We start from the raw sequence: 72089 nt of genomic DNA on the forward strand, positions 1-72089 counted from the left end.
AATGAACCAGGCTGGGTATTAGAAAAATAAGTTACTTTATTACTAGAATAAGTGGCAGCTGAAATGGTCAAATAGTATAATTAAGATGTAAGGCTTATGCAATGAAACAGCTAGGATGCTTAGGAAATGCACAATAAACCTATACTTATTTAAAACATTTATATTCTGCTCTATTAACATTTCTTGTGGATTCCAACAAACATACATCTAATATAATAAAAGCCTAAGCGCGCATGCACACTCCCACCTGCGTGTTCCGTTTTCTGTGCGCTGTAGGGCCCCGCAGGTAGGAGTGCACATGCGTGCTTAGGCGGGGCAGCTCTTGGCGGCTGCAGGCCATGGTGGCTGTCGGCGGCTGCAGGCTGCGGTGGCTGTCGGCGGAGGCCAGGGAGTGCGCATGCGCGCTTAAGTGGAGACTGTTGGCGGAGGCCAGAAGTGAGGTAAGAGGTGCTGCTGGACAGGGGAACAGACAGGGGAGGGGGAGAAAAAGGAAGGGAGGCCTACTGCTGGACAGGGGGATAGGAAAGAGGTGCTGATGGACAGAGGGGAGATAAAAAAAAAAGGAGAGAAGGGCTGCTGCTGGATAAGGGGAGCAGTGAAGGGGTGGTGGTGGACACAGGGAAGGTAAAAGGAAGGGAGAATGGGTAGACAGCCGAGGAAAAATAAAGACAGGAAGAAAGACAGAAATACAGAAAGCGGCTAAGGAGAGAGAGAAAGAAATAAACAGAAACACACACACATATATTCTAGCACCTGTTAATGTAACGGGCTATAAGACTAGTAAATTTATAATAGACAAATGCATTAAAACAGCAATTACTTAATAAACTTCAAAACACTTTACGAAAAAAAGAAAATAAAAAAAATCTAGGAAATCAACACTGATAAACCTCCCTAAACAAAAGAGCATAAGAATTGCCGCTGCTGGTTCAGACCTGTAGTCCATCCTGCCCAGCAGTCTGCTCACACGGCAGCCCTCAGGTCAAAGACCAGTGCTCTAAATGAGTCCAGCTTCACCTGCGTACATCCCAGTTTAGCAGGAACTAGTCCAGCTTAGTCTTGAAATTCTGGAGGGTGTTTTCCCCTACAACAGACTCCGGAAGAGCATTCCAGCTCTCCACCACTCTCTGGGTGAAGAACTTCCTTACGTTTGTAAAGAATCTATCCCCTTTCAACTTTAGTGAGTGCCCTCTCGTTATCCCTACCTTGGAGAGTGTGAACAGTCTGTCTTTATCTACTAAGTCTATTCCCTTCAGTATTTTGAATGTTTCGATCATGTCTCCTCTCAGTCTCCTCTTTTCAAGAGAGAAGAGGCCCAGTTTCTCCAATCTCTCACTCTACGGCAACTCCTCCAGCCCCTTAACCATTTTAGTCGCTCTTCTCTGGAGTCTGGACCCTTTCGAGTAGTACCATGTCCTTCTTCATATACGGCGACCAGTGCTGGATGCAGTACTCCAGGTGAGGGCGCACCATGGCCCGGTATAGCAGCATGATAACATTCTCCGATCTGTTCATGATGCCCTTCTAGCATTCCATGTAGGTTGAAATTATACCTCCAAGCATTTCTCCTTGGTATAACAGAATAGTACAACCTGTCTGTCAAGGAAAGGTGCTCCAGCTGAAAGGAGGCTGGCCAGTAGAGGCTCCAAAATGATGCCCAGCAACAGTAATGAGCTGCCGAGGGCAGACTCGGAACAGGAACTTCGCAGCCTGGGTCAGACTTCTAAAGACAAACAGAGACTGACCTCAATACTCTCTGGAAATGCTGCCTTTATACCCCTAGAGCATTCGGCTTTTCTCTGGAGATAAGATGTGCTCTCCACTAGTTCTGCCTGATTCGCCGATTTGAATCGATTCACTGATTCATGTTGGTGATTTGATTCGTTTTCTTAAACAAAATCAGGCTTTCCAATTCACTGACCAACCCTCCTCCCCACATACCTTCGAGCCTCCTAAAGCAGGAGCAGCAGCGCTCTGGAAGCGAAAAGCCTGTTTTAAGTGCTGCCTCTTGCTGGCTGTCCACTGCTGTTGCGCTCCTGCTTTAGGAGGCCCAATGTCAGAGCTCACGGTATGTGTGTGTTGGGGGAGGGATGTTGGTCAGGAAGTGCTGCATAGGCCTCAACGCTGTGGGTACCCTTGGCTCCATGGCTTTGGGGGGTTCCCCGAAGGCTGGCATGTTTTCTCCTTCTCCCCACCATTGTCTGGCTTCCCCCTGGCCTCCTGGTCTTACTTTCAAAGCAAATAATGGCCTGCAGGGACTTCCCAGTGATGTAGCGATTCTAGCATCTGCTACATGTTCCAGGTTGTCTTCTGTTAACTCGCTTGCCAGAGTTCTGGCAACTCGCAGCAGACCAACATAATATGTTGGTTTAAATAGAATAGAAGAATGGCTGAGTGAACATAAATTGATTTTAATTATGTCTAAGACTAAAGCTTGCTGTATCTCAGGAGATAGACAACACCTCAAATAGATATTTCTTTGAATAATTATGATATAAAGCTAGTAAATAGTTTCAGGTATTTAGAGATTATAATTCATTGTCATTTAACTTTTGAGGAGCAGGTATCATTTGTTGTTGCTAAAGGATTTGGGGCATTAAGACAGTTTAGAGCCATTAGAGATTTTTTAGATGAAAACTCATTGCATACGTTAATTCATGCCTTTGTATTGTCAAAGTTAGATTATGGTAATTTAGTACAAACAGAGCAAAACACTGCGATTAGATTATTAGACTGAGCACATATCCATGATCATGTGACACCTTTGTATTTAAAATTCCATTGGTTACCAATGGAATTTAGGATTAAATTTAAGATCGTGATGTTGGCACATAGAGCATTATTTCAGCGACAGTCTTCATATCTCTCAAACTTGCTGTTATTTTATGCCCCAAGACGTTTATTACGATCTTTGAATGACAACAGGGTAGTTGTTCCTCATATCTCGAAGGCACATCTTGCATCAACTAGAGATTGTGCGTTCTTTTATTTAGTTCCACAGTTATGGAATAATTTGCCCATAGATTTGAGAAAAGAAGAATCATATATAAACTTTAAGACACCTAAAAGCACATTTTTTTTAATTGGCTTTCTCAAATTGAATAATTGAGTTTGGGACTATAATCTGTAATTTGTATTAATAAAATTATTACTTTTTCATATGGAAAAACAAATTTTTTAATTGTATGTATTAACCATGGTTTATTAAGATTGTTATTAGAATTATTATGATGGAGGTGTTGATTGCTTAGCATTTTTAGAAGGAAAAAACCTTTAACTTTTGCTTTTACTCTTTTCTATCCTATTTTTAAATGGAGTTCCTTTTTTGATGAATATAGTGTACACCGCTTGGATCCTTTTTTAGGCTGTTACGCGGTATAGAAAGTTTTTAATAAACATAAACATAATTTGAATAATGACCTGACAACAAAAGGTAGAAAAAATAATTTTATTTTCTGTTTTCTGATTACAATATGTCAGAATGAATTGTGTATCGTGCCAGAGCCGGTGTTAGACAATGAATGCGAACTAGGACCTAACAGAGAGAGGAAAAGTGTTGTTTGTTTATTTTGTTTACATCACAGCGCCCTAAAGGGGGTGGGGAGGCTACAAAATAAACCCTCCAAGACATTTGAAAAAAACCATCCAATTGGGCAGGAAAATTAAATTAAATTGAATCATAAAATCGATTCAATAGGCTGAATCAAATTTTTTCCCCTGAATCAGGCAGTACTACTCTCCATCTCTTGGCCTTGGTTACTCTAAGAATAACCACATTGCATCACTCAAGGTTGCAATTCCAGGAACTCAGCTCCTCCTCCTTCAAAAAATTAGGAAGGCTTTGGCTCCTAAGTGGTTTAGGTCATCTTGAAGGTCATCTTGCTCTTAGTGCAAGTTCTGGGCAAAGAGGTATATGATATAATGCTTGTCCAAAGGTGCATCAGTTGAGTGGCCTTGAGCAGTTCTTGCTAAGGACCAAATGCAGGGCAAAATTCACACTGCTTAAAGCACTGTATCTGAATTCTGCAGGAGACTGTGAAACACTGTATGACAGCTAAATACAAGGGTTTTACCCTTACATAACCCCCTCTATTTTAACATAGCAGCTGAGAAAGATGGTTGACAGCCTGAAATTCTAGCTAAAAATAAGGTTTGTGTGTTTATCTGCGATGCAATAAGTTAGGCAGCCTAGCTATGTGTAAAGAACATCTCATTGATATAACATATGCTAATACTGCAAAAATGTTAAGCAATACCACAATTAACAGCAGTAGGCATGCTTGAAACAAACAGTAAATGAACAAGCATATGATCAAGTAATGTGGTTGGCAAATAGAACATAAGAACATAAGCAATGCCTCTGCTGGGTCAGATCTAAGGTCTATCGTGCCCAGCAGCCCGCTCACGCGGCGGCCCAACAGGTCCATGACCTGCACAGTAATCTTCTGTCTATACCCTTCTATCCCCTTTTCTAGCAGAAAATTTTACAATCCTTTCTTGAACCCCAGTACCGTACTCTGCCCTATTACGTCCTCTGGAAGCGCATTCCAGGTGTCCACCACATGTTGGGTAAAGAAGAACTTCCTAGCATTTGTTTTGAATCTGTCCCCTTTCAGCTTTTCCGAATGCCTTCTTGTTCTTTTATTAGTTGAAAGTTTGAAGAATCTGTCCCTCTCTACTCTCTCTATGCCCTTCATGATCTTGTAAGTCTCTATCATATCCCCTCTAAGTCTCCTCTTCTCCAGGGAAAAGAGACCCAGTTTCTCCAATCTCTCAGCGTATGAAAGGTTTTCCATCCCTTTTATCAGACGTGTCGCTTTCCTCTGAACCCTCTCGAGTAACGCCATGTCTTTCTTAAGGTACGGAGACCAATATTGGATGCAGTACTCCAGATGCGGACGCACCATTGCCCGATACAACGGCAGGATAACTTCTTTCGGGGTCACGTGATGCAGCCTGCATAGCTGGACATGGGGATGGAGAGCTCCCACTCCACTGACCCAAAAACTGCGATTAATCTGCTAATTCCCGCTCCCCTCCGGGTGAACTTCAGCCCGGCCGGTTCGGTAACTCCCTTGCGCAGCGGGGGCACCTTTAGGGGGTGGCTGTCGCATCGGGTATGCCCATTAGAGCGGCCCAAAGTGCCCGGGATAAACCTCTGCCTGCAGTTCCCAAGATGGCGGCAGAGCATGCTGCTTTCACGATCTCGGCCGGGGACTGGATCGTGGACATCACTAGGTCCGTGTCTGCAGCACTGGAGGATCGGCTGAACAAACTCCAGTCGGCTGTGGACGAGGTGAATGAGAAATTTGATTCCCACAGCTGACGTTTGCTGGAGGTGGAACAGCGGGTGTCTGATCAGGAGGACACGTGCACGGGCCTGGCGGCGCAGATGGCGGAACTCCGGAAGACGACACGGGAGCTGGAAGACAAACTGGAGGAGCAGGAGAATCGGAGCCGCCAGAACAACCTGCGGCTCGTTGCCTCCTGGAGACGGTGGGGGACCAGGAATTATACAGCATTTTCTCTACCTGGCTACCAGCTACAATGGGTCTGCCTGCGGACGCGACCCGCTATTGCTGTGAGAGAGCCCACCGCATAGGCGCCAAACCCGCAGATGGGAGGAGAGTGCGCTCGACCATCGCCTGCTATAACAACTGGAGGGAGAAAGAGCTGATCCTCCAGGCCTACCGTAAGAAGGGGGCTATAGAATATGAGGGCTCAAGGGTGTTGGTCTTCAATGACTATTCCGTGCGGGTTGCGGCCCAGCGTAAGCTTATGGCGCCATTCTGCACAGACCTACACAATCGAGGGGTGCAGTTTTCGTCCCGGCCAAGTTGAGAGTCTGGCACGATGGCGCGACCCACACCGTATCTACGGCTGAGGAAGCCAGGGCCCTGCTGGCGAGGCTGCCCGCCTGAGCTGACCGCTGGGGCATCTGATCTCTGCACCTCTTCTCCTGCTTTGGAGGGTTTTTTTGGGATTGCCTGAGTCCTGGGTGCCGTGGTGTGTCTTCTTTGAGTCTTGGTGGCGTGGGCAGCACTTGTCGGGATTGCCATTCTTCTTTGCCAGCAGCTGTTGAGTCCGACTGGTTGCTTCTCCTCGCGTCTGGCACCTGGGGAGGCCGGCTTGGCTTACCGATCCAGTGGGGTCCTCCTGAGTCCTGTGGCCAGCCATCTCTGCTATGGTCCTTGGAACTGACTTTACAACTGCTTGTCCTTGAACTTCTTTACTTCACCTGTTGATCCGCCTGGACTTACTGGACTTGGTGCCTGGGGGGAGAGCGGGAGTGGGGACTTTGGGGGTGGAGGGCGGGGGGTCGCCGAGTAGGCTGGGGGGATCTGTCTTTGGGTTTGTGTGCCACAGAGGTGTGCTTGTTTTGGGGGGTAGGGGAGGAGGGTTGGAGGAAAGGGGGCGAGGGGGATGCGAGTGGGTGTGTGTATGTGTCTGCGGGCTGCTTGGGGAGGTTGCGTGGGGGAGGGGGAGGGCTCCTCGGGAGAGGAGGCTGCAACACTACTTTCTGGGAGCGGCGGAGCTCGGCTGGAAGGCTTGGCTTGCTCCCATATATTCTGATACTGCTGAGATGTCACCTGAGTTGCCTGCTGATCCTGGCTAAGCTATACATCTTGCTGAGGGGGGGATGGGAGGTGGTGTTTCCTTTCTTTCTTTCTTTACTATTTTCTTCTTTTTCTCTTTTCCCAGTGTCTCTTTGCTTCTGTTTCCTTTTGTTTTCTTTTCCTATGGCGGACTTGACAGTGGTCTTGTTTAATGTGGATGGTATCCACTCCCCCATTAAGAGGGCTCATATCCTGACTGGCCTGCGAAAGGCAGGGGCGGACATAGCTTATCTGCAGGAGACTCATCTCACCCAGATTGAACATTCTAAATTGAGGAAGAACTGGGTTGGGGAAGTCTATTCCTCCACGTTTAGTGGGCGGCAGCGTGGGGTGGCGATTCTGTTACACAAACGGCTGCCATTCACGCTGCATAAACAACTTCTTGATCGGGATGGGAGATACATCATAGTTCTGGGGGAGGTCTGGGGCCTGAAAGTACTACTCTGTAACTTATATGCTCCGAATGTTTACTGCCATAAATTTTTTTTCTACAATCTTGTCCTTAGTGTCAGCCTATCCTGAGTACCAAGTGATCCTGGGGGGAGATCTCAATATCACGGCTGCTCCGGGGGTGGACTGCAAACCTCCTAGGGCTAGCCTGAGGGATCATGACAACAAGGGCGTGGGCTTCTTGATGCAAAATTTGGATCTAGTTGATGTGTGGCGAGCCTTACACTTTTATGACTCTGAATTTACCTTTTATGCCAGGTTGGATTACCTCCTCCTCGATAAACGCTTGTTCTCCTGGGTTACTAAATCTGAGATTACTGAGGCTACGATCTCTGATCACGCGATGGTGGGGCTTACCCGGACTCTGTCTAGGGGTTGACCAGCTTCCTTTTGGAAATTGTCCCCGCACTTGTACCATGACCCCGAGTTTCGAACTTTCTTACGGGCGAGATGGGTAGATTACCAGGCTACTAATGCTACTCCGGAGGTGGGTCCGGTGTCCTTTTGGTATGCGTCTAAGGCGGTTATAAGGGGCCACATTATAGCCTACTCGGCTGCTAAGCACAAGGAACGAGAGGGGGAGCTTTTGAATCTTACTCAGCAACTTCATGGGTTCCGTAGGGCGCATATAGCCACCTTATCCGATTCGGACCGTCTGGCATACAAGGGGGTAAGGGAGAAGATAGAGGCCCTGCTCCTTCAACGTGTGGAACAGTCTCTCTTCTACCAACGATATAATCTCTATCGATGGGGAGGCAAGGCGGGGAAACTTCTCGCTAACTTGGTTCGCCCCTACAAAAAATGGCAAATTATCACTGCTATTCGAGATGACCTGGGGACCCGGCATGAGGGGGAGAAGCAGATAGCTGATCAGTTTGTACAGTAATACGCAGCTCTCTACGGGTGAAGGCCGCTGGATAGGGATGCCCTGGATGCTTTCTTTCAGGGCCTTCAGGTTCCCCGGCTGGACGAAGACTAGGCTGCCTCCCTGAGTCAGCCGATCACTATAGAGGAGCTGAGGGCCTCTGTTAAAACTCTCAAATTGACCAAAGCGCCTGGGCCGGACGGGTTGGGGCCGGAATACTATCGGATTCTCCCTGATTTGATTGCGCAGCCCCTGTGTGAGATGTACAATGCAGTAGCGGCGGAGGGGGGAGCATTCCTAGATAATATGGCCCATGTAGTCCTGATCCCCAAGCCCGGCAAGGATCCGAACTTGGTGGGTTCCTTTCGGCCTATCTCCCTCTTGGACCAGGACATCAAACTTTTGGCTATGACACTTGCGAGATGATTGAACTGCTTTCTTCTGACCCTCATTCACACGGACCAAGTTGGCTTTGTGCCAGGACGCTATGCCTCTATAAATTTGATGAAGGTCCTGGGGGTCATCTATGCTCAGTCGGGAAGGGGAAGATTAGAGGCGGTGGTGGGTCTGGACATGCAGAAGGCATTCGACAGTATTTCATGGGAATACCTTTTTGGGGTTCTAGGTTGGGGTGGCTTCCAGGGGTTGTTCTTGGCCTGGGTGTCTGCTTTATACACTAACCCTAGGGCGCGCCTTTTGATTAATGGGGGACTCACCATGGACTTTGGGTTGCAGCGAGGTACCTGACAGGGTTGTCCTCTGTCCCCGCTTCTTTTTCTCCTGGCTTTTGAGCCCCTGGCTGCTAAAATACGGCAGGATGTTGGTATCCAGGGGATTCAGGTCGGTGGTCAGGAGTGTAAAATTAGCCTTTTTGCCAATGACATCCTGCTTTATTTCGATGAGGTCACTCCCCATTTGTCCAGAGTTAAGAACATAAGAAGTTGCCTCCGCTGGGGCAGACCAGAGGTCCATCTCGCCCAGCGGTCTGCTCTCGCGGCGGCCCATCAGGTCCACTGCCTGAACGGTGGTCTCTGACTAATTTTACAAATTACCTCTAATCCTATCCTTATAACCTACCTTTACTCTTATCTGTACCCCTCAATCCCTTTGTCTTCCAGGTACCTGTCCAGACCTTCTTTGAAGCCCTGTAGCGTGCTTCTGCTTATCACATCCTCCGGTAGCGCGTTCCATGTATCCACCACCCTCTGGGTGAAAAAGAATTTCCTGGCGCTTGTTCTAAACCTCTCCCCTTTCAATTTCTCTGAGTGTCCCCTTGTACTTGTGGTACCCCATAGTTTGAAAAATCTGTCCCTGTCCACTTTTTCTATGCCCTTCATGATCTTGAAGGTTTCTATCATGTCTCCTCTAAGTCGTCGCTTTTCCAGCGAGAAAAGCCCCAGCTTTTTCAGTCTGTCAGTATATGAGAGGTCCCCCATACCCTTTATTAGCTTAGTAGCTCTTCTCTGGACTCTCTCAAGTACCGCCATGTCCTTCTTGAGGTACGGCGACCAGTACTGAACACAGTACTCCAGGTGCGGGCGCACCATTGCACGATACAGTGGCAGGATGACTTCCTTCGTCCTGGTCGTGATACCTTTCTTAATGATACCCAACATTTTGTTTGCTTTCCTTGAGGCTGTGGCGCACTGCGCCAACGCCTTCAATGTTGTGTCTACCATCACTCCCAGGTCTCTTTCAAGGGTGCTCACCCATCTTGTATGTGAACATCGGGTTCTTTTTCCCAACATGCATGACCTTGCATTTCCCTATGTTGAAGCTCATTTGCCACTTTTTGGCCCACTCTTCCAGCGTTGTCAGATCTTTTTGGAGGTCTTCGCAGTCCTCCATGGTTTTGACCATGCTGTACAATTTAGTGTCATCCGCAAATTTAATAACCTCACATTTTGTTCCCGCCTCCAGGTCGTTGATAAATATATTGAACAGAAGCGGTCCCAGCACCGACCCCTGCGGAACTCCGCTCGTGACCCATTGCCAGTCTGAGTAATGGCCCTTTACTCCAACCTGGGTGTAGTCCGGGCATTTGGAGCCCTTTCCGGTCTGCAAGTGTAGCAAGTCAGGGCTCTTGTTGTTGGGAGGTGGATCCCCAGCACCGTGGCATGCCTTGCTGCCTATTCCTCCTACAACTAAGCCTATGCGTTATCTGGGCATTTTCCTTAGTACTGACCTAGCTACGCTTTATAACGCCATTGTCAAGCGGCCCCTGGAGGCCATTGGGAAGTTATGTCAGGCTTGGCAAGACTTGCTGCTTGGCATTATGGGGAGGGTGGCTCTGGTTAAGATGGTTATGATCCCAAAAATCTTGTATCCTCTGCAAACTATGCCACTTTGGCTTCATCGCCGGGACGAGTTCTCTTTTAAAGCAGCTATCTCGCACTTTATTTGGAGATCTAAGGCTCCTCGGATTGGGATGCTTAAACTTACCCTGGATAAATGTTTGGGCGGTCTTAACGTTCCAGATCTTCAGATGTATAATGTAGCTGCGCTTTTATGATGGATTTATGAAGGGTATACAGGGCACACTCGATATTCCCCCATGGCGTGGATGGAGGGCTGGTGTTCTCCCTTTCAATTTCTAAATCTCCTTCACTTCCAAACGGACCCGGCGCGGAGGTATCAGACTTGTTTCCGCTTTCTTCGACCGTTCTGGATGGCGTGGCAGTGGTGGCGGCACAGACAGGGTTTGCCTGAGGAGATCTCCCCTTTCATACGATTTGAGGGCAATTCCCAATTTCTGCCAGACTGGGGTCGGACGGTGTTTCGTGACTGGACAGCCCGGGGTTGCGTGACTATGGACCACTTGTTAGAGTTGGGTTCTGAGGGCTTCCCTTCCTTCCAACAGATTAGGGAGTGGTGGGATCTCCTTCCCGACACTTATTCTCCTACTTTCAACTTAGACATTACTGGGATGTTGAACGGAGGGGCCGGGAGGGGGCTTGGGTCAAGGGGTGCCTGGACACCCTTTTTTCTGTGACTCCCGAGTCTGCTAACACTCTGGCTTACTGGTACCATCTGTTGAAATCTTCAATTCCCATGTCTGTGCTTGCCCCATTGCGCTCTCGCTGGGAGCAGGAGCTGGGGCTGAGTCTTCCCGAGCCGCACTTTCTGGCCTGTTTCAAGACCCTTTACACCTACACTAAATCCGCTGACTTCCAGGAGCTTCAGTTTAAGATCCTTCACCGAGCCTACTTTACCAAGCAGCGGGGGGCCCGCTTGGGGCTTTGGGACAGTGCTCTCTGCGTTAAGTGCAAGTGTCAGGCCGGTACTTACCTTCACTCTTTCCTGGAGTGTTCCACACAGCGTATTTGGGGGGACACGCTCCCCCTTCTGGAGCGCATCGTACGCTGCACTGTGGAGTGGAACTATGGGTTACTCCTCCTGGGTTTGCAGACCTCCCTCCAGGATCAGGGGTTCACTGTCCCTCAGTGTCATTTCCTTTATAACGTTACCCTTCTTGTTAAGAAGTTGATCTTGACTTATTGGATGTCGGAGGATTCACCTCCGGCGCCTCAGTGGAGGAGTAGACTTCTGGAGATGGCCCGATTTGAAATTCGGTCTTATGCCAGACCTCTGCACCGGGACACGAGGCAGTATGTTCGCTTGTGGGAGCAACTGCGGGAGTTGGTAGAGGCCTGAGGGGTTGATCAGGAGGGAGGTATACTGCCATATCCACACTCTATGTTCTCTTTCTTTTCTTCTTGTTCTTTCTTTCTCCCTATTTCTCTCTTTTTCTTTTCTCCTCTTTTTCTGTTTTCGTCCCTCCTCTCTCTCTCTCTTCTTCTCCCCTTTGATCAATATTTTGCTGTCTGTCGGATCTCGCTTCTAAGGATGGGTTGGGGGGGGGGTTGCTATGTTTGGGAGTCTGTCTGTTCTGTGATATGGCTTGGTTGTGGGTGTGAGTGTGTGTGTGTGAATGCAGTGGTTGGTCCCATTTGGGGACGTTTACATACAAAATGGTGGAAGGTTGTGACGCTAGATCTTTGCTCTTTAGTACTTTCTTGTTCTGTTGCGCTATCCCTGGGTGTTTTGAGATCTGCCCTGTAGTGCTTTCTCATTCTGCTGTGCTTCTGGGGGGCCCAGCCCGGGGGAGTTGCTGTTCTTCTTGTTCTTGATGCTTCTCTGTGATGTTTGGCTTTGTATTTTGCTTGAGCCTGGTTGTGACCTTTTTCACTTTCAATAAACATATGTTTTTTTTTTAAAAAAGGATAACTTCTTTCGTTCTGGTAATAATACCCTTCTTGATTACACCTAGCATTGTATTCGCTCTCTTAGTGGCCGCTGCGCACTGCGCCGTTAGTTTCATTGTCATGTCCACCATTACCCCCAAGTCCCTTTCTCGGGTATTCTTTTTCAATAAGATCCCTCCCATTCTATAGTTGTACCTCAGGTTTCTGCTTCCCACATGCAATACTTTACATTTGTCAACAATGAACTTCATCTGCCATCTCGTCGCCCATTCTCCTAGTTTGTTCAAGCCCCTTTGCAATTTTTCGCAGTCCTCCTTAGTCCAAGCTCCACTAAATAGTTTGGTGTCGTCCGCAAATTTTATTATCTCACACTTTGTCCGTGTTTCTAGATCATTTATGAATATATTAAATAGCAGCGGCCCGAGCAACGAGCCCTGCGGAACACCACTCGTGACCCTCCTCCAGTCCGAGTAGTAGCCCTTCACCCCTACCCTCTGTTTCCTACCCGCCAACCAGTTTCTGATCCATCTATGTATGTCTCCGTCCACTCCATGATTTTTCAGTTTTCGGAGTAGACGTTCATGAGGCACCTTGTAAAGGCTTTTTGGAAATCTAGGTATATGATGTCTATGGGGTCTCCTCTGTCCGTCCATTTGTTAATTCCTTCGAAGAAGTGTAATAAGTTTGTTAGGCACGATCTCCCCCTGCAGAAACCTTGTTGGCTGGTTATCAGAAGTTCGTTTCTTTCAAAATGTTCATCGATGTTTTCTTTTATCATTGCTTCCGCCATTTTCCCCGGAACCGAGGTCAGACTCACCGGTCTGTAGTTTCCCGGGTCACCTCTTGATCCCTTTTTAAAGATGGACGTAACATTGGCTCTCTTCCAATCCTCCGGGATCACGCCTGTTTTCAGGGATAAGTTGCAGATTTGCTGCAGTAGTTCTGCTATCTCCTCCTTTAATTCCTTCAGAACCCTTGGATGGATTCCGTCTGGACCCGGGGATTTGTCAGTTTTTAGCTTTTCTATCTGCCTGCGTACATCTTTAAGGCTCACTTCAATGGATGTTAATTTTTCTGCTTGATTTCCACAAAAGAATTGCTCAGGTTCCGGTATGTTGGTTGTATCTTTGTTTGTAAATACGGACGAAAAGAACATGTTAAGTCTTTCCGCGACCTCTTTCTCCTCCTTCACCACTCGCTTCCTGACACTGTCAACTAACAGTCCCACATCCTCCCTAGCCGGCTGCTTCCCTTTAACATATCTAAAGAATGGGTTGAAATTTCATGCTTCCCTGGCTAGCCTCTCTCTTCATACTCTCTTTTGGCTTTCCGAACCACACGGTGACATAGTTTTTGATACTTCCTGTGCTCTTTCCAGTTCCCCTCGGTTTTGTCTTTTTTTCCATTTTCTGAATGAAGTTTTCTTATTGCCTATCGCTTCCTTCACTATATTAGTTATCCACGCCTGGACTTCAGTAAGTAATGTTCATTGGTGATGCAGTCAGGTGACAGGTCACATCATGAATGTCCATAAAAGTCAAATGTTCAATGACTTGAAAGTTCATGAAGGCAAAATCATTTTATAGTACAGTCTACATGACCACTTGCAATGAGGAATGTAGCAAAAGAGTGATGAAACAATTTAATATCTATAGCATAATGGCTGTTTATGGTTGTAAGTCTATAGGTAGGCAGCACACAATATAAAGATATGACAGTTATTGAAAAGAATTCACCATGTCAATTTTGCAAACAATGGAACATTGACAATAAATGGAAATTTTAATATCATAAACATACAAAAGGTGTCAATAAATGAAACAGAATACAGATGCTTTGTAACTGTACTGTAATAGCATAATGATGATGGTAGAAAACCCTACTTCTTTATTGACACAAAGATATTGGGCTAGATTGCAATAAGATAGCTGTTATTGTAACAGTAACTTGCTGGTGTAAGTGAAAAACATAAATGGAAACCCTTACAACTTTATTGTTGCTTATTAGTCTGAATAGGTTGTTACCACTTGGTAAATTTTATTCCATATTTTGCATGTGCATACTATCTATGTGTGTAAGAAACATATATGTGACCTAACAAGGTAGAAAAAAAAAATTAAAACATATGTATAAATGGAGTAAACCCTCCATTTGAATCCCTAAACAATAGGTGGGCTAAGCTAAACCTTTAAAAAATTTGCATTTGAATTTGAATCATGAATCTTAGTTTACTAAACCATAAACAGTCAACAGGTTGATCATTTTCACACAGTTAAAATGGAAAAGTAAAAATAATATAGGCTTAGAACAGTAGGATTAAGGGCTCGTTTTACTAAGGTGTGCTAGCGTTTTTAGCGCACGCTAACCCTGCGCTACACTGAAAAATACTAACGCAAGCTCTATGGAGGCGTTAGCATGTAGCACATACGGCAATGTAGCGCATGTTAAAACTGCTAGCGCACCTTAGTAAAAGGAGCCCTAAGTGTGAAGAAGCCTGGACTGTGCATTACATAAAAAGAAAAATTCAAGTTATTAAAAAGCAAAACACGATTTTGTCCAGGTCCTTAGCAAAATTATTACCAACCATATTTAGCCTGAGACTTCAGGCCAGAGGTGAAACCTCAAAAATTGCATTCACAAGGGAGACTGTCAAAACACACATACTATAGATTACAAGTTAGCAGAAAGTCAGTACATCTTCTATTCCTTAGGAAGTTAATAAATTAGTCCCATCACTTCCTCCCCTCCAATCAAGACCTTCAATCCAATAACTCAGGCACTGCTGTCCAGTATAATTAGTTGTAAACAGGAATTCAATTCTCATGAGAACAGCAGAATTGCTGCTGTGGACTTGGAGTGACAAAAGAAAACAGGTTAGAAGTTAATTTTATATAATTAGTAAACAGTTCTTCTAATGAATACAGCAATTGTAGTATGAAATCTTTCTGTTATTTTATCTCCAAGATTGGATAAATTTTTGCAGCTTGTTTTTAATTAGTTAATTAATATATATATATATTGTTTACTTCCTTTTTGAAGGAATTCACTCAAGGCAGTATACAGTAAGAATAAGTCAAACCAGCCTGGCCAGAAGGCTTTTTGGGAGCTTCGGAAGGAGTTAAAACCTTTTGTAAAGACAGTAGCTTTTTCAGAAGCATTGCCTACTTATGGAAAATGATACAAAGATTACAAAATACTGAGAATTTCAATAGGTGGCTCAAAGCCTGATGTCTTCAAGAAGGCTTTAGGTACATAGGAGGATGAAGTAATATGCCTGCCCGCCGACTTTCAGGGCTGGAAACGGCGGTGCGCCATTGGAGAGGCTCAATTTAAAGAAGAAAACAAAGCCCCCGCTGGTTTCGGGGGCGGGACGGGCTGGTCTCGTGCTCCCCGCTGGATCGGGCTTCCCACCTTCCTTCAGTCTGCCTGCCCGCCAACTTTCAGGGCTGGAAACGGCAGTGCGCTGTTGGAGAGGCTCAATTTAAAGAAGAAAACAAAGCCCCGCTGGTTTCGGTGGCAGGGCAGGCTGGTCTCGTGCTCCCCGCTGGATCGGGCTCCCCACCTTCCCTCGGTCTGCCTGCCCGCCGAATTTCAGGGCTGCAAGTCCTGATGTTAGAGGCACATTTAGATATTTTCGCTGTCACAGACACATGGTTTAGTGATTACTATGGATGGAATGCAAACATTCCAGGCTATAATCTTTTTAGGAAGAACAGAGATGGCTGAAAAGACAGAGAAGTAGCTCTCAATGTAAAGAAAAATATCCATGTGATTGAAATCCAGGGGGCTTGGGGAAAGAAAAAGTGATATGGATTGCTTTGAAAAGAGAAGATGGAACTTCTATTCTAAATAGACCTCTGATATAATCAGGACAAGTTGATAAAGATCTGGTTGCAGATATCCAAAAATTGGTTGCTTGGTGGTTTCAACCTTATAACCTAAGTGGTTTACATTCAGGTACTCAAGCATTTTTCCCTTATCTGTCAGGAGGAGGCGAGTTTGTGAGTTCCTGTTTATCTTATTGGGGACTGGGTGGTACTTCCTGTAAATCCTGAAAGAGACTTTTAATTTTGATGGCAAAGTATGCAGCAAAATTATCACAGTTCAGTTTTGACTAGGCCGACTAGACCTGCTGTTGGGGTTGCAGTAGGCTGTTTACTATGCTGAACAGGTGCTTGGTTGAATTGGGAGCCTGTTCAATAAATTGAGAGAAATATTGTTTTTTGGCTGCTGTTAAGGCTTGGTAGTACTTTGTCATATGCCTCCAACACTTTGTTCAAAACAACAAGCTTCTAAAGACTTTCACAGTAAGTGTTGATATTAGAAGAGAGGAAAAAGGATCTCAGAAACCTGCTCAGTTGATATGAATTGAAATAGTCTGAGACTTATCCGTTCCAGATTGCAAACATTGATTCTGAAAAATCCTCACTCTTGTATCATACACACACATAATATTATACATTAAAGTGAAGTGCAAAAATACCACTTAACCTGATACTCTATTATATCATAACATTCAATATAGGTGTAATGCTAATTAACATAACTTTTAATGCTAGATAGTGATAGTTCAATGAGAAACTCAAAACGGTACAACCTACAATTCAAAGACTAAATAGTGATAATAAGTACTGAATTCAATTCTGTGTAGTCATCACTACATATAAGAATGCAACTATGCCAGACAATATGATAATGCTATAATGCTTATTCAGAGTATTAAACCTAATTTGACCAGCACTCTTTTAGGTACTGCACTCAACTTAACCAGCACTTATCTTTGTAAGCAGCTCTGTCTCAACGGGACCCATTTTGCAAATCTAAACGGCTTCTTCTGAGTTAATAATCAAGTAGCTGCTCCATATTCAAGTTTCAAGTTTCAAGTTCAAGTTTCAAGTTTATTCAGATTTGATTAATCGCTTTATCGTAATTCAAAGCGATGTACATAATAAAATTACAATTTAATAAAGTAATACATTAAAGAGTATTGACAAAACTAATGACACATTTAACAATACTGGAAACACTTAGGAAAGAGAGGGGCAAGAAGTTACATTATAATATAAAGATGGGGAAAACATTTAGGGAAAGTACATGAGGCAGGGAAAAGAACAAAGTCTTGGAATTATTTTATAATGAAATTATTGTTGACTTATGAAGGCATCAATGAATAAAAAAGATTTCAGATTACTTTTAAATTTTTCTAAGTTGGTTTCTTGTCTCAAATGGTAGGGTAAGGAATTCCAGGTTTGGGGTGCAGTAACAGAAAAAATGTATTGGCGTCGTGTATTTATGATTTTAAGAGATGGAATTGTTAACAAATGTTGTTCAGTAGATCTTAGTGTTCTATTCGTTGTGTAAGGGATAAGTAATTTATAGATAAAGGCCGGAGTTTTAAAAGAAAGAGATTTGAAAGTAATTCTACAAATGAATCCAGATACAGTTCATCAATACTTTGATCATTGAATCAAGTCATATTTTTAAAATACCTGAACAACTGACCTGCTCTTCCCTCTCTCCTCAATAACAGTCCTCCCGACCTCTTACCCTTTTCCTCTCTCTCCTCTTAAGTCCGCATAGAACTCTTGGTTCTGTGATATATACAAATTGTTATTATTATCATATCGTAATTTTCGCTGTACTTTCAGAATTTCACATAGAACTCTTGGTTCTATGATATATATAAATTGTTATTATCGTAATTTTCACTGTACTTTTTGAATTGCACGGCCTTCTCCTAACAGGCCCACTTGGAAATTTCTTCCAATCTTGCTTATACTCTCGCTCAGCAAATTGTATATCTATAATTTTGCTTCCTAAATGTTTCTGCACTCTGTATTTTCTCTGACTATCTGCACATTGTAACTCACTGAATGTCCAGCTCTCTTGATTGTAAACCGCCTAGAAGTCGCAAGATTGTGGCAGTATAGAAGAGTAAAGTTATTATTATTATTATTATTAAAACAACACTTATTGTTGAATAACTGAGCAAGCTTACAGAGCATTGGCTACTCACTAATGGTGCCAAGATTCAGAAAGACGCCACAAATGCACATTAAATAGTATACTCGCGCACGTTCAAACTTCATTATTAAATATCCTTAACAACATTAAATTACTAAAACTCTGATATTCAGGCTACTATTGTTTAATTGACTATAGATGACTCGAATTACTACTTGAAAATCACAAAAACTAAATTGCAGCTTACAATTTATTCACAAGAATTGAATATGTGTTAGAATCACCAAACAAGTATGTCCATTAAACACCTCCACAACTATTCATTTGTCCAAATGCATTCTTAACTCAGACAAATCGTTAAATCAATTTACCCGACAAGCTTTATATTCCTTATTTACTCATATTAAAGAGACCAATATGCAGTCACTCACAATGCATTCTAAAACTGGAAAAATCAGAACTCAGTCACAACACTCAATTCATCCCAAAAAATACTGAATTCTAGCACACTATTCAATCCTAACGGTTTTACAGATTTTAAATGATGTATTCAACGAGCTTTGCATTGCAAAAGCTTCTTCTTGCTAGTTCCTCCTTTTAAAGGAACAGGCACACAATCGTAAAACATTTCAGAGCATTAAAAGAATGTTGGAACTCAATGCAGTGTTCCACTAAAGGTTCTGTAATCCTGCTTCATTTTATATTAGATTTGTGTTCTAACATCCTCATTCTAAACGATCTAGATCTAAACTAAGCCTTAGGCTTATATACCGCATCTTCTCTTTAACAGTAGAGCTCGGCACAGTTTACAAGAAAATTAGAAAGGAGAACATATACAATATGGATTTGGAATAGTATGGAGAGGAGCAGAATTTACAACTTTGAAAATAGCCAAGTTTTGAGATGTTTTCAAAATGGTTGGAAAGAACCCAGATCGCACAGGGACAGGAAATAATGTACACAATGTAAATGCACCTTCAACTAAAATTATGTCTAATACAATATGTCTTGCCATCAACTGGATTAGTGAATTCCTTAACTTGTGATGCTATAGTGCAAATGCGGCAAGGCAAGATAGACATTTAAAGAAACCATTTCGTGAAGGTGAACAACGTCCTTTATGTTCTACTAATGTCTGTACAGGGCTTAAAATGCCCTTTAAATTCTCCTGAGAAAAAGCTATTCTCAAATCAGTATCATGAAAATTAGGAAGAGATTTTACAATATTCCAATATTTTTTTAATTAATATATTTCTAATCACCCTCATTTCAAATACACCCTCCTACCAATCCTTCAATTAAAACCTATCTCTTTGAGCACAATCTCTCAATGTCTAAGTTTTGCCCATTTATATTTCTACTTAATACTGACTTTCATTATTGTACTACTGAAGTTTTGTATATTTGCAATATGCCTATGTAGATTTTCTTTCTTTATGTTATTTTGTTGCTTTTTTTCTGTTTTGTAAAAAATTTTCAATAAACTTTCATGATAAAAAAAACAACAACATTTCTCTGACTCCTTCCTGCCTTGTTTGTATCTCCGAAATACTTGTTGTATCTCTGATATTCTTCTGGATATACCTAACCTCTCTCGGCTTACTAATGTAATTGAAAATATTTTCTGTAACATCGCTGTCTGTGTACAGTCTCTTCCTCTGTAAACCGCTCTGAGCTGCTTGTGGTATTGCGGTATACAAAAATAAAGTTATTATTATTATTTACCACTTTAGTTCCCTTTGCACAATATTTCAAAACACATGTTGCAATAAATGGTCTCTTACAATTTCAAGCTCTTTTGTAAGCCCGCTTGCCCACTGACTTAGGATACCCTCTTGCCAAGAATTTATCTGGTAAAGTCTTGGTATGACCTTTAAAGTCCCTTAAATTAGTGCAATTGCAATGAATCCTCATAAATTGGGAAAAAGGAAGACTGTCACATAACTTCTTGGGGTGACAACTGCAATAATTCAACAATGCATTCCTATCAGTTTAGTATATCCAAAAAAATAATATGATGACTGGAATAAGATATGGTGAATTTCAGATGCTTATCACAAGTATTGAGCCAAACTGAAAAAGAAATTAATTGAACTAAAGAAACTTGCCATAAAAGAAATACGTCATCAATGTATCTATACCATATATAGATAAATTCTGAAAAAGGAGACATGTAAAGCCATAGGTTCTCAAAATGGATCTTATATAAATTGGACACTGATGGGGCAAAATGGCCCCCATGGCAACTCCAGAAATTTGCTGGTAATATACTCCATCATATAGAAAATAATTCTCTTTCATAGCAAGCCTCTCTAATCCGCTATAATAAAACCCTTGGTGTGAATGCACACTTCAAACTGCGTGCGTCTGTGCTTTGCACCTACATGCCGCCACATGCGCAGAAGAAGGAGGCAGAAGGAGAGTTTGACGGTCCGCATGCACAGGTTTCGAGCGGCACGAGTGTGTGGCAATTTCTTGAGCCTGCGGTGGTTTGAACATTGGCTTCCCTCCATGACACTTCACTTAGAAGGAGCCTGCAACGCTGCAAGCCAAGAACCACTGCAGACCACCACAAAAAACGGGAGACTTCAGATAAGCCAAAACCTGTGTGCTGGGGGGCAGGAAGCGATTTTGGTTTGGTTTGGGGAAAGGGGTGTATGCTGGGGGGGTAGGAAGCAAACTTGCTTTGCTTTGGGGGAGGGGTGTGTTTAGGGAGTGATCTTGGTTTGCTTTGGGGGGAGGGGTGTGCTTGGTTGGGGTCAGGGAGCGATCTTGCTTTGGTTTGGGAAGCACTGAGCAATATTTCATTGGTTTGGGGGAGCGATTTTAGTTTGGTTTGGGGGAAGGGGTGTGCTGGGGGGACCAAGGAGTGAACTTGCTTTGCATTGGGGGAGGGGTGTGCTGGGGGGCAGGGAGAGATCTTGCTTTGCTTTGGGGGAAAGGAGTGTGCTTGGTTGGGTTCAGTAAGCAATTTTTCATTGGTTTGGGGGAAGGGGGTGTGCTGGAGGAGCAGGGAGCGATCTTGCTTTGGTTTGGGAGGAGGGGTGCGCTTCAGTTAACCTTGCTGCTGGGAGAGACCTGTGTCGGAGTTGCCATCTGCTATAATAAAACCCTTAGTAGCGCACGTGCACTACAACTCCGTGCCTTCGCATGTCCAGTACACTGCCGAGCAGGGAAGTGTAGGAGTCTGCTGGAAAAATGGGAAAGCAAACAATTTAATGGGAAAGAAAACTGTTTAAAGCCTGAAAATCAACCGTACAAAGGATATTAAAGCTCACATGGTAAGTTTTCATTTATTTTGTAGGCTGTTAAGTCTGCACATCTACACATCTATTCTAGCACTCGTTAATGTAACGGGCTTAAACACTAGTTCCGTAATAAAATCAGTTGGAATATCATTTGGCCTATCTCTTTCTTCCAAAATGCCTCTTAAAATGTCCAAAGTATCCTTTGTGGAGTTGAAGTATAAAGTGAGGCAACATCAAAGGTCTTGATGAAAGAGAAAATCTTGTTCTGATATGTCTGATAATACCCTAATCAAATGGCCAGAGTCTCATAAAAGGAGACTTAGATACTTTTGGATTTAAGAAGTTATCCATAAAACGTGATAAGGGTTCAAGTAAAGAAGTGAAGATATGATGGGATACCCTGGAGGGTGTACCTTGGGAAGAGTATGTCATACTGGTATAGTCGGATTCAAATTGTTCAAAAATTGATATTCATTAAATGTCAAAAAGCCTGCTTCTAAACCAACTTTTGTAATCGTTAATATTTTACTCTAAACTGTATACTGTACATTTAGTGGGATCTAAACCTAGCTTCAAATATGCACTAGTCACTCAATTGCTGACAGATCTCTTGATGATATTTCAATTTATCAAACACAACTAATGCTCCACCTTTACCCACTTTTTTTATAACTATGGAATCAACATTTTTCAACGTCTGAATTGCTTTACATTGTATAAAAGTTAAATTATGATGAATCCTTCTAAAGGTTGAATCCATGGAGAGGCATAATAAAAAAAAGTCTAAGTCCCCTTTTGGCCTAAGTCACTAGACCAGATATGGGCATCTCTGGTCCTCGAGGGCCGGAATCCAATACGTTTTTCAGGATTTCCCCAATGAATATGCATTGAAAGAAGTGAATGCAAATAGATCTCATGCATATTCATTGGGGAAATTCTGAAAACCCGATTGAATTCGAGTTGCCCATGCCTGCACTAGACGCTGAAGTTGGCAGCAGGGAAATGTCCATTCTAAAAAAAAAACCATTCAAAATGGTTTGTTTTTATTTAGAATGGCCTACCTGTATGTTCAGCAATCTACTCGCCCAGACTGCCACTACATCTATCCCTACACCACATTCCCAACCAAAAAATTGCCCACGGCCCAAACACACAAACCCAGACCTTTTAGGCAAAGGAGGGGCCAGTCCTTCACCTAAAAGCAAGATTCTGTAACTGGTGTCTTTCAAAAAACAATGCCGGTTAAAGAATCCTGTAACTGTGCCCCCCCCCACCCGCAATGATTGCAGCAGGAGAGATGCGTAATCTCTCCTGCCGCGATCTCCTCCCTGAACCCCGAACAGCTGACCAGCAGGAGAGATGCCCAAGCTCTCCTGCTGGCACCCCAACCCTTCCCATGAACTGGCGCAATCACGGCACCCCCTCCCAAACCCTGACCCGGCAGGAGGGATATCAAACCTTCCTGCCGGAAGGTGAACCCCATCCCAGCAGGAGGGATCCTAAGCACCGGACCCACAAGCTTTCACCTCAGACGTCAATTCTGATGTCGGAGAGGAAGTTCTGGGCCAGCCAATAGCTGCCTGGCTAACCTGGAACTTCCTCTCCGACGTCAGAAATGATGTCGAGGAAAGGCTTGTGGGCCAAGCGCTTGTATGCGCCAGGCCTGGCTCAGGGAAATAGGGAGAAATCGGCGTGGTGGCTTGGGGGAGCAAGGGGAGAGAGAAAGACAGAAATAAAGAGGGGGGCAGGGGGAGAGAGAAAGAAAGAGAGACAGAAAGGGGAGGGGCAGAAAGAAAGAAATATTGGGTTGTACAGAAGAAGGAAGTGCAACCAGAGACTCATGAAATCACCAAAAAGAAAGGTAGGAAAAATGATTTTATTTTCAATTTAGTGATCAAAATGTGTCCGTTTTGAGAATTTATATCTGCTGTCTATATTTTGCACTATGGCCCCCTTTTACTAAACCATGATAGTAGTTTTTAGTGCAGGGAGCATATGACCATCGGGAGCTTCGTGGGGCATTCAGCGCAGCTCCTTGCGCTAAAAAACGCTATCGCGGTATATTAAAAGGGGAGGGGGTATATTTGTCTATTTTTGTATAGTTGTTGCTTAGGTGACATTGCATATTTTAAAGTCATCTGCCTTGACCTCTGAATATAAAAACCAAATATAAATGATACTTAACATTTTCTCTGCATACAGTGTACTTTGGGGTTCATAATAAAAAAAACAACCGTCTAAAAAGTGTCCTAAATGGCTACTTGGACATTCAAAAAGCCTGATCATCCAAGTACCCATAACCAAAGCTGGTTTTTAGACGTATCTAAAAACAGCTTAGGCCTTTCCCCTGCCTCTAAACGCACAGAGAGAAAAGAGGTGTGTTTAGAGGAGGGGCAGTGGGCAGGCAGTGGGCGGGAGGTGGACCTACCTACACCTAGGCGTACAACACATATAACCAAAACAGTTGACAGGTTGCCTAGTCGGCACTTAGACCTTTTTGACTTAGACGAAGTCAAACCAGGTCTAAGTGCCGAAAAAGGGGCTGCTGAGCTGATGGCCACTGGTGCGATCAGTTCAGCGGCCCGGCAACCTACCCACCGCAACCATCGCAGTAGGAGAGATGCCCAATCTCTCCTGCCGTGATACATCACCCCCCCTGACAACATCGGGGCAAGAGGGAGCCCAAGCCCTCTTGCCCCGGCGATCATGCCCCCCCCGACTCGATATGGCCACCCCCCTTCTCCATACCTTTAATGTTGGCCAGACGGACGGGTGCCAAGCCCGCCCGTCCGGCAGGCCATCCGGGTCCAGAATGGGGCCAGATTGGCCCAAGTGGCAGAAACCCCGCCCACAGGTGGGGCCAATCAGAATAGGCCCGGGAGCCATAGGCCCCTCCTGTGGGCGGGGCCTTAGGCACATGGGCCCAACCCTGGGCACCCGTCCGTCTGGCCAACATTAAAGGTACGGGGAAGGGGGTGCAGGTGGATGGGTCATGGGGTCGGCCGGGGGGGTCGTGGGTCGACCGGGGGGGCGATCGGGGGTTCTGGGGGGGTGGTCATTGGAGGGAGGGGGGTTGTGTCGAGGGTAGGAGGGCCTGGGATCCCTCCTGCTCGTATTGTAGTGGGGGTGGGGGGTAGGGGGTCGCCGGGGCCAGGAGGGCTTGGGCTCCCTCCTGGTCCATTCGTGTAGGTGGGGGGTTCGCTGGGGCCAGGAGAGGTTGGGCTCTCTCCTGGCCCGTTCGTGTAGGTGGGGGGGGTCGCCGGGGCAAGAGGGCTTGGGCTCACTCTTGCCACGATGTTGTCGGGGATGCCGCGGGTGCCCGGGGAAGGAGGGCTTGGGTTCCCTCCTGCCTGACTGTAATCAGGGGGGTTAGCGATCGCGGGGCAGGAGGGCTTGAGCTCCCTCTTGCCTCGATGTTGTCGGGGGGGGGGGGCGCAGTTTGATGGGGCAAGAGGGCTTGGACTCCCTCTTGCCCCGACATTGTCGGGGGGGGGGGGGGGTCGCGGTTCGACATGGCAGGAGGGCTTGGGCACCCTCCTGCCTGGATCGTTGTGTGTGTGTGTGTGGGGGGGATTCTGTAACTGGTGTTGTTTTTGACAGACACCGGTTACAGAATCCAGCTTTTAGGCGAAGGACTGGCTCCTCCTTCGCCTAAAAGCCCTTCTGTTGGACGTTTGGGGCTTAGGCGTTTTTTTGGTTCATTATGGCCAAAAAGTGTAGACGTCATGGGGGTGTAGTTTTAGATGTAGTGGTGATCTGGGCATTTAGTAGAGGCAGGCCATAATCAAAACAAGGACGTTTGTTTTGGATATGGACACTTTCCCTGCTTCTGCTTTGAACGTTTAAGGACTTAGGCCAAAAGGGGACTTAGACTTTTTTTTGGATTATGCCCCTCTTTGGGTTTAAAAAAAAATTTATTGTTGGTAGATCATTTTGACTTGGTCATCTTAAAAGTAGCTTGCAAGCCAAAAAAGTGTGGCACCTCTGGTGTAGGGAAATGAGGTTGTAAATGAATTCTTTCCTTAGGAGAGCCTCCTGTCCCAGCTCTATGCTGCCAGTCATGTCAAATAACATTTCCACTTAACTTATGGGTGAAAGCTTCATTTCTTTTTTCATAAACATTCCTACATGCTTATGCTTATTTTAGGTAACACTAATGATTACATTCTTACAGGGATGTTATTAAACAAACAGTAGAGAACTATTCAAACTAGTAAGCAAAATAACAGACACCACACAGATACTACAGAACCATCACGATCAAATCCCAGAGGTCTCCACCCTAGCCAACCACTTTAGGAAAAAAATCACCGACCTCAGAGCCTCAATACCCCCTCCTCCACCCAATCTTGAATTCAACCTCAAAACGCAGAGTAGTGAATCCAAAGGCGATATGAGCTGGAACCACTTCGAGCCCCCAGATTGGAATAACTTCCTTGCACTCTTCAACAAATACTCCAAATCAAATTGTCTACTAGATGAATGTCCATCTAAGATCATGCAAGATGCAATACCAGAATTTAAGAAGGACCTATTTAACTGGGCAACTTACTCTCTCAAAAATGGAACCTACCTGGAAAATATGGGACACATCCTAATCACACCCATACCCAAAGACCAGAAGATCTCGCTCACACTGGGGTCCAACTACAGACCCATAGCGAGCACCCCCTTTTTCACCAAAATGCTGGAAGGGCTGGTCAACTTGGAATTAGTAAATCACTTAGATAAGTACTCTCTCCTAAATGACCACCAATCTGGATTCAGAAAAGGATTCAGCACCGAGACAGTCCTAGGCTCTCTCCTTAACCACCTATACGACCTTTTCAATCAAGGTTCCAGTGCCTTGATCCTACAGTTAGACTTCAGCAGTGCCTTCGATCTCATGGACCACGAAACTATGCTTAGGTGCCTCGACGAAATGGGAATATCAGGAAGAGTGTGGACCTGGTTCCAAGGTTTCCTAACCAAACGATCTTATCAAGTGGTCCATGAAGGAAATTACTCTGAACCCTGGAAAAGCCCCTCGGGAGTCCCACAAGGATCCCCCCCCCCCTATCTCCCACCTTGTTCAATATATACATCTCTTCTCTAGGCCACCTTTTACAAAAGCTTAACCTAACTTATTATATATACGCAGACGACATCTCCATATTAATACCAATAACAAATGTGACCTCAACCAACTCAAAACATATCTCCTTCATCATGCTCGAAATAGAAAAATGGACTTTAAACTTCAAACTGAAATTAAACTCAGAAAAGACAAAGATTTTCCTTGCTAGCCCAAACGAGAAAATCTCTGCAACTACAATATATGTAAACGGCCATGATCACCCAATACTAAAAACCATAAAAATACTGGGAGTCACCCTGGATACCCACCTGTCCCTGACCGAGCACATAAACTCGGTAACTAAAAAATGCTTCTTCATCCTATGGAAACTGAAAACCATAAAAAAATACTTCGACCCGCTATCCTTCAGAATATTGGTACAATCACTGATTTTATCCACCCTGGACTACTGTAACATTGTCTACTTGGGAATATCTAAAAAAAAATGTGAGAAAACTGAGAATAGTTCAAAATACGGCCATCCGTCTAATATTCGGACTAAAGAAGAGCGATCATGTTAGTCCATTCTACAAACTCCTTCATTGGTTACCAATTGAAGCACAAATTCTATTCAAATTCTCCTGCCTCTGCTATAAACTAATCTGGGGACTGGCCCCCAGCTACCTACTACCTCACTTCAAATTCCACTCCTCGATTAGGCCTACCAGAAACCGTAACCTCTTTACCTACCCAAATATCATAGGCTGTAGATATCGCACCTTCTTTGATAGAACATTCAAATTCCAAGCAGGTAGACTGCAAACTTGGACAGGCTACTTCACTTATGCCGCCAGAGAATCATATAGTATCTTTAGGAAAGAACTAAAAACCACATTGTTTAAGAAATTTATAACCTAACCAGACTTCTCCCCTAAAATCGGAGCCTCCTCCCATCCCAAGGAGTCCGTCTACCCTCTTCTGCCAAAATTTCTATCTTTAATTGTTACCAGTTTTTCCCACTGGTGCCCGTCCTTCGTTCAAATGTACCAAGTTAACAACTTACTTCTCATCAACATCTTATGTTATCTTTTTCACCTTCGCAGCCTTGCACCTTTGTAACGCAAAGCTCAATCTCCTTTCTCTTCTCCTACTTATGCTCTGAATATTGTCGACTGTATAATGCTACTCATTGTGAAACCATGTAATACACAACCCTGTAACTCTCCTGTTACTATCACTAGATGTTCAATGCTATACTCTGTAATTCGCTGTCTGTAGTTTCTCTTCATTGTAAACCGCCTAGAAGTCGCAAGATTGTTGGCGGTATATAAGAATAAAGTTATTATTATTATTATTATTATTAAATAGGAAATATGGTTTACTCTGTTCTTTTCACTGGTAGGATAAAGAAATGTGTATTTTGCTCCTGACATATACTAGTTAGGATCTTTGGTATATTTGTATGTTATTATTATTATTTATTGATTTGATATATTCATTTATTTAATTTGTTTTCTATCGTTTTCTCCAAAGAGTTCAGAACAGGTTACAGATTAAACATACATAATATACTGATAACAGGTTACGATTTGCACTGGATATATCCTAATTTGACACATATGAAGTATCTAATGCCTATATATATAGAAGGGCATAATTTAAAAAAAAAAAAAAAACCCTCTTGGCCTAGGCCCTAAACGCTGAAAGTAGAAGCAGGGAAAAAGTCCATTCTCAAAAAAAAAAGTCCAAAAGGAGGTTTTTTTAATAATGGCCCGCCTCTGCTTTCAGTTGTTTAAACACCCAGACTACCACTACGTCTACACTAACAACACATAATCAACCCAAAAAATGCCTAAGTCCCATGTTCTTATTGAAGGGTATAGATAGAGGATTACTACATAGGTCCTGTTGGGCCTGATCCTGCGGAGGCATTGCTTATGTTCTTAAATGCCCAACACAAGAGCTTTTAGGCGAAGGATAAACTAACATGTAGATACAAATAAGAACATAAGAATTGCCATACTGGGACAGACCAAAGGTCCATCAAGCCCAGTATCCTGTTTTCAACAGTGGCCAACCCAGATCCCGAGTACCTAGCTGAATCCCAAGTAGTAAAACAGGTCACTTGGTCCTACATTGCCCCAGGTATATTAAATAGAATGTGACCCACCGGGACAGAGAGGGAAAACACTTGAATACCTGAATAAGTTCATTTAACCCATTCAGAGCTCTCCTGGGAGAATGGTATAGAAAATTGAATAAATAAATAAATGTACAGTAAAATCTTAGATTGCAAGTAATTTGGTATGCAAGTGTTTTGCAAGACAAACAAAACATTTTATTAAATTTTAACTCTCTCTCTCGCAATACGAGTACATACAGCCAGCGGAACACCAGAACTTTCTTAAGTTCCTTCAGTACTCTCAGATGTACACCATCCTGCCCCATTGCTTTGTCCATTTGTAGTTTAACTAGCTCCTCATGAACACAATCCTCTGGAAATCGATCAGGGCCTACCACACCTCTATCACTCTTCGCATGTCTTCTGTGATCCTGCTCCCAGTGCTTCAGCTATGAACACAGAACAGAAATATTTGTTAAGAAATTCAGCCTTATCTTTATCAGCTTCTACATATTTGTCCCCTTCACCTTTGAGTCTCACAGTATCATTTTTGCATTTTTGTCCCCCCCATTTTACTGTCAGCTATTTTTTCTTCCATTTGTATCTTTGCTTTCCTGACTATTTGACCAGCTTCTCTTAATTTTTCCAGATATTTTTTGCTTGTTTTCCTCTTTCTGTGATCTTTTGTGGTTTATGGAAGCTAACCTCTTTTTCTTACATTTTCAGCTACTACTTTTGAAAACCAAAGTGGCCTTCTTTTCCTCTTACTTTTACTTACTTGCCTCACAAAAATGTTTGTCGCCCTTACAATAACTCCTTTCAGTTTTGCCTCTGCATTTCTACTCCTTTCAGATGTTCCCATCCAGACAATTCCTTGACGTAATCCCAGATCTGAACAAAGTTAGTTTTTTAAAAAGTCAAGAACAGGGGTGACCAAAAGGTCTGGCCTTAGATTAAGTGGGGATGGGCGGACCCGCTATGCCTAAGGCCTGATTGGTCCAGGCTTCTAGAGCCTGGGCCAATCAGGCCTTAAGCTTCGGCGGGATGGGCCGGGAAGGGGCGAGCCCGCTTCATTTTGACCAGGCGGGCCTACAGGCTGGACGGGCAAGAACCGTCTGGCCTGAAGAACAGGTTAGTTTGGAGGTTTGGGGGTTCTTAGCACCGGGGGGGGGCGTCTTCGGGCAGGAGAGATTGGACACCCTCCTGCCAGCAATCGGTAGTGTCGGGGTGGGAGGGAGATCGGTAATGTCGGGGGGGGGGGGCGGTCGGTAGTGTCGGAGGGGGGGCATCCGATTGGACAGGCCGCGGCCCGCTATACTTATAGCGGCAGAGAGATCCCTTGCCGCGATAAGTGCAGCGGGCCATGTCTAATCTAACCCAATTCTCTAACCAGCGTCTGTAACATGGACGCCGGTTACAGAATCGGGGTTTTTAGTGTAGGCCGATTCTGAATAGGACGCCTCTCCCGAGTGTCCTATACAGAATCAGGGCCTAGGTGTCTTGCGGGCCTCGCCTTCAATATAGGCGGCCTGCCTGGGGAGCATTTTTTTTTTTTAAAACGTGCATCCCGATTGGCTGATTAGACAGCTGTAGGACGCCTACAGCTGCCTAAAATCGGGACGCACTTTTGGAGAATCAGGGCCTAAATGTCTACTACTAAATCTCTGTCCACTTCTTCTCTCTCTGAAGGAGGCCTATATATCACACCAATGTAAATACATTTTACATTCCCTCATTCCAGATTGACCCCTAATGCCTCTTCCTTAACCTGCAAATCCTGCAATTGTGTGGCTCTAATATGATCTTTAACATATAATACCACTACCCTTCCTTTTCTTCCTACCCTGTCTTTCCTGAACAGATTATAGCCCGGTATAACTATATCACAGTCATGGTTCTCTGCGATAGCCACTAAATGCCTCAGTCTCTTTCATCACAGCCTCTAAATCCAGAATCATGTTTCCCATACTTCGAGTACTGGTATATAGAGTTTTCCAGACATTGTCCCCTTTTTCCTTTTGTGTAGAGGTATTTAGTGATTAATTTACCTGAGGGCTTATACTTACCTGGGGGCTTTGATCACCCTGCTACAAAAATTCTAGTTTAAAGTCCTCCTCAGCAGGTTAGCTAGTCTGCTGCTGAAGACCATTTTTCCCTTCTTTGATAGATACACATCATCCCTACTCAGCAGACCTTGGAAAATCATCCCATGGTCCAGGAAGCCAAAATGTTCTTGACACCACCATCTATGCTGCCATGCATTTATCTCCAGGATGTGAGCTTCTCTGTCTTGGCCTTTAACCTCAACAGGGAGGATCGATGAGAATCCCTCCTGCTTACGTGCTTCACCTTCTTTCCCAGAGCCAGTATCATCAGTGCCAACATGGATAAGCAGTTTTGGTTAATAGTTATTAGGCTAGATGAGTCTTGGCAAGCTCTCTAACATCTTAGATTTTGGCACCAGGCAGACCTCTTGGAACATCATGTCTGGTCTGCAGATGGATGCTTCTATACCCCTCAGAAGGGAATCACCAACCCCCACTACTTTATGCCTCCTAGTGGTCTCGGATCCAGCAACTTTAGATGACTTGAAAAGTTTGATTAAAAAAACAAGTTAAATAACATAGTCTCCATCAAGGGCTATACACTTAGGGCCAGATTTTATATAGGACGCCTGGTCTCAGCAGCCACCTAAAAGCGGCTTTTGGGAATCGTACATGGGCATCTTATATAGAATCGCATCTGTCCTAATGGACAGATTCCTAACCACCCCGATTCTCTAACTGTCATTCATGTCACAGGCGATGGTTAGAGAATCACATTGCTACTGAGCTGATCGTGGTAAGGGAATCTCCCTGCCGTGATCAGTTTAGTGGTTGCAGCAGGGAACAGCAAGATCTGGAAACAGCGGAGGGAACCCACAAAAATATGAATGCCACGATGAGAGGAAATGGATAGGAATGAAGGACACGGACCTACGGCTGGAGAGATGGACATACACCAGGGACACGGACTTGCAGCTGGAGAATCAAGAGAAGATAGAGAGGACAGCAAACGTTGTAGGGAACTCTATCATCAGACAAGTTGACAGCCACATAGCGGGAGGAAGACTGGATTGGCTGATGATCTGCCTACTGGGAGCCAAGGTAGAAGACATAGTGAGCCGCATCGACAGGATCATCGACAGTGTGGAAGAAGAAGATACGACGGTGGTAATCCATGTGGGGATGAACAACGTGAGCAACAGGAACTATAACAGGGAAGTACTGAAGGACCATTTCCGGATACTAGGAAGGAAGCTGAAGACCAGAACGCAGAGGATAGCATTCTCGGAGATCCTGCCGGTACCCAGGGCTCATGAGAAGAGGCAGATTGTCGCACACCCGGTATTGGCTAGTCAGAATGGCTACCGGGTGCGGCGCACAAACACAGTTCCTGGACGTGCCTTCGCGAATTGAAAGGCCCTGCTGGTGATAATAATGTCAGGAGACACAAAAATGCTCAGGATATCTGAGTTTTTAAAGATAGCACACTTTATTTAATACAGTCACTGTGCTCATGTCCCAAATCAAAAAAGTAAAAGAAAACCAAAAAGAAAGCTCAGTAGTCCAGCTTATTCCAGAGCTAAACATAAGCAGCCCTTTCCTCAGGGTAAGCCTTTATCAGGTAGTCCTTATTATTGCAACTTAAAGACAGTTTGTTTTAGCAAGCACACTGTGTTAGCCTGAGTATACCACAGGCTTCTCCCCTTTTAAACCAGCCAAGCTGGCGGGGGTGGGGAGTTGCTGAATCCACTTAATTAACTTGCCAGAAAATGGCCCCTCTATCCCAACCTTGGATCTTTGTGGATTCAGACCCCACAACTCCCACTGGAAAACAATCAGTAGCTCCTTATCACAAAAGAAAAAGGAAAAACAAAAACTCAAAACAGAGTTCACAGTCCTTAGAGTTTCTTTAGGGTGAGACTTAATAAAAATGCTCACACACACACAGTCCCAGCTAGCACAAGTCCCAGGTGCCTCAAAACACCAATCAGTTTTGTAAGAGAAGAAAAAACATAGAAAAAAAACAACTTAACTTTCTTCCATGCAGTCTTCTCCAAGCTCACAGGTAATATCCATTGCTTCCTCAGGTAGGCTGGCCAAAGGGAAATTACTCAGGTCCTTCATCTCAATCTCGTTCCCTTGCTGAGCCACGGGAGCAGCACCTGGCCATGAGTCTCCTTCCAAGGTTGGATCCAGACTGAATCTTCCCAGCTTGGACTGCTGGTTATGACCAGACCTGAGAAAGCCACGCCCTATCCTGAAAGGGGAATGGGTTGGCTTTTGCTGAGCCTTCTGGTGTTGCTCAATTAGTCTCAGGAGCTGTGTGCTAGATTGATTAAGAGCCTGCCTACCAGAGTGCTTTTTAGCAGGGACTGTTCTAGGTTCAGGGAAGTTATCAAACTCATCCTGCTTCCCCTCCCCCCAGGGCTCCTGCTCTTGGGCACTCTCATCAGGGCTAGAATCCTGTTCTCCCCTGCTAGCACTTCTGCTACATTGATCAGCCCTTTTAAAGATTAGGGGTTTTTGTATTTTCACCGGCACAAACCTGACCTCAGCATCGGGTTTGTGACAAGATGGAGCTGCAAGCAGTCAATGTGTGGATGCGGTGCTGGTGTGAGGAAGAAGGATTCAAGCACAACTGGACGACATTCTGGGGGAAGAGCAAGCTATTCAGGAAGGATGGACTCCACCTCAGCAGAGATGGGATGAGGCTACTTGCAAGCAACATCAAGAGAGAACTTAAGAAGTTTTTAAACTAGGAAGAAGGGGAAAGCTGACAGTCGACCAAGAGAGAGAGTCGATGTTTCAGGAACTGGCATACCCGGAGGATACCATGCAGGAAGATGGAGGGGAAGACTTACCAGATCGCAGACAAGATAGACCAAAAGGGACACAAGTGGGAAGGACAAGCAAGAAGGGAACAGGTTGCAAACTCAAGTGTATGTATACGAATGCAAGGAGCCTTAGAAATAAGAAGGGTGAATTAGAAGCTGTGGCACTAAAGGATAAAGTTGAAATCATCGGCCTCACAGAAACATGGTGGACTGATGAAAATGTCTGGGCCATGGTGCTACCGGGATACAAACTATACCGCAGAGACAGAGTGACTCAAAAAGGAGGAGACATTGCCATATACGTCAAAGAGGGAATTGAATCTACTGGAGAGAACACACCACAACAGATGGATAAGTTAGAGTCTCTAAGGGTCAAAATTCCAGGAACAAATGGACCGGAAATGAGGATAGGGATCTACTACTGACCCCCAGAGCAGTCCGAAGAAATTGATGGAGAAATGACGGACAATGATGGAAGAGATTAAACGCAACTGCAAGGGAGGCAACACAGTTATCATGTGCGACTTCAACTATCCGGGGATAAAATAGAACCTAGGCACCTCTGGCTGTACTAGAGAGAGCAAGTTCCTGGAAACTGTAGACGATTGCTTCCTGGAACAACTTGTCAAGAAAAATACAACAGGAAACACAATTCTGGACCTAATTCTAAATGTACTGCGAGGACTGGCACAAGATGTAGAAGTAGAAGGGACGCAGGGAAACAGCAATCACAATACGATCCACTTCAGCTAGGAAATAGGAGTCAAACATTGGTCCAGAATGAAAGTCACTGCGCTAAACTTCCAAAAAGGAAATTATGAAGAGATGAGATGCATGGTTGGGAAGAAGAGGATGAACACTGTAAAGACGCTAGAGAAAGCTTGGTCTCTTTTTAAGGATACAGTCAACGAGGCACAAAATCTATATATACCGTGTATCAACAAGGGGTCAAAGAAGAAAAAGAAAAAAGAACCAGCGTGGCTCACTGTAGAGGTAAAGGAAGCGATCAGAGACAAAAAAGCCTCATTTAAGGAATGGTAAAGATCAAAAACAGACGAAAACTGGAACAAGCACAAACAACATCAACGAAGGTTCCATAAGGCGGTAAAAGGGGCCAAAAGAGACTACGAGGAAAAAATAGCCAAGGAGGCAAAAAACTTCAAGCCGTTCTTTCGATATATTAAAGGGAAACGACCCGCGAAGGAAGCGGTGGGACCGTTGGATGACCAAGGATTAAAGGGAGCGCTAAAGGAGGACAAAGCAATCGCCGACAGACTGAACACATTTTTTGCATCTGTTTTTACTGAAGAGGACCTACACAGCATACCGGAACCCATTAGGCTCTATGCTGGAAGTGAAAACGGGAAACTGACAGGGTTAACAGTCAGTCTAGAAGAGGTATGCAGGCAGATTGATAGGCTTAAAAGCGATAAATCCCCAGGACCGGATGGCATCCATCCAAGGGTCATCAAGGAACTGAAAGGGACCATAGATGAACTGCTTCAACTAATAGCAAATCTGTCGATCAAATTGGAAAAGATTGCGGAGGACTGGAAGGTGGCGAATGTTACGCCGATCTTCAAAAAAGGTTCGAGGGGAGACCCGGGAAACTACAGACTGGTGAGTCTGACCTCGGTACCGGGAAAGATGGTAGAGACGCTGATAAAGGACCACATCATTGATCATCTTGAGGTACACGGTCTGATGAGGACCAGCCAGCACGGTTTCAGCAAAGGTAGATCTTGTCTGACAAACTTGCTTCACTTCTTAGAGGGCATAAACAAGTAGATAGACAAGGGCGACCCGGTCGACATTGTTTATCAGGACTTTCAGAAGGCGTTCGACAAAGTTCTGCATGAACGACTACTATGAAAAATTGCGAGCCATGGAATCGAGGGTGAAATACTCACGTGGATTAAAAACTGGCTGGAGCATAGGAAACAGAGAGTGGGGGTAAATGGACAATACTCGGACTGGGGTGCCTCAGGGCTCAGTGCTTGGACCCGTGCTCTTCAACATCTTTATAAATGATCTGGACATAGGTACGACAAGCGAGGTGATTAAATTTACGGACAATACGAAGTTATTCAGAGTAGTGAAGACCCAAGGGGATTGCAAAGATCTGCAATGTGACATAATCAGGCTCGAGGAATGGGCATCGACATGGCAGATGAGATTCAATGTGGATAAGTGTAAAGTGATGCATGTCAGTAACAAAAATCTCATGCACAAATACAGGATGTCCGGGGAAGTACTTGGAGAGACCTCCCAGGAAAGGGACTTGGGAGTTCTGATTGACAAGTCGATGAAGCCGTCTGCACAATGTGCGGCGGTGGCGAAAAAGGAAAACAGAATGCTAGGAATGAGAAAGAAGGGGATCATGAGCAGATCGAAGAAGGTTATCTCCATGGTGTGCCCTCACCTGGAGTACTGTGTACAGCACTGGTTGCCGTACATGAAGAAGGACACGGTACTACTCAAAAGGGTCCAGAGAAGAGCGACCAAGATGGTTAAGGGGTTGGAGGAGCTGCCGTAAAGAGAAAGATTAGAGAAACTGGGCCTCTTCTCCCTCGAACAGAGGAGTTTGAGAGGGGACATGATCGAAACATTCAAGGTACTGAAGGGGATAGACTTAGTAGATAAGGACAGGTTGTTCACCCTCTCCAAGGTAGGGAGAACGAGAGGGCACTCTCTAAAGTTGAAATGGGATAGATTCCATACAAAAGTAAGGAAGTTCTCCTTCACCCAGAGAGTGGTAGAAAACTGGAACGCTCTTCCGGAGTCTGTCATAGAAGAAAACACCCTCTAGGAATTCAAGACAAAGTTAGACAAGTTCCTGCTGAACAAGAACGTGCGCTGGTAGAGCTAGCCTCAGTTAGGGCACTGGTCTTTGACCAGAGGCTGCTGCATGAGTGGACTGCTGGGCATGATGGACCACTGATCTGACCCAGCAGCGGCAATTGTTATGTTCTTATGTTCTGGATCCCCCCCCACCCATAGATCGGCATGAGGGGTGCATGAGGGATGCCCAGTCCTTCCTGCTGTAACTCACCCTGACCCCTACCCCGACCCCCTCCAAGCATACCCGAACCTCACCAGTGCCTATTTTTCTTTGGGAGGCCATAGGGATGCTTACTCCCTCTGGCTTACACCCTTTGTCAGGCCTTCACCTTCCTGATGCATCGTGGGATGCATTGGGGAGGGGCCTAAGGCCATGATTGTCCCAATCCTGATTGGATTTAGTCACCCAGAATCTTAGGCCTCTCTCCCAGTATATTGTGAGATGCACTGGGAGTGGGCTGATTGGCCAGATCTCTTAGGCTACTGGCCAGATCTCTTATGCTGCTCCCATGGGAAGGGGAAGGCCTTTCATTCTGTGGAGTAAGCATCCTTCTGGCGGTCCAACGAAAAATAGGAACTGGTGGGATCTGGATGGGCTTCAAGCAGAAGGGACAAGGCATCCCTCATGCCAATGATCTTCGAGGGGTGGGGGGTTGTCTCAGGGTGGGGGAGTGGTGGAAGGAGGAATTAGGCATCCCTCCTGCCAAGGGATTATCAGGGTGGTGGCGGCAGGAGGAATTTGGCACTCCTCCTGCCATGGCCATTTGGAGCTGGGGGGCTTGGGGGTTCTAGCAGCAGAGAGTGGGCATCCCTCCTGCCGGTCATCTTTGCGGGGGGGGGGGGGGAACGGATGGGTTCCCTGCCACGGCCGCTTAACTGATTGCAGCAGGGAGATTCCCTTGCTACTATTGGCTCAGCGGCCGCATCTATGTAATGAAGACCAGGCATTTTGCTGGCCTACATTTCAGGTGCCTATCGTGGCTCTAGGGAGATGCCTAGGACTGCATAAGCTCACCTAAGGCCACTTCTGGGTGAAACCATGCCCATGCCTAGCCTTGGGTGAGCTTAGGCGGCCCTGCGTGCCTCCCTAAGCTCGCAAAAATGCCTACAATGTAGTTTGCCTGCCTTGGAGTGTTTTTTTCTTTAAAATGTGCGTTCCGAATCGCTGGTTAGACAGTGATAGGACACTTAGGCCCTGATTCTACAAAGTTCATCCCAATTTTAGGCAGCTGTAGGCGTCCTACAGCTGTCTAATCAGCCAATCAGGATGCACGCTTTTTAAAAAAATGCTCCCCAGGCAGGCCGCCTATATTGAAGGCGCCTCCGGGAGCCTAGGGAGGCCCGCAAGACGCCTAAACTCGCCCGACCCCCCCCCCCCCGACACTACCGATCGCTAGCAGAATGGTGCCCAAACCCTCCTGCCGCCCCCCGACACTACCGATCACCAGCAGGAGGGTGCCCAATCCCTCCTACCGGAAGACGCACCCCCTCCCCCGCGCTAACAGCCCCCAAACCTCCCCCCCACCAAACTAACCTTTTCTTGTTGGCCAGACCTTCCCGGCCCATCCTTCCGAAGCCTAAGGCCTGATTGGCCCAGGCTTTAGAAGCCTGGACCAATCAGGCCTTAGGCATAGCGGGTCCGCCCATCCCCACTTAATCTAAGGCCTGATTGGGCACCCTCCTGCCGGTGATCGGTAGTGTCGGGGGGGGGCGGTCGATAGTGTCGGGGGGGGGGCGGTTGATAGTGGCGGGGGGGAGCATCTTCCGGCAGGAGGGTTTGGGCACCCTCCTGCCGGCAATCGGACAGGCAGCTGCGGCCCGCTATACTTATAGCGGCAGAGAGATCCCTTGCCGCGATAAGTTTAGCGGGCCGTGTCTAATCTAACCCGATTCTCTAACCAGCGTCTGTACCATGGATGCCGGTTACAGAATCGAGGTTTAGTGTAGGCCCAATTCTGAATAGGACACCTCTCCCAGGCGTCCTATACAGAATCAGGGCCTTACTGACTCCTACAACTGGGATGCCATTTATAGAATTCCCCCTTAATTCAGCGAATTTCCAGTTTTTTCATAAGCTATTTATCCCATGATATGAAAAATCTGGAAAATTGCTGGACTAAGTGTATAGCCCTTGATGCAGACTATGTTGTTTAATTTGCTTTTTTTTTAAGCAAACTTTTCAAACCACCCTCATAGTAAGAAGGGAGCATACATGCTAAATTGAACACAATAATGGAGTAGTAGATATATGTATATTCAGTAAATGATGATTCATTTTGTGTAATATCAAGGACATTTCCATGGAAATGCTTGTGCATAAAAAAATATAGTAAAAATAAAAAATTAAAAAAAAGGTTTACATGCTAGAGTAAGCATAGCAGTGAAGTTCAAGTTCAATTTATTCGATATACCACCAATATAAGTAAAACCAAGGTTAAAATCTATGAAGTTTAGAATAAAATATAAAAGAAGTAGAATTAATAAACAATTAATTACAAAATAGACTAAACCAGAAACACAAGAGGAAAAAAAAAAAGCTATAAAGAATGAGGTAGGGAAAAGAAAAAATCCATAAAGAATCAGGGTAAAAAAAACCCCTCTTATTTAATATATGGCACAACGACAAATCCATGCATGACAATTGGGCCCCAACAAATGTGCCCTGACAATTGCACGCACGGATAAGTGCGCGCATGACAATGCCGCCCTGTCAATTGAGCCCCGAGAAATGCACACACTGAAGAGTGAATGATTGAAACGTAAACATGCATTGAAGGTTCTGATTTGCTCAGACTCCTCAAGCCTTTCTCAATGGATGGGGCCTGAGGAGTCTGCGCAAATCAGGGCCTTCCAGATATTCACTTATGTAAAGGGTTCCCATAATCATGTAAACCTTACTCTAGCTCTAGATACCAAGTGAATCTTTTAAGTGTAGTGGGGCGGTGGGGGTGTTCCCCCCCCCCCTTCAAAAAAGAGGGTTACTTTGTAACCCTCAAAAAGACAAAATAGTATCCAATTGTTGGAGCGCATTTGATGGGTCACCTCCCATTCAGTGCACGCATTTGTCGTGCACGCAATTGTCAGGGTACCTTAATATGTACGAGATGCCAGATATAACGATGCATAAAATGGATTTTGGACATTTTACCAGGACAATATTTATGTGTCCTGTGACACTACACTCTTTTTTGGAAGTTTTTCCTAACCTTTGTCAATAAGGTTAGTTGACTCCTGACGTAGGCTATACAGGCAAAAGACAGCCATGTCAAGTCACCTTTAAGTCTTGGAGAGACTAGTTTACTTGTTTGGACTGCTACTCTTGTGTGCTTTCTGGGCAACCAAATGAGGTATTGAGGGGGACAAGTGTCAGACCAAGTGCAAAAACATCACCAATAGGATATTGATGGGCAGTATGACACAGCCAGATAGACCAGAGCCATACCTCAGCCCATGTCTTGGAAGGAATTTAGTGGATGCTTGAGGTCTGGTTTCTGAGCAGACAGGTTTTTTTCATATCAGAGAGTAGCAGCAATATGCAAAAAGCTATGAATAGGAACTACTCTGGAATCAGGTGCTTTGCTTACTTGCTGCATCTAGCTATAAAGGATGTTCATGGGATGGGGTCTAAGGAGGGAGGCAGCAGGATCTTATCAGAATTTATGGGACAATAGCCAGTCATTTCAATTGATGCATAGATGTAGGCCAACAATAATGAGAAGTTCAGGCTACAGCTGGTGCACCTTAGCACAAATTGCTACAAGATTTGAATACAAGGTGGACCTCAATCTTCCACGTGCTAGAGACATTGGTTGAGCAGTAGACTGATCTACATGAAGTGTAGACACATGATGGCAGATAAAGGCCAAATGGCCCATCCACTCAGTCCATCTGCCTCATCCACTCTCTCCTCCTCTCCCTAAGAGATCCCATGTACCTGTCCCATGTTTTTTTGAATTCAGACACAGTCTTTGTCTCCACCACCTCTACCAAGAGACTATTCCATGTATCTGCCACCCTTTCTGTAAAATAATATTTCCTTAGATTACTCCTGAACCTATCATCTATTAACTTCATCCCATGCCTTCTCACTCTGGAGTTTCCTTTCAATTGAAAGAAACTCGCCTCATGCGTGTTTATGTCATGTAGGTATTTAAATGTCTCTATCATATCTCTCCTCTCCCACCTTTCCTGCAAAGTATACTTGAGATCTTCAAGTCTTTCCCATACTCCTTATGACAGACCACTGACCACTTTATTAGCCAACTCCATCCTGCTTATATCTTTTTGAATGTGTGGTCTCCAGAGTTATACACAATATTCTAAATGAGGTCTTACTAGAGTCTTATACATGCAGCGCCCCTAGCTTCAGCACTACCCTATCCCAGTTACATAATAAAAGGTCAAAATGTCACAGTGTCAGTTGGCAAAGATTGGGGTCCCTGGGACAAAATCCACTTCCACTAATAGACTAATAGACCAGCTCACGGTTTAAAATTAATAAGTTGTATTGCACATAAAAGTATTGCAGAATTTCACTTTGGTGAATCTCAGTTTAAAGAGCTTTTTCAAAAACTAAAGTGGATTTGGCAAACTTAAAATCATTTAAAACAAATTAAAATTGATTAAGATCAATTAGAGTGTATACATATTTATATTTAAATAATTTATATTTCGCATATCGTACAATTCTATGCGAATTACAAATTATTCAGGTACTCAAGCATTTTTTTTCTAACTGTCCCGTAGGCTCCTAACTTAATGTACCTGGATTTGGCAAACTTAAAATCATTTAAAACAAATTAAAATTGATTAAGATCAATTAGTGTACATATTATTTATTCTAATTAAAAACACATTAAAACCACTTTAAATTCTCTTTAACAGCTCAGCTAATGAATACAATGCTTGAATAATTATTAAAAAATCCTTTAATCTACAGGCCCTCATCCCTTTCGTGGGTACCTTGGAGCTCCCTGCTTAATTGCTATTCTGTTGCCCCACTTGGAACTACAGGACAGAATGGATATCTGGATTCCAGGACAGAATGGATATCTGGATTCCAGGATACGGTGAAGAACATCTACTATCCTCACTTAATAAAATAAAATGGAGGCAAAACCCTGACTCCTTGTGTGAGCAACTGTGTCAGTTTCTTCTTTGGCAGATAATCTTTTTGATCTAGCTAGTGTTAAAATAAAAATAATATATAGGATTTCCTGTCCTAAGCCATCCACAGTGTGAATTTCCACAGTTTTATTACCACTCTCACTTAAGTAGCTACAGCTAAATTCAGGCAACAGCAATCCTCTCAGCTTCAACAGTCATCTCAGGAGTCATCAAGCTGAGTAAATTACAAGTAATTCCTTTTCTTTACTGCAGCCCTGCTAAAATATAACACTGCTTCTCACTAGGCACAATATCAAGGCAGTGCAACCAGAGCTCCCGCACTGCTTCTGAACATTCTAAAACAGCTCTGCTTTATAACTTTTCTTCTCTGACATCCAGTTCTCAGAAATTGCACCAAAATTGACTTTACAAAAGGGATTATTAAGTTATTTTCCCCTTCTGAGCTCAGATACTAGTGCCTCAGAGCCCAAACCTTATTAGAACTCAATCCTAAATAAGAGCACCTTAAAGCTTCATTCAGAAATATTTCTAATTTCATAATATTAGCTCGTAAAAGAAGAATCATTAATTTCTTTTACAGACCCATTTCTATTTTATTTATTCATAAGAACATAGAACATAAGAAGTGCCTCTGCTGGGTCAGACCAGAGGTCCATTGTGCCCAGCAGTCCGCTCGCGCGGCGGCTCAACTGGTCCAGGACCTGTGTAGTAGTCCTCTATCTATACTCCTCTATCCCTTTTTCCTTCAGAAAATTGTCCAATCCCTTCTTGAACCCTATTACCATACTCTGTCCTATCACGCCCTCTGGAAGCTCATTCCAGCTGTCCACCACCTGCTGGGTGAAGAAAAACTTCCTAGCATTGGTTTTGAATCTGTCCCCTTTCAGCTTTTCCGAATGCCCTCTCGTTCTTGTAGTTTTCGAAAGTTTAAAGAATCTGTCCCTCTCCACTTTCTCTATGCCCTTCATGATCTTGTAAGACTCTATCATATCCCCTCTAATCCTCCTCTTCTCCAGGGAAAAGAGCCCCAGTTTCTCCAGTCTCTCCGTGTATGAAAGGTTTTCCATACCTTTTATCAAATGCGTCGCTCTCCTCTGAACCCTCTCGAGTATCGCCATATCCTTCTTAAGGTATGGCGACCAATATTGGACGCAGTACTCCAGATGTGGGCGCACCATCACCTGATACAATGGCAGGATAACTTCTTTCATTCTGGTTGTTATACCCTTCTTGATTATACCTAGCATTCTATTCGCTCTCTTAGCGGCCGCCGCGCATTGTGCCGATGGTTTCATTGTCTTGTCCACTATTACCCCCAAGTCCCTTTCTTGGGTATTCTCAGTCAATAACATCCCTCCCATCGTATAGCTGTACCTCAGGTTTCTGCTTCCCACATGCAATACTTTACATTTCTCTACATTGAACTTCATCTGCCATCTTGTCGCCCACTCCTCTAGCTTATTCAGGACCCTTTGTAATTCCTCGCAGTCCGCTTTAGTCCGAGCAGCACTAAATAGTTTGGTATCGTCTGCAAATTTTATTATTTCGCACTTCATCCCTGTTTCTATATCATTTATAAATATATTGAATAGCAGCGGTCCGAGCACCGACCCCTGCGGAACACCACCTCCAGTCCGAGTAGTGGCCTTTTACTCCTACCCTCTGCTTCCTCCCCGCCAACCAATTTCTGATCCATCTGTGTACGTCTCCTTCCACCCCATGGTTCTTCAGTTTCCGAAGTAGGCGTTCATGGGGTACCTTGTCAAAGGCTTTTTGGAAATCTAAATATACGATGTCTATGGGGTCCCCTTTGTCCATCCGTTTGCTAATTCCTTCGAAGAAGTGCAGTAAGTTCGTTAGGCACGATCTCCCCTTGCAGAAACCATGTTGGCTTGTGATTAGAAATTTATTTCTTTCAAAATGCTCATTGATGCTGTCTTTTATCAGCCCTTCCGCCATTTTCCTGGGAACAGAGGTCAGACTCACCGGTCTATAGTTCCCCGGGTCACCTCTCGATCCCTTCTTAAAGATGGGCGTAACAATGGCTATCTTCCAATCCTCCAGGATCATACCTGTTTTCAGGGATAGATTGCAAACTTGCTGTAGTAGTTCCGCTATTTCCTCCTTTAGTTCTTTCAGAACCCTTGGGTGGATTCCATCCAGGCCTAGCGATTTATCAGTTTTTAATTTTTCTAACTGCCTGCGTACGTCTTCAAGGCTTATTTCCATGGATCTTAGTTTATCTGTTTGGGCTCCTTTGAAGATTTGCTCAGATTCCGGTATGTTGGATGCCTCTTTTGTAAATACAGACGAAAAGAAAATGTTTAGTCTTTCTGCCACTTTTTTCTCCTCCTTCACCACTCCCTTCCTGTCTCGGTCATCCAGCGGTCCCACCTCCTCCCTAGCCGGCTGCTTTCCTTTAACGTATCTGAAGAACGGTTTGAAATTTCGTGCTTCCTTGTCTAGCCTTTCTTCATATTCTCTTTTGGCTTTTCTAACCACATGGTGACATTCTTTTTGATGCTTCCTGTGCTCTTTCCAGTTCTCCTCAGTTTTGCCCTTTTTCCATTTCCTGAATGAATTCTTCTTATCACCTATCACTCTCTTCACTTCTTTGGTTATCCACGCTGGCTCTTTTGTTCAATTCTTTTTGCACCCTTTTCTGAATCTTGGTATATGTAGATTTTGCACCTTGATCACCGTGTCCTTGAATAAAAAACAGGCTTGCTCTACAGCCTGCCGTTTGTTTGAGGTGTTTCTAAGTTTCTTCCTTACCATTACTCTCATCGCTTTGTAGCTTCCTTTCTTGAAGTTAAAAGTTGTCGCTATGGTTCTCTTTCCCTTCGGTATTCCTACTTCAACTTTGAACTTGATCATATTGTGATCGCTGTTTCCCAATGGTCCCACTACTTCCACTTCCTTCGCAGGTCCTCTTAGCCCATTTAGGATTAGATCCAGAGTGGCATTCCCTCTCGTCGGTTCTCTAACAAATTGATCCATGAAGCAATCCTGTATAGCCTCCAGGAATCCAGTCTCTCTGGCGCATTTTGAGCTTCCTAGACTCCAGTCTGTCCCGGGATAGTTGAAGTCTCCCATAATAATTGTGTTACCACTTTAGCATTCTCGCTTCATCTCAGCTTTCATTTCTTCATCGATAGCTTTGGTTTGCCCAGGTGGACGATAGTACAGGCCCATCTTTATCTGGGCCCTTTCCTTCCCGGTATTTTAACCCATAGCGATTCCAAATTGTTGGTCGTCGCTGCTGTGTCCACTCTGGTCGAGTGTATGCTTTCTTTTATGTATAGGGCTATTCCTCCTCCTTTCTAACCTGACCTGTCCTGGCGATAGAGTTTGTACCCCGGCAGTGCTGTATCTCATTTGTTTTCTTCATTCCACCATGTTTCAGAGACCCCAGTGATGTCTATGTTCTCAGTTTTGGCCATGACTTCTAATTCCCCCATTTTGTTCCTTAGGCTCCTTGCATTAGTATATATGCAATTTAGGTCCTGGTATTTTTTTGTCTTCACTTCCTTTTGCTATGGTTCGAATTTTATTTTCTTCTCCTGTGCTGCAATCCTTTTATCCTCCTCTTCTGGCTTAGTCAACTCCTGTGTTTTGCCCATTGTTTCTTCCCAGCATTTCTCCCCCCTTAGTATCTTCGCGGGATACCTTCTTCCGAATCATCGACACTTGGTCGACTTTCGGCTTTCCCCTTCTACTTAGTTTAAAGCCTATTCTATTCCTCTTCTGACGTTGTATGCTAGAAGTCTAGTTCCCGATTCAATTTTCTATACCATTCACCCAAGGGAACTCAGAACGGTTTACAGGAATTTATTCAGGTACTCAAGCATTTTCCCCTGTCTGTCCCAGTAGGCTCAAAATCTATCTAATCTAATTTCCCAGTTATCTTTAGAAAAACTTAAACATTCTTTCTTCAGACAAAACTCTAACACTATAGAATTCACAGGTTACTAGTCTTTTAAAATGATCTAGTTTAAAGGAAAAATTCTAAAGTAGTCTCTATAGCCCTCTTAGCTTTCTAACCATTTGTCAAAGGACATTAAAATTACCCGAAAATTCCTCATTCACCAGCCGTGTGTTAAAATTAAATTCTTACTGAAACAACTCCAAATCAACACTTTTCTATCAAATTATTCATTTTAAAAATTTCTCTCTTGCCTATCACCTAGGCAGGTTACAACTCAGTGTATCAGCACATCTGACATTCACATATTTCTCAACCCAGAACCTAATTGTCAAAACGTTTTTTCTCAGAACACACACATGCATACTATTCCACGGAACACTCTTACATGTGCATGCATGTAAACACTCAGACACATGCACACATAGAACTCCAGAAGCCTACCTGCCTTCTACTGGCCACCCTCAAAGCTTGTCACTGAGCCACAGCACCAAAAATAGTTATGATTGCAGTCCCATTCCTCTCTCTCTCTCTCTCTCTCTCTCTCTCATGTTCTGGCACAAGAGTAGCTTGAGCTCATTCCTGAACCACCCTTCCCCCTTCATTGCTGGGGCCTCCCAGCCAGTGAGAAACTGTGATTTTCACACCTCCCCTTATCCAGGCAACTTATGGTCTGGACACTGGAGCAGCCCCTCCTTTTGATGCTCTCCCCAGCTCCAATAACACACGTGCTTGATAAGCATGCACGTGTCTATATGGCCTATGGCTATTTGGGTTGTCAAAACAGTCTTCTTGACCTTGGCCTCCACATCACTAGGGTCCCTGCATTTATTCACTGCCTTTTGTGGCTTATCTGGGACTCTCTTTTGGTCTTCCCAGACCCCTGTTGTTGCCAGGCTCACTCCCGCATGCACCATTACTGATGCTCATTACCAGCGCCAAGTCGGTCCTCTTCAGCCCATGCACCAAATCAGCCTCTCCCCTCCTCCCTGGCAGCTGGCACTCAGTGAAAATTCATGCCACGGCTGTGGGGGAAGCATCTGATTGCCTCCTATGGCTTTTGTGGTCTATAAATAAAAATTTATGTTATGTTATGTATTGGGCCTTGTCTCCACCTTGCTTCTGCTTCCTTTCTCTCTTAGGAGCCGGCAGTCAGTGGAAACAAATGCTGCGGCCACCAATGAAGCAGCTGACCATATCCTCTACAATGGGCCTGCCTTCAGATTGCTGCAGGACCATGATCCAGCCCCAGGGCAACTCGGAACCAGGACCCTCTTTAAAAACCAAAAACAGGCTCAGGACCCACAACAGCCCTACAACCCATCCCAGGTGGGTTAACAATTAACAACTAATATTTTATACCTAATTTCATATAGGGGCATCAATACCTCCTTTTTCCTACTAGCCATTCCTCTCCCTAAGCACCCAATCATCCTTTTAGTTTTTGCCATCACCTTTACAACCTGTTTGGCCACCTTAAGATCATCACATACCCAAGTCCTGCTCCTCTTTCGTGTACAAAAGTTCTTCACCCCTACAATGTACCATTCTCTCAAGCTTTTGCAGTCCAAATGCATTCCCTTACATTTCTTAGCATTAAATCTTAGTTATCAAATTTCAGACCATTTTTCAAGCTTCTCTAGGTCCTTCCTCATGATATCCACACCATCGAGGATGTCTACTCTATTGCAGATTTTGGAATCATTCACAAAGAGGCAAATTTTACCAGACAGCCCTTCAGTAATATCGCTTACAAAAATGTTAAGAGGCCAAAGAACTGAATCTTGAGGCACATTACTGGAAACATCCCTTTCCTCAAAACGATCTCCATTAACAACTACCCTATGTCATCTTTCGCTCAACCAGTTCCTGACCCAGTCCTTCACTTTGGGGCCCATCCCGAGGGTACTCAGTTTATTTATTAGATGCCTGTGTGGAACACTGTCTATCGTTTGGCAGGATCACCCACTTAGACATCAGGATTGGGTACTTATGGCACAAGTAACATAGTAACATAGTAGATGACGGCAGATAAAGATCCGAATGGTTCATCCAGTCTGCCCAACCTGATTCAATTAAAACATTTTTTTTATTTTTATTTTTTTCTTCTTAGCTATTTCTGGGCAAGAATCCAAAGCTTTACCCGGTTCTGTGGTTGGGTTCCAACTGTTGAAATCTCTGTTAAGACTTACTCCAGCCCATCTACACCCTCCCAGCCATTGAAGCCCTCCCCTGCCCATCCTCCACCAAACGGCCATACACAGACACAGACCGTGCAAGTCTGCCCAGTAACTGGCCTAGTTCAATATTTAATATTATTTTCTGATTCTAAATCTTCTGTGTTCATCCCACGCTTCTTTGAACTCAGTCACAGTTTTACTCTCCACCACCTCTCTCGGGAGCGCATTCCAGGCATCCACTACCCTCTCCGTAAAGTAGAATTTCCTAACATTGCCCCTGAATCTACCACCCCTCAACCTCAAATTATGTCCTCTGGTTTTACCATTTTCCTTTCTCTGGAAAAGATTTTGTTCTACGTTAATACCCTTCAAGTATTTGAACGTCTGAATCATATCTCCCCTGTCTCTCCTTTCTTCTAGGGTATACATATTCAGGGCTTCCAGTCTCTCCTCATACGTCTTCTGGCGCAAGCCTCCTATCATTTTCGTCGCCCTCCTCTGGACTGCCTCAAGTCTTCTTACGTCTTTCGCCAGATACGGTCTCCAAAACTGAACACAATACTCCAAGTGGGGCCTCACTAATGACTTGTACAGGGGCGTCAACACCTTCTTCCTTCTACTGACTACGCCTCTCTTTATACAGCCCAGCATCCTTCTGGCAGCAGCCACTGCCTTGTCACACTGTTTTTTCGCCTTTAGATCTTCGGACACTATAACCCCAAGGTCCCTCTCCCTGTCCGTGCATATCAGCTTCTCTCCTCCCAGCATATACGGTTCCTTCCTATTATTAATCCCAAAATGCTTTACTCTGCATTTCTTTGCATTGAATTTTAGTTGCCAGGCATTAGACCATTCCTCTAACTTTTGCAGATCCTTTTTCATATTTTCCACTCCCTCTTCGGTGTCTACTCTGTTACAAATCTTGGTATCATCTGTAAAAAGGCACACTTTTCCTTCTAACCTTTCAGCAATGTCACTCACAAACATATTGAACAGGATTGGCCCCAGCACCGAACCCTGAGGGACTCCACTAGTCACCTTTCCTTCCTTCGAGCGACTTCCATTAACCACCACCTTCTGGCGTCTGTCCGACAGCCAGTTTCTGACCCATTTCACCACTTTGGGTCCTAACTTCAGTCCTTCAAGTTTGTTCAACAGCCTCCTATGAGGAACTGTATCAAAGGCTTTGCTGAAATCCAAGTAAATTACATCTAGCATATGTCCTCGATCCAGCTCTCTGGTCACCCAATCAAAAAATTCAATCAGGTTTGTTTGGCACGATTTACCTTTTGTAAAGCCATGTTGCCTCGGATCCTGTAACCCATTAGATTCAAGGAAGTACACTATCCTTTCTTTCAGCAACACTTCCATTATTTTTCCAACAACTGAAGTGAGGCTCACCGGCCTGTAGTTTCCTGCTTCATCCCTGTGACCACTTTTATGAATAGGGACCAAATCCGCTCTCCTCCAATCCCCAGGAATCACTCCCGTCTCCAGAGATTTGTTTCTGGGGATTGGAGGAGAGCGGATGTGGTCCCTATTCATAAAAGTGGTCACAGGGAAGAAGCAGGAAACTACAGGCCGGTGAGCCTCACTTCAGTTGTTGGAAAAATAATGGAAGTGTTGCTGAAAGAAAGGATAGTGTACTTCCTTGAATCTAATGGGTTACAGGATCCGAGGAAACATGGCTTTACAAAAGGTAAATCGTGCCAAACGAACCTGATTGAATTTTTTGATTGGGTGACCAGAGAGCTGGATCGAGGACATATGCTAGAAGTAATTTACTTGGATTTCAGCAAAGCCTTTGATACAGTTCCTCATAGGAGGCTGTTGAACAAACTTGAAGGGCTGAAGTTAGGACCCAAAGTGGTGAACTGGGTCAGAAACTGGCTATTTCTGGTAGTATATATTGCAGGTAGTATATATCCTGCAGCCCTATAAGAATGCACTCCCTTTCCATTGCAAATGCAAGCAGTGTCTCACTTCCGGCTCACCACACAATTGGTAAGTGCTTCTCACTCGTTTTTTACTTTGGTTCTTATTTTGGTTTCTGCTTCTGTTCTGTTTAAACCTGCACAGCTCTTTTACACTGCACTTTTCAAGGATGTTACGGGTCTTTGATGATTTCTTCTAGATTTCGTTTTTCTCAGCTTTCATTTTTTCTTTTAACTTTCTCTGGATGTCTTCCATATTGTTTACTGGATGACCCTCTTTTGGTTTTTTCTCTGGTTTTTTCTTTTTCTCTTAATTAGCAGTATTCAGCTATGTATTTTTATATCCCTTATCTGTTTTTTTAGTGTTATTTAGTAATGTGCAGCATGGTTCCTTTTTTGAGCCCATCCCCCACTATCACTTTTCTGTGACTTCTTCTCACCGTTTTTCTTTCAATCACAGCTCACTGGGTATGCTAATTTGTATGGCTTTTGACCTGTTAGTTTTTCAATTAGGTTTTCAATTTAGCCTCTTTATTGGAAGATCTCACCCTCTCTTTTTTACTGCATGGCCCCCCTTTTTTCTATCATCTATCATCTGTATCTGTTTTGGGGTTTTAAAACATTCTATATAGCTTTTTAAAAACATTCTATATGGCTTTGCTAATATGTTTAATCGTAAACTTGGCAGTAGTATAGAGGTTTATATATGGTTTTAACTTCAGAAATTTTAAATTCAATATTATTTTAGTTTCCCACGTACTTACCTTTATAGGACTCTCAGGGTATGTATTCTTCATTCATTTTTTGTCCTATATAGTTCCCTTTGTGTCTTTCTAGATTGTTTAAACACAAGTATTCACTGATCATTTGTTTACCATGGTCTTCGCACGTCCACCATTTTTATAATACAATTAAGTTTTTCACTTCACTCTGCATTTTGCATAGACTCAAATATTTTCTGTTTTCACATATTTATGACATTTATCACCAACTCATTTTTATTAGTGCCATTTACATCACTGTGTCCTTTATCACATATCTTTCATACTCTTTGCATGTCAGATATCATTCACAGTTTCACATTTTATCACCACTACTATTCATAACTTACATGCATTCTTAATGTATCCCTCATTATTTATAGGACCCCTGAAGAAGACTTTTTGTCGAAACACGGACCATGTTGGGTCCTGTATCCCTAGCGGACTAGGTCCTTTAAAGCTCTTATGTGGATGATTTACTTTTATGTGGATGGAATTATTTTATGTGGATGATTTTAGTATACCTTTGGAACTTTGATACTTTCAAATAAAGTCCATTTAGGAACATCGTCACTCCACAGATTTTTTTTGGTTTGCCCTGTAAGAAGGCCTCAGAGACCCAGAGTGCAATGATTAAAGAGGCAAATAGAAAGTTACCCCAAACCTGTCACTCAGCAGGAATGCTATATGCTGGCTACTGTGCATGATTTATGAGTAAAAGGGAATATCGATCTCCAGCTGAATAGGCTTTGTATGGAAGTGAGAAACATATTGCTTGTGTGAGAGAGAAATGGAGAAAGAGGTGCAATATGGAAGTGAGAGAGAAAGAATCCTGCCAGAAGCAAAATCATCAGTTGTACCCTATCCCCAAGAATGCCAGTGACTTCCTTTTCACTCTCTTTCCATTACCAGCTCCCCTTCCCAGTGTAGGACAGAGTATTTCAACAAAGTCCATTGGTTCTGCAATTGGTACCCGAGAGCAATGGCAGCTACAAAAGGAATGGTAAACCACTTTCTTTCTGAGCCAACAGAGATTATGATGATACACCCCTTTTCATACTGATCAGAGAAGACCATGATACCACCAGACCTTGCTTTGTTGCTCAGCATTTGCTGTCGTGTTCATCATCAGTGTTCCAAATAAATGGGTGTTCACTATGGCAGGGGGCATTGTAAGTTCACATCATTCATGAATGGTGCAAAATTTTATGGAAAATCTGGTGTTGATCAAGACAAATCTCTCCCTCCTGGGCTGCCATTGATCTGTCCCTCTGCTGTGAACTAGGATGTCACACCTGCTGTAGATATTCCCTTCTGTCAGAGAGTTCAGTACAGATACAGGGAAGAATTTCATGCGATACTTGCCTTTGTAAAAAATCTGCTGTTTGTTACCCCTCACTAAACAAGATCCCCTGATCACAGTTCCTGGCCTATGGATGCCAAGCTAAGTGTTTATATACACATATCACAAAGAATAGTCTACACAAATTTATATTCTGATGATGATGATGATGATTGTGATTGTGGTTTCCCACAACCTGGCAGATGTTATTTTCTGGATCAGGCATTGTAAATATGAAACTCTTTCCAAGAACCTAGGATATGTAATGGCCTGTGTATCTAGTGCTTTGTGTAACCAGGGTTAAAAATTTAATAGCTACTTGAGAAAAAAAACAGGGTTTAAAGAAGTTTTTAAAGGGTTTAATGAAGCAGAGAGGATCTGGAAGGATATATCTGTGTTTTTTTTATTTTTGAGAAGTATGGTTTGTGTATTGTTTGTATTGGTGCAGTTTTGAGGTTTTCTGTTGCTGATCTCTTGCACAGGTCTGCTGTCCTCATGCAGAGATCAGCATAAGCTGTCTGAACATTCTAACTGTGAGATTTGACAGTTGGGAGGGTGACTTGGATCTGTGTGGAAGTGTTTTGGTTTCTGTGCCTTGTGAGAAGGTAATTATGGTGGTTTTTATTTGAATTTGTGAAGGATTGTGAAATTCTGGATAAGGTCTGAAGTTTGGTATTGATGCTGGTAATGTTTATGAGTCTGCGAGAATCTTCTGGGAAATGGGTGAGAGATTCCCTGACTAAGAAATATATGGTTCTGAGTTCTGCATAAAGTTTCAGTCTGACATTCTGTGAGAATCTTCTGAGAAGTGTTTGAGAGATTCTATAAGTGAGAAATTTATTGTGCTGATTTTATGAGGAAAGTTTCAGTTTGCTCTTCTGTGAGACTTCTGGGAAATGTTTGAGAGGATCTTTGAGTGACTTCTTTTTTACGCAGAGGGTGGTGGATACATGGAACGCGCTTCCGGAGGAAGTGATAGGCCAGAACTCTGTACAGGGGTTCAAGAAGGGTTTGGATAGGTTCCTGGAGGATAAAGGGATAGAGGGGTACAGATAGAACTTGAGGTAGGTTATAAAAGTGGTCAGAAACCACTTCACAGGTCGCAGACCTGATGGGCCGCCGCGGGAGCGGACCGCTGGGCGAGATGGACCTCGGTCTGACCCAGTGGAGGCAACTTCTTATGTTCTTATGTTCTTATGCTAATTTTTGGAGGAGATTTTTATGAGAGATCATGTGACAGATTCCTGTGAATGTTGTAAGAGAATATTGATAAAAGAAAATTGATAAACTGCTTTGGAAACCTATTTCTGTGAATATCTGTTGTAAAGTTTAAAGAGAATCTGAGTGATTTGAGATATAGGAGTGATTTGAGATATAGGAAATTTGAGTGATTTTAGAAAAAAGAAATTCTGGGGAGGGAAAAAGTATAGGGAGCATCAATTATCTATTTTTTTTCTAGCTTAGAAAGTATATTTAGGCAATTTGGAGTTATTAGATTAGGACAGGGTTTTCCCTTATTGGTTTGTTTAAGTCAGAGTAGTAGGTTGATTCCAGCAAGAGAGAGTCTGCTAGCAAGAGATTCTGCTAGCAACAGCGCGCCTACGTGGTACCCCTACATAGCAAGAACATAAAGCCTCAAATACCCAAATCTGAGGAAAAAGAAGAACTTTACAGAGGGGAAGTAGAATCTCTTTGTTTAGATTTGATTTACAGCATTTGTTTATTAAATATTATTTCTAATTTAAATTCTGAATCCTTAGTGCTTCTTTATATTTATTTTATTATATGTTTAATAACTATTTTTATTTCAAGGTTATACCATATTATTATATATTATTATTTTGTTTATGTAATTCACCCCTTCTCCTGGGGAAAGGTATCAATTTAACCCTCGGTGTGCACGACTACAAAACAAATCTTATTTCAAGAGGGATACCTTTTACCTCAGTCTGAGAAGGAGGGGGTTACATTTGTATTGCTCTCATACACACAAGTTTTTTTCTGGGTCACTCAGCTGTAATCTTAAAATGTTAATAGTTCATATGGCATAGATAAACAGACTAGATAGGCCATATGGTCTTTAGCTACCTTAAATTTAATTTTTTTTTCTATATTTTTTGCCAACCGTTGTTTTTGACTTGGCTATCTCCTTGTCTTGCTAAAAGGAATGGCTGAGAACTACCTCCTGGCAAAAGAGTAAAGACCTTGAAAATATTACTGTCTACCTTCTTCTGACAGGAATAATAGCAGATGCATTCTTGGACTACTTGGAAGGAAACAACCTACTTCCAATGGAGCAAAGAGGACATTATGAAACACCAGAGGCATAAAACTTCAGCTTCTGATTGATGATCCTGAAAAACTGCACATATTGATAAAGTGAATCAAGTCTGCTCAGATTACAAGAATACATTCTAGTCATTCATTACTACACCACTATTATTTTCACATATAACTAGAGTCTGTAAAAATTATTGGATCATTTCTGCAGAAATTAATACTACTAGTATTTTTCATTACTATAGCACTGCAAGGCATACACAGCACTGTATATTAAATATGTAATACATTACATTACATTAGAGATTTCTATTCCGCCATTACCTTGCAGTTCAAGGCGGATTACAAAAGAGATGAAAAACGTTGGGTTACAATGGAAGAATATTTGTCCTTTCTAGAGAGATAAAGAGTAGGTTATGTAATTTCTGTGTGGCGGGAAGAAAGGGGAAGGGAGGACGGTAAGTTTGAAGTTAGGGCTGTTTCAGGAATTTCTTGAAGAGTGTAGATTTTATTTCTTTTCTGAAGTTATGGCTGTTCAAGGAATTTCTTGAAGAGTATAGTTTTTATTTCTTTTCTGAATGTCTTGTAGCCTGGTGTCGTTATCAGTAGATTGGAGATTTGGTTTAGCTGTTTTAGTGGCCAGGAGGCCGTCGTATAGTTTTTTCTGTTTTACTTCTTTGATCAAGGGATGAGTGAATGGGGTGTGTTTTTCTATGTCTGATTGAGGTGGTTTGGATGAGGCGGTTGTTCAAGTAGGTTGGGCTGTCTCCGTTTAAGGTTTTAAATAACATATAATAGAATTTAAATAGTATTCTTTCTTGGATTGGTAGCCAATGTGAGTTGATGTATGCTTCTGTAATATGGTTGTGCTTTCTCAATAGAGAGTAGATGGTCCTTGCTCAAAAGAGCTTACAATCCAATTTGAACAGAAAGGACATTCGGTATTGCTAAGTCTCAAAGTTATAGGTGCTTTCAGTTGAAGCAGGCCATTCAGGAGGGGTTCCCTGATTGGAAAAATCTTAAAACTCAGTATAGTTTGCCGTTCCTGTGCTTCCAAAAACTGGCCTTCATGACATTTGGAGCATTGAGATAAAGCATCAGATTATTGCATCTCAATGGCCATGAATCTGGACTTGGAGAATGAGATTTACGGTGCCTACATCTATGAGACAAACGTGGGTTTTTTTTGTTACATAGAGCATATTCACTTAGTGTTGAATTTTTTTGGGGGGTTGGTTGAGCATCCTTTCTTGGAGTTACTTTAAGGTCATCTTGTTCCTGTTAGATTTGTGAATCTGACCTCCTCACTCAGCATGAGCCTCCTGGTACAAACCATTCAGTGCTGGGCCAAGCCCAGGCTTTGGTATTAAATGTTTAAGTAACTAGTCACTACCCAATATGCAGGCCCATGCCTGGTTAGCTTAGCAGAATTAGGATAACCTTTTTGCTGTCCCAACATATCAAGTAAGTGTTGGCTCAAACCAATGATACTGCAGCAGTCAGTTGATATTTAATGCTACTGAATAGCATTAGCCAGCCCATTTAGTGTGTCTAAGATGTCCATGGATGACTTGTAAAAAAAAAAAAAACAACCTGACCTGTGAAATATGCTTCCTGTAGCAGTAATTGAACATGCCTACCTCCCTTTTTTTATTTTTTTTAAATAAAATGTATTAGGATAGATTTGGGAAGAGATTTCATAGCATCTAGCCAGATCTTGTGTTTTAAGATGTAAATCTCATGAATAGTATACAGTTTATTTTGTGTAAATTTTGTGCTTATGCATTATGGTAGCCAGAGTTGTAGCTAAATTGCAAGGGAGAGGGAGTTAGTCATGCTGCAGTGGATTTAAAAAAATTTGTGCAATAAAACCTAGTCAAAAACTTGATCTTTTGAGCACAGGGCAATTTCCTATGGAGTAGGAAAGTAGTTTTAATAAAATGGATGATGATTAAAAAGTTAAAAAAAAAAAAAAAAAAAAAAAAAAGAGCATATTGGACTCCGGCTATATTACAAAAATTAGATAGTTCGAATTCTAATAGATGTTGGCACTGTCATCTTGAACCTGGGACATTAGATCATTTATTATATTATTGTCCCTTGATACTTCAATTTTGGAGATCCATTTGGGATCAGGTGAACAAAATGATGGATAATCCAGTGGCACTAACATACAACACTGTGCTATTTGGCACTTTGATGAGAGCTAAAAGCCAAATATCATCTCACAATAACAAACTTTTCTTTATTATGACAGGGGCTGCCATACAGCTTATTTTAAGGAATTGAAAAAACTGGGATCACTTGAACTACTGTATACCTTTTGGTGGGAGTCTCTGTGTCATGTTTTTTAAATGGAACATATTATGGCTATACAACAGGGACATTATAAGAAATTTCTGAAGATTTGGGAACCATTGACAAAATTTTGCAAAGAATGATTGTTGATTTTGGCTTTGATCATGCACGTCCAGGGTGGGTGGGTTGGAAAATATTTTTAATTCTTTAATTTGAATGCAATTTTTGAATATGAGTATGGGGGGGTGATATGTCTATTTATCATAGGTTACAATTTTGTTTGAATTTAAGTGCTTTTATAGTGTAATATGATTGTATAATATATTGCACTTATTTATGACTTCAAACTGAATAAAGATAGATATAAAAAAAGAAAGGACAAATAAGACAAATAGGTGTTGGGGAGTTTCTCGCAAAGGGAATGGTAAGATGGACATACAGTAGGAATTTTACAGTGAGTGGGAGTTAGGAGTTGAAAGCAGCCTCGAACAAATGGACTTTTAGCTTGTATTTGAATACTGCTAGAGATGGAGCATGTGTCATTAGGAAAAAGAACCAATAGTAGGTACAAGGCAGTGCAAAAGTGGGTCAGCTGAACATCAGGAGAGGTAGATTTCAGCAACACTATATCATCCTTGTTGTTTTCCTTGGCTATGATTCCACTGTCAGTCATCTAAACAAAGGCCAGGCATCTATGAAAATATTTTACCTACAGTATGGGTTGAAGTTCTATGGAAAATCACAAGCTGATGTTGAATCACTGTTAAACACAGTCCAAATAATATGACTTGAGTATGTATCCATAGTATGTCTTGAATATGTATCCATAGGACAATAAAGCTGATCTTGAAGGAATGTAAATGCCCTATGATAAGGTTTTTAAAGGACTTGGCAATGAAGAAGCCTAGAAATACACTATGGGCTTGATTCTATAAATGATGCCTAGGTTAGATGCCACTAGGTGTAATCCTCGATGGTAAACTTTCTTTCCATAATCAAATCAGTTCCGTGTTCACAAATGCGTTTTCAAACTTAAAATGATTTGTTCTCTATTGGATTTCAAATCTCTCAATATTCTTAACCACTCGTTAGTAATTTCTCATTTAGATTACTGTAATTCACTTTATCAAGGAATCACCCATAAGAAAATCAGAAGGCTCCTGATAATACAGAATACAAATGTCAAAAATCATCTATAAAACCACAAAATATGATCATGTGACACCACTTTTAAATGACACTCATTGGCTACCTGTTGCTGATTGGATTACATTTAAAATATTATTCCTTACATTTAAGGTAAAATATTAATAATAATAATCAGTTTATATACCACAAGGCCGTAAAGTTCTACAATAGCTAAAAAAAATCAATAAAAGAGGTTGAATAAAACTAAAAAAGTTAAAAGCCAGTCACCAGCATTCATAGATAGACTCCTAGTTCCATACACTTCTTCAAGGTTACTCCGATCGACACAGCAAAATCTTCTCTCAGTTCTCTCTATTCGTCAGATAGTCTATGACTCAACTCATAAAACAATCTTTTCAGTCATTGCACCCACATTGTGGAATTTCCTCCCTATTGATCTCAGACAAGAAAACTGTGCCTCAAAATTTAAATCAAGTCTTAAAGCTTTTTTTTTTTCAAAGATGCTTTTGAAGCATAGGTCAAGACATTACCTTTAGTATTATACCGTATTTTTTGCTCCATAAGATGCACCCTAGATTTAGAGGAGGAAAACATGAAAAAAACATTCTGAACCAAATTCTCCCTGCCAGGCTCTGCACCCAACCCCACACTCCTTGCCAAGCTCTGCACCCTGTTCCCCCTCTGGTGGTCTAGTGGTAGGCAGGGACAGGGCACAGGGCAGGCAGGCCTAGTGGCGAGAACTGACAGCAGCCAGTCATGACCACATAGATTTGGGAAGCAGATGTACACACTATTTAGTGATGGCCCTGGATGGGGGAAGGGGGGATAAGGCACCACAACATGACAGGTAAAAAGGCTCTTCAATCACCTTGCTGAGTACTTCCTGTTTTATTGATGAGCCATACTGGTGTACCTTCATGTCCCATCCCCCACCTACATGGGAACCTGGCTTATACAGGTGTCCCTTGGGAGAGTGGGGTACTCCCTATGCCTGTAGAAGATAAGTTGCACCAGAGAAGACAAGCACAGCTTCCATCTCCCAGTTTGGCTCCCATCTCAGTTTGGCTGATGTGTCCTGGCTGCCAAGGCCATGGAATCCCAATTGGAGGAGAAAAGTCTGGACCATACTTTCTACCAGTGTGAGGTTTGCCGTATCCTTACTTGGACACCTGTCCTCAGCCTTGTGGCAGCCATTTCATTTCAGCTGATGCCATTTGCATTTGCAATCCTCGATGTTCCTGTTGTGATAGACTGCATTGAGGAGTTCACAGATCCCCCTCTACTCTCTCCCCTTTGTATAGGCCCTTTGGCACAAACAACTGGGTGTGCCTTGCCTAGAGTTCCAGATTTTTGTCTAGAGAAACTCTGACACATGGCCCAATCCCATTCTGCCCCTAGCCACACCCCATTCTGCCTCTAGCCCAATCCCCATAAAGCCTCATCTTTGTTTTCCGACCTCTGGGCTGTGTCTAGAGGGCCTCTGAGCATGTGTGGATGCATGTGATGTCATTATGCATGCTCAGAGGCCCTGTAGATGTGGCCAGGAGGTTGGGGCTTTCCAAAATCTGGACAAACTACCGGATTTTGGAAAGTTTGTATAAGCACCCAGGCAGTCCTCTAAAACATAGAAACATGATGGCAGATAAAGGCCAAATGGCCCATCTAGTCAACCCATCTGCAATAACCATTATCTCCTTCTCTCTCTGAGAGATTCCACATGCCTATCCCATTTCTGGGTCTTCCTGGATGTTTGGTAACCCTAGCCTTGCCTGTATTTCCCTCATTAGCAGCTCAATCTCCTCATCAGAGAAGTTGACCTTCTGGCTTGAGCCATGACTACAGAAGCATAGGCAGGTTTAAAAATTTCAAGCTGTACATTTATTTAAGCCCTTCTAGTCATCTCAGCTGCAAGTACTTAGACATTTGGAAGATAGACATTTTCCTGAGATGATGTCCAAATCCAAATAGCTTTTTTTAAATCTTACCCCTTACCTGAACATTACCATGGTGGGGATGTCTTCTCAGCATGCAATCTGCCACAGCTGAGGCACTAACTATTTTATCTTCCATTCTGTTCCCACAGCAATAGGCAGCTGAACCTTGGAAGCCATGAGGTTGCTAGACTCCTTCTTGCCACTGTCTGCAGTTAAGCTGCTACTCTTTCCCTTCTGCTAAGGAGATAAACTGCTCCATGTCTGTGCTAACCAAGGATTCCTTGTTATTTTAGACTTCTGCAGCTGGTGTCATGAATGATTGTTGTTGCTGTTTGGGTCACCGCATCTGGGTAGGTTGAACCGACATTTCAGCCATCATGCCATGGCTTTCTTCAGGACTCCTTGCAGTTTTTGCAAGACCTGGCTACAGGACAAGACACAGCAGTGCACCCTGATACAAACTGTTTTTATGCAATTGAAGGATGTATGGTTGTAGGACTGACCCTAGGAGTCTATAGACATAGGTACAGCTCTGAATGTCCTAGATCTACTGTTCAATCAAATATGGTGGAACACCAATAGTATATATAATGTGATTCAAATCAAGGGAAAAAAAGACCTCAAAATACCCCAAGAGTGCAATCAATAAGTCACATTCATATTGGGGTTGGGTATCATCTACTGTTCCCACGAGGCTGAGTGAGAGTACTCCAGACAAGTAGCTGTCAGGGGAGTCTGTGACATGATTCTTGAGTTCTCAATTGCTGTGGACAGTCATGTTTCCTGGAGTCCTGTGTAGATTGCCTGACCCTCATATTCTTACCTTCTCCCTGTCATGCCCCTTATGTTCAATAGGGCCAGAGCTGGGGACCCTCACCCTCTCTCAGGGCCATCTGCACATTATACAGGTATAAGGGGCTTGAGGGGGTTTCTGCACTAACAACTGGTGCCATGTCCTTTTGCACACCTATACTCCTTATGGGTGTGGTACACTGCATTCAGACATTGGCCTATGGTTACCCATTCTCCTTGGAATAGGCACCTCCGGGCTAATGCTAATTTTATTGCCCTGCACTCTGACCCACTGAACAGAGAGTAAAGTCTAGTATCTACTATGGCCACAAACCCCTGCTGGTTACTGAGTGTCTTTCTTTTTTCTGTCTCTCTCCCTGCCCCTGACTCTTTCTTCCTTTCTTTCTGTCTCCCTTCCTCCAGCTGTCTATCTTTCTTTCTTTCTATCTCTCTCCCTCCCACTGTCTGTCTGTCTCTCTCCTTGGCTGCTGTCTGTTTGTCTTTCTGTCTGTGTCTCTCCCTGTCCCGCTGTCTGTCTGTCTGTCTTTCTATCTGTCTCTCTCCCTGGCCCCCTGTCTATCTTTCTTTCTGTCTGTCTCTCTCCTTGCCTGCTTTCTGTGTCTTTCTTTATGTCTGTCTCTCTCCAAGGCCCGCTGTCTGTCTGTCTTTCTCCTTGGTCCCCTGTGTGTCTGTCTTTCTTTCTGTCTGTCTCTCTCTCTGGCCCGCAGTCTGCCTGTCTTTCTTTCTGTTTGTCTCTCTCCCTGGCTCCCTATCTGTCTGTCTCTCTCCCTAGCCCCCTTTGTCTGTCTGTCTTTCTGTCTCTCTCCCTGGCCCCCTGTCTGTCTTTCTTTCTGTCTGCCTGTCTCCCTGGTCCCTTGTCTGTCTGTCTTTCTGTCTGTCTCTCTCCCTGGCCCCCTGTCAGTCTGTCTTTCTTTCTGTCTGTCTCTCTCCCTGGCCCCCTTTGTCTGTCTGTCTTTCTTTCTGTCTGTCTGTCTGTGAGTATTGACATTGTGGAAGATATTTAGGCACACTGACTGCTAACACTGTTTTTTTAGGCACACTGAGTGCTTGCACTGTTTTTTTAGGCACACTGAGTGCTGGCACTGGGTTCTTAGGCACACTGAGTACTTGCACTGTTTTTTTAGGCACACTGACTGCTGACATTCATTTTTTAGGCACACTGACTGCTGGCACTGGTTTTTTAGGCACACTGAGTCCTGGCACTGGTTTCTTAGGCACACTCACTGCTTGCACTGTTTTTCTAAGCACACTGAGTGCTGGCACTGGTTTTTTTTTTAGGCACACTGAGTGCTGGCACTGGTTTTTTAGGCACACTGACTTCTGGCACTGGTTTCTTAGGCACACTGAGTACTGGCACTGGTTTTTTAGGCACACTGACTGCTGGCACTCCAAACAATCACAACCCTCCCCGCAAACCAATGCAAGATCACTCTCTGCCCCCCTCCCCAGCACACCCTTCCCCCCACAAAGCAAAGCAAGATCATTTTTTGCCCTTTACCAAGCACACCCCGTCCCCCAAAGCAAAGAAAGATCACTCCCTGGCCCCCTCCCCAGCACACCCTCTTCACCCAAACCAATGCAAGATCAATCACTGCTCCCCAGCACACCCCTTCCTCCAAACCAAAGCAAAATTGCTCCCTGCCCCAAGCACACAGATTTTGGCTTATCTGAGAAGTCTCCCGTTTTCTGAAGCAGCTCTGTCAGGGTTTGATGCAGGCTCATTGTAGTGATAGGGAAACCACCGAATGCAAACCACCGCAGGCTCCTTAGTTAGCTTGAGGAAACAGCCGCATGCAAACTTCTGCAGGTGCTAGAATAGATGTGTAGACTTAGGCATTTCTTTATTTATTTCTGTATGTCTTTCTTTCTCTCTCCCTGCCCCCTTTCTTTCTGTCTGTCTGTCTTTGTTTCTAGTTCTCTCCCTAGCCCCCTGTCTGTCTGTCTGTCTTTCTTTCTGTCTCTCTCTCTCTCCATTGCCGCTGTCTGTCTTTCTTTCTTTCTGTCTCTCTCTCCTTGGCCGCTGTCTGTCTTTCTTTCTGTCTCTCTCCTTGGCCACTGTCTGCCTGTCTGTCTTTCTTTCTGTCTCTCTCTCTCTCTCCTTGGCCGCTATTTTTCTTTCTTTCTTTCTTTCTTTCTTTCTTTCTTTCTTTCTTTCTTTCTTTCTTTCTTTCTTTCTTTCTTTCTTTCTGTCTCCTTGGCCACTGTATGTCTGTCTTTCTTTCTGTCTCTCTCCTTGGCTGCTGTCTTTCTTTCTGTCTCTCTCCTTGGCCACTGTCTGTCTGTCTGACTTTCTTTCTTTCTGCCTCTCTCCTTGGCCACTGTCTATTTGTCTGTCTTTCTTTCTATCTTTCTCTCTCTCCTTGACTGCTGTCTGTCTGTCCATCTGTCTTTCTTTCTGTTTCTCTCTCTCTCTCTCTCTCTCTCTCTCTCTCTCCTTGTCTGCTGTCTGTTTTTCTTACTTTCTGTCTCTCTCCCCCCTTGGCTGCTGTCTGTCTGTCTTTCTTTCTGTCTGTCTGTCTCTCTCCTTGGCTGCTGTCTGTCTGTCTTTCTGTCTCTCTCTTTCTCTTTGGCCGCTGTCTGTCTGTCTTTCTTTCTTTCTGTCTCTCTTCCTCCTTGGCCGCTGTCTGTCTGTCTTTCTTTCTTTCTGTCCCTCTCCTTGGCCACTGTCTGTCTTTCTTTATTTCTGTCTCTCTCCTTGGCTACTATCTGTCTCTCTGTCTTTTTTCTTTCTGTCTCTCTCCTTGGCCGCTGTCTGTCTTCTGTCTTTCTGTATCTCTCCCTAGCCCCCTGTCTTTCTTTGTGTCTGTCTGTCTCTCACTGCCCCTGCCTGTCTGTTTCTCATGCAATGAGACCCTTCAGCTCCAGCCCCCTTCTCCCACCTACCTTGTAAAAATGAAGCTACTCTGGCAGGGTCTGACGCAGGCTCATTGTATAGATAGGGAAGCCGCTGCATACAAACCGCTGCAGGCTCCAGCTGGAGGAAGCTTGAGGAAACCGCCGCATGCGCCATAAGCCGCCACAGGCTCCACCGCCGCACGCGTCGCACATTGTACTGTGCATGTCTGACATGGAAGCACAGATCACGAAGGCAGGGATCACGGCGTTTGAAGTGCACATGCGGCTTAGGGTTTTATTATGATAGATTACCTAGTGTAGATCATATGGTGCTGATCTCACTAATTCTCATTTGAAAACACAGGATATTTTAATGCATTTTTCTTTAAGGACACAAGCAACTAAAATGATGTATTATCAAATAAAATCTTCTCAAGCCCCACATCTTAATCTTCTACCTCTGAAATAGACTGCAAAGGGGCATGTTCCCTAGACACATTTCTCCAACGCACCATTTCAGCTCTCCATTGCTTATGTAGCCTACATGAGAGATGTCATTAAGGGGTACGGCCAAGTATAGCAGCTCAGGAGAAAGAGCTTAGGGCTTCACTGCTCTTTCCTGATTTGATGATAAATTGTAGGAACAGAGATATCTGAACAGGAGCCTTGTATCTAATCTTACAATGAAACTATTATATGAAACAAAGTAAGAATGTCAAATTCATGCATTGAAACCACTTTACTATCAGCGAGGTGAAACTCAAGATACACTAAGTTAAAATTGCAGATGTCACTACCTTAATAGGAACATCTGGCAACACCTCACAAATAGATGAAAAAGCTCTTGCAAAAGACATTTCTTTTGTCACGTTTCTGGTTTGGTGTGTGGCATGACATTCTTTTTTACATCAATATGACTGACACACAGCTCCAGGCAAAAGAATTGAGAACTGTATTTCTTTCTGATTGTACTGCAGGCAGGGCTGAATTATAGGCCCAGTAGGCACTGGCCTAGGGACTGAAATGGTCAGGGGGGCCCGCCAGTGAGGTGCTTAAGGGCCTTACCCTTGCTAGATTTGCCAGCGGCAGCAGCAGCACCGTCATCTTCCTGGGCCCCACCGACCTGACCCTCCTATCTCTCCCACCCTCCCATGCGAACCCCGCCGACCTTCCCACCGCGAGACGACTGACTGAGAAACCTCCCTCCAGCAGCTTGGCAGCCGCAGCACTCTAAACAGGCTACTCCTGCCGGTGATTCCCTCTGGCGCGTCACTGATGATGTCATCAATGAGGCGGCAGAGGGAATCACAGGAAGGAGAAAGCCGCAAAGCAGTCTGTTTAGAGTGCTGCGGCTGCCACGCTGCTGGAGGGAGGTTTCTCAGTCGGTCATCTCACGGTGGGAGGTCGGTGGAGTTCGCATGGGAGGGAGGGAGAGATAGGAGGGTAAGGTCGGGGGAAGGGAGAGAAGTGGTTTGCTTCGGGTGCTCGGCCTGGCGTCATGAACTTCTTCGGGTAGCTGCAGCATTCATAATTTGCTGCTGTTGCTGGCTTCAGGTCTTCCTCTCTTCCGGGTCCTGCCTACTTCCTGTTTCCATGAAGGCAGGACCCGATAGAGAAGAAGGCCCAAAGTTGGCAACAGCAGTGAATTGTGAATGCTGCTGCTGCCCAAAAGAAGTTCATGATGCCTGGCCTTGGGGACAGAAGGAGGAAAGGGAGCAGAGAGGGAAATAATTGCTGTACCCAACTGGAGGGAGAAGGAAGATGAGGGAGGGAATGAAAGATGTCAGGGCTTGAAGGGAAGGAGGAAGAGATGCCAGGGCATGGAGAGAAGAGAGGGAGGAAGGAAGAGATGCCAGGGCATGGAGGGAAGGGAGGGAGGGAGGAAGAGATGCCAGGGCATGGAGGGAAGGAGGAAGATATTCCAGACCAAGGTAAAAGGAAGGAGGAAATGAAGAAGGAGATGTCAGAGCATGGAGGGGAAGGGAGAGATTAAAGAAAAGGAAAGGAGAGAGATGGAAGAGAATCAGGGAAGGGAAGATACCAGACTATGGGGTGGGAAGGAAAAAAAGGAGAAGAGAGTGATGCCAGAGCATAGGGGAGGGGGTGGTGACAGAGAAAAATGGAGAGGTGGTAAAGCTGAAATCAATCATGTACAAAAGAGAGAAGGGGCACAGGATAGTTTATGAAAGGAGCCTAGAAAGAGGGAAGATGCCATATGGAAAGGGGAGAGGGTGGACTGGATACATATGGGTTACAGTTGGATGACATAGAGTTAGGCAGTTGAGAGGCCTTGTAAACTTGGTTATTAATATAGACTTATACAGTATTTTGGATAGTATTACTGCTTTACAATATATTTGAACACTTTTATATATGTATAGAAAGGGTTCAAAGTTAGGGGTAAGTAGGTGGGAAGGGATTTGTTCAGAAATGTTTGGGGGTTGCATAGAAGAAAAACTGTGCACTGGTATGCTAATCTTTGTTTGTTTTGAATTTAAAAAAAGAAATAGAAGTGAATAAGAAATCAGATAAATGGGGGCGGGGTATGGGCAAGGCCAGGGGGGGCCCAGTATACTTGTGTGCCTAGGGGCCCTCGAAGAATTAATCCTGCCCTGACTGTAGGAGTAACCTATGCTAACTGGGGTTTTTTTTGTTTTTTTTTTTTACATTAAAAGATGCTTGGACAAGGACAGCAAAGGGTTCTTCCTTCTACTCCATCTGCAGTTGAGAAAAAGAAGCAAGCTCATAGCTCATAAAGGTTCATGAATGATGACATGCCATAAGCTGTCAGGCAAATCAACAGATAAAATTTTTGCAAGAACATTGGCAGATAAATGTGCACTGAGTTATTGGGATATTCTTTTACATATCAGAGAGTGTATGGCGCAGTGGTTAGAACTAAAGCCTCAACCCCCTGATGTTTTGGGTTCAGATTCCACACTGCTTCTTGTGACCCTAGGCAAGTCACATAATCCCCCATTGCCCCATGTACATTAGAGTGTGAGTCCGCCAGGTCAGATAGGGAAAAATGCTTGAGCACCTGAATGTAAACCACTTAGGCTATACATGGTATATAAATGCTAAACATAAATACCATATTTTTCGCCTTTTAAGACGCACTTTTATTTCCCCAAAAAAGTGGGTGGAAATAAGGGTGCGTCTTATGGAGCAAAAACTGACCCCCCACCCCCACCCCCATTACCTTAATTTAGTTCCTCCGGCGGTCCTGTCCTTCCCTCCGGCTGACTCCTGAACAAGCTGCAGCAGTATCAGAGTGGCGCATAAGAACATAAGCCGTGCCTCTGAGGTCCATCATGCCCAGCAGTCCGCTCACGCGGCGGCCCATCAGGTCCAGGACCTGTGTAGTAGCCCTCTATCTATACCCTTCTATCCCCTTTTCCTTCAGAAAATTATCCAATCCCTTCTTGAACTCCAATACCATACCTTGTCCTATCACTCCCTCTGGAAGCGCGTTCCAGGTGTCCACCACCCATTGGGTAAAGAAGAACTTCCTAGCATTGGTTCTGAATCTGTCCCCTTTCAATTTTTCCGAATGCCCTCTCGTTCTTGTAGTTGTCAAAAGTTTGAAGAATCAGTCCCTCTCCACTTTTTCTTTGCCCTTCGTGATCTTGTAAATCTCTATCATATCCCCTCTAAGTCTCCGCTTCTTCAGCAAAAAAAGCCCGAGTCTCTCCAATCTTTCAGCGCAAAAAGCAGATGAGAGCTTTTCGTGCACCTGCCTTGTCCTGTACCGCTTCATGAATGGCTACTGTCAGTTCTAGCAGGCCTCACAAGAAATGATGGCAGCTATTCACGGAGCGGTGCAGCACAAGGCAAGAATGCAAAAAGCTCACACTGCTCTGATGCTGCTGCAGCTAGTTCGGGAGTCAGCCGGAGGGTAGAGCAGGACCACTGGACCACTGGATCACAGGAGAAACTAAAATAAGGTATGCGGGGAGAGAGAGTCCTGCCTGCCTGCTTTGGGGTGGGGGGCCCTGCCTGCCACTATTATTATTATTATTTTATTTCATATATACCGCCAAAGCCGTAGAAGTTCGAGGCGGTTCACAACAAAGAGGGGCTGGACAATCAGCGAATAGTTACAGACAGTGAATACAGATACAACAAAGAATCAACAAATATGGTTTACAACAAAGAGGGCTGGACAATCAGCGAATAGTTACAATCAGCGAGTACAGGTACAATAAATATGCGTGTGCGGGGAACAGGTTAAATAAGAGGGGACAAATGTAAGGTGGGTAGGGTGAAGAGGTAAGGCAAAAGAGAACTTGGGGAGCAGGGGTAAGGAGAGAGGACTTAGGTTATGATTCGGTTGAATAGGTTAGTTTTTAATATTTTCCTGAGATAATTCCGCTCAGCTAGTCATTTAGATGACCTGCTTGGAAGGCAAGTGTTCTGTTCAGGTGTCTTTTGTATCGGCAGGCCTTTAGAGTTGGGTGGTTGAAGAGGTGGGTTCTGCGGGCGGGCCTGGAAGGGCAGTTTAAGGAAAAATGGGGAACCAAATATAAGGGGGCCATACCAAGAATGGATTTGAAGCAGAGACAGGCAAACTTGAACTGGATTCTTGCTTCCATGGGTAGCCAGTGGAGTTTTTGATAGTAGGGAGTTATGTGTTCCCATTTTTTCAGCCCAAAGATCAGTCAGATTGCCGAATTTTGGATGATGCGGAGTCTTTGAATGTTTTTTTTGAAGGATCCCAGGTAGATAATGTTGCAATAGTTGAGTAGGCATAGGATGTAGGATTGTACCAGTAATCGGAATGAGGTTGCATCAAAGTACTTTCTGATGGTTCTCAGTTTCCATAAGGCGGAGAAGCCTTTTCTGACCAGTAAGTTGATGTGAGTTTCAAGGGTGAGGTTGTGGTCCAGTATCATTCCCAGAATTTTTATGGAATCTGTGATAGGGAAGACTTGACCATTTAAGGAGATTGTTGAATCTTTGATTTTGTCTTTTGGACTCGCCAGGAAGAATTTGGTTTTTTCAGAGTTGAGTTTTAATTTGAAATCGGTCATCCATAGTTCGATTTGTTTTAGGATGGATGCCAGGTGATTTGTTATCTCAGGAGTTATGATGGTTAGAGGAAAAACTAAGGTAATGTCGTCAGCGTAGATGTAGAACTTGATTTTCAAGCTTTGTAATAGGTTCCCAAGTGCGGCCAGGTAGATGTTGAATAGTGTGGGGGAAAGGGGAGAGCCTTGTGGGACTCCACATGCATTTACCCAGTTGAAGGAGTGTGTATTGTCATTGTAAACTTGGTATGATCGTTTACTTAGAAAATCCTGGAACCATTTTAAAACGTTGCCCGAGATGCCAATTGACTCCAAACAGTCTAAGAGGATGGTATGATCAACTAGGTCAAAGGCGCTACTTAGATCAAACTGAAGGACTAGTGCACTAGGCCTGCCTGCCTGCTACTAGGCTACTAGGCTGCCTGCCCTATCCCCTGTCCCAGAGCCTGGCAAGGAAGGGGACAGGGTGCACAGTCTGGCAAGGAATGTGGGGTTGGGTGCAGAGTCTGGCAGGGAGAATTTGGCTCAGAATGTTCTTTTCCTTGTTTACCTCCTCTAAGTCTAGGATGTGTCTTATGGTTAGGTGCGTCTTATAGAGCAAACAATATGGTAATCCTCATTCAGCTAAATATCAGCCCCATGATATTTTGAGTTTGTCCAATTTACTGATGGTTTGATAGTCAAGAGAAGTTGTGTGTTCAATGGTGGCCACAACTAAGCTCTCAGAAAAATCTACTCACAGAATACCCAGATAATCATGGGAGCAAACAAGTCTAATAATAATTTTTCTCCTCAGTATTACTTTCTTAAGTCTAATTGAGAGTAATGCAGAAAGCAGGCTTGCTTTTTGTATAACATGACAGGAATGAAACTTCAGTTCTAGTTACTTTTTCCTGTAATGGAAGAAATGCTGCCATATTCTAAAATCCATATATCTGTCAACTCCACGGTAGGTGATAAATAGAACAAAATGAAGTTGTTTACTTTTCACGTGCCTGGCATTCAATATTAAGACTTCATGCTGGTTTTCACATTGTTCACTCTATACCAATAATAAAATTATTGAATAAGTGCCTTTTAATCAGCCTATACTCATGCAATATTATATCAAGTCTAATTTAATGGTATGGCAAAATAAATGACAACCAAGAATAACAAGTGAACTAGAGCAGCAGACAACAATTGTAAAGAATATCTAACTCTCACTTGCTAACAAAAAATTGAAAAAGTAGTAGGAGTATAATTCCATAAAAGGTAGGCACCATCACCCCAAATTTTATATATGGTGCTTTGAATTGTGTGTGCAAATTTGAGCCTAAATGCAATTTCAATTTGCGGAGGATTGCCTGGTCACTTGTCTGCCTGGTGCAAAGGTGGCGGACCTCATGCGTCACATAGATAGGTTTTTAGATAGTGCTGGGGAGGAGCCAGCTGTCCTGGTACATGTAGGTACCAATGACATAGGAAAATGTGGGAGGAAGGTTCTGGAAGCTAAATTTAGGTAGAAAGCTGAAATCCAGATCCTCCAGGGTTGCATTTTCAGAAATATTCCCAGTTCCATGCACAGGACCCAAGAGGCAGGTAGAGCTCCAAAGTCTCAATGCGTGGTTGAGACAATGGTGCAGGGATGAGAGATTTAGATTTGTTAGGAGCTGTGCAACCTTTTGGGAAAGGGGGAGCTTGTTCCGAAAGGACAGACTCCACCTTAACCGAGATGGAATCAGGCTTCTGGTGCTAATGTTTACAGCCTCAGTGCCGCAACTGCAGGAAGGGGAGGGCCAGCGTGTGCAATGATTGCATGCCGCCGGCCCACAACCCTTAACCCCAACGTCAATTCTGACATCGGAGAGAAGGTCTGGGCAAGCCAAATAGCGATTGGTTGGCCCGGACCTTCTGTCCGATGTCAGAATTGATGTTGGGGGGAAGACTTGTGGGCTGACGGCGTGCAATCGCAACATGCGCTGGCCCTTCCCTTCCAATAGTTGCGGCACTGGGCCTGTAATTTAATGTAGCGGGTAGAAGGCGGCGAGCGGTGAGTGGCGGGCGGCAGACCAGGGGAAGGAAGGGAGGGGAGGAGGAAGCGGCAGTAGGTCAGCTTGGGGCAGGCAGGCTTCTGCGCGGTTTGGAAGGGAGGGGGCATTAAGGACATAGGAAGGGGCACTAAGAACATAGGAAGGAGGCACTGGGGCACTAAGGACAGGAAGGAGGCACTGGGGGCATAAAGGACATAGGAAGGGGACTAAGGACATAGGAAGGAGGCACTGGGGACATTAAGGAATAGGAAGGAGGCACTGGGGGGCACTAAGGACATAGGAAAGGGCACTAAGGACATAGGAAGGAGGCACTGGGGGCATTAAGGACATAGGAAGGGGCACTAAGGAAATAGGAAGGAGGCACTGGGGGCACTAAGGACATAGGAAGGAGGCACTGGGGGCACTAAGGACATAGGAAGGGGCACTAAGAACACAGGAAGGAGGCACTGGGGGTACCAAGGTTGTAGGAAGGAGGGAGAGAGGGAATAGAAAGGGACAATTGTTGGGCCTGAGTGCAGAAATAAATAAATAAATGTCTGATTAGGCAGTATAAGAAATTTTAAATAGACTTGACACTTGAAATGAAAGAAAGAAAGGATGCAGTCAGAAGGAAGTGTAACCAGAGACTCATGAAATCACCAGACAGGAAAGGTAGAAAAAATTATTTTATTTTCAATTTAGTGATCAAAATGTGTCAGTTTTGAGAATTTATATCTGCTGTCTATATTTTGCACTATATTTTTCTAGTTTTCTATAGTTGTTACTGAGGTTACATTGTATATTTTAAAGTCATCTGCCTTGACATCTTTGAAACCCCCCCAAATATAAATGATAACATTTTCTCTGTGTACAGTGTGCTTTGTCTTTTTTTAATTTTGTAGTTAACCATTATGTGTTGTTTATAAGATAATATTGTATGTATATATGAAAAATGAATGGAGAAAATGGTATTACAATTAGTACTATTATGGGGGGGGGGGCAGGATCTGGGGCGGAGCTTTCAGGTCCCCTCCCCCAAACAAAAAAGCGTTTCACTGCCTATGGTTGGTATAACTGTAGGCACAGAAGTATTAGGTATGCAAATACCAAATAACATTATTGTTCTATAGCTGAACATGGGCACTAGGAGCCGTTCAGGGTGGGCCAAAAGTAGGTATACAGTATTTATTCAGTATTTTTTTTTATTTTACAGGTATTGAATAGGTATAATACAGTTCTGAATGATAATCAAGTAAAAGTAAAATGATGTAACTAATACAAAAACTTCACACGAATGTTATTCATTACACCTTTAAAATAAAAAGAAATAATGAATAAATACTATATACAGTCACCCCTCCATATTCGCGGGTTTAAGACTTGTGACTTCAGTTATTCACGAGTTTCTAAACCCTGACCCACCCCTGCCTCCCATACCTCTCAATATCTTACTTTTATGTTTCAATTTTATTGATGACAAAGGACTATCACTGAAAATTCAACTTACGAAAAAAGAAAAATAATGAAACTACAGGCAGTTGACAGAAAACAAGAAACAACTATTCATCAAATAATTTTTAACTGTAATAATTCCTAACTCCCCACCCCTTTCCCAACATCTCTATCCTCATATACAATAGTAGCAGATAAAAAGCAAAATTGCTGTCAGGCCGCCCACAAACAAACAAGTAATCTGGGAACCTGGTTCCTTATAGTCCCCGAACTGTATAAAAAACTGGGGTTGTGGGCAATCCTAAGCAATCACAAAGTCAAAAGTAAAAAGATGTAACTAGAAAAAAATTATAGACCCAGGTGATTAAGACAATTCGGAATACAAACAGGCAGCAATAAAGTACACTAATAAACCTCCCACCCCATTACCTATCCCCCACCCAACCCCAAGCCCACCCCACCTTATAGATAGCACAGAGGAAGGGATAGCGTGGTATATCCATGGCAAAAAACAATGCAGCGGGAGACAGAGGTGGTCATAGCTGGTTCAAAGTCAGGCTGCTTAGCCGAGGTGATAAAGAGTTAAGGTAAGGGTCCCAAATGGTCAAAAAGTGTTCTGCCTGAGCTTTTTTGTAATAAAGACACCTAAGTAGCTAGTAATATATCATTCTTACGTTCGAACTGATTGGGCGTACTTTGGGTGTGGGTACTTTTATCCACATGTTTATTCATACCTTCAAAAAGTCAAGCAAATTGGTGAGGCAAGACCT

Source organism: Geotrypetes seraphini, chromosome 5 (assembly GCF_902459505.1).
Source record: "Geotrypetes seraphini chromosome 5, aGeoSer1.1, whole genome shotgun sequence".
Taxonomy (NCBI): Eukaryota; Metazoa; Chordata; class Amphibia; order Gymnophiona; family Dermophiidae; genus Geotrypetes; species Geotrypetes seraphini.